The 54,035-nt window shown below is 36.2% G+C and overlaps 2 protein-coding genes, 1 long non-coding RNA gene and 2 pseudogenes across 3 annotated transcripts; 3 read left to right on the top strand and 2 right to left on the bottom strand.

Annotated features, from left to right (window-relative positions):
* The first annotated feature begins 6,278 nt into the window (after positions 1-6,278).
* On the top strand, positions 6,279-7,067 carry LOC125476358. Its single transcript, XR_007257647.1, has 2 exons — positions 6,279-6,642; positions 6,799-7,067. It is a non-coding gene; the product is annotated as an uncharacterized LOC125476358 (long non-coding RNA).
* Positions 7,068-9,765: 2,698 nt separating this feature from the next.
* Positions 9,766-11,827, bottom strand: LOC103927236 (polyphenol oxidase latent form, chloroplastic). The gene has a single exon (XM_009336163.3). It carries the CDS (start codon positions 11,773-11,775, stop codon positions 10,012-10,014), a length of 1,764 nt encoding a protein of 587 aa, XP_009334438.3. The 5' UTR covers positions 11,776-11,827; the 3' UTR covers positions 9,766-10,011.
* A 17,300-nt stretch (positions 11,828-29,127) lies between these two features.
* On the bottom strand, positions 29,128-31,485 carry LOC103927322 (polyphenol oxidase latent form, chloroplastic). The gene is made up of 2 exons (XM_009336266.3): positions 30,704-31,485; positions 29,128-30,481 (listed from the first exon to the last, which is right to left on the bottom strand). The coding sequence occupies exons 1-2, from the start codon at positions 31,458-31,460 to the stop codon at positions 29,436-29,438; spliced, it is 1,803 nt and encodes a 600-aa protein (XP_009334541.2). The 5' UTR covers positions 31,461-31,485; the 3' UTR covers positions 29,128-29,435.
* Positions 31,486-38,506: 7,021 nt separating this feature from the next.
* On the top strand, positions 38,507-43,003 carry LOC125476460 (annotated as a pseudogene).
* Positions 43,004-51,507: 8,504 nt separating this feature from the next.
* On the top strand, positions 51,508-53,521 carry LOC125476459 (annotated as a pseudogene).
* Positions 53,522-54,035: the final 514 nt, after the last annotated feature.

The raw sequence follows: 54,035 nt of genomic DNA, 5'->3' as shown, positions 1-54,035 counted from the left end.
AACATATCAGGGGGAGTATCCATGATACATGCTTGTTGTACTCTTTTTCCTTCGATTAGGATTTTTCCCACTGGGTTTTTCCTATTAAGGTTTTAACGAGGCAACATAAGTATACTTGACACTATATCAACGATCCAGGAAAAGTTGTACTCTTTTTCCTTCGTTATGGTTTTTTTTTTTCCCACTGGGTTTTTCCAAGCAAGGTTTTAACGAGGCAACTCATGTTGATATGTGGGCATCCAAGGGGGAGTGTTGAAAAGTCTCAGACACAGTCTCAATGTCTGTTATGTTGAAAAGTCTCAGACACAGTCTCAATGTCTTTGGCAATGAATGCCCACAAAGCTAAAGTCATCTGCATGGGCAAAGTTTTCAATGCCCATGCTGAATGAAAGTGTCAGAGGTACGTTTTAAATTTCAAGATGCATTAATTGCATCAGTTCGAGTTGCTCTATAAATAGAGCACTCCGCATGTAACAGAATATAGATGAAGAAGAAAAACAAGAGAGAAATATCAATAACATCATATATTCCTCTGCCTTTTATTATCTGTCTGTGCTATAGTTTTTGTGTGGCATTTTACATCTACCTTGCACCTACCACTTAAAAGGTTATCTCTCAAACTTTAACCCTTTTATAACATATATCATTTTTTTATTGATTCTCAAAAGAGTTATTACAATGAGAGACGCAAGAAAAGGAGAGAGCAGATATTAGCCCTGTGATAGGATTCTATGTAATTGCTGACTCAGCATGTTGAATCAGTGATGTAGAAGGGCTAACTAGGATAACAGATAGTTGCTAAGTGGATTATGTTTCGTTTGGAAGTGTTTTTTTAAAATGACTGAAACTTCTTTTAGTGGAAATGTTTATGAAACTAGTCCTTAGTAAAAATTTAAGTGGATCATAGAAAAACACTTTATGTGCTTTCTGCAAGAAGCACATATCTAATGCTTCTTCAAAAAGCACTTAAAGTACTTTTAGAAATTAAAATCAATTGCTGTTAGAGAAGGTTGTTAGTAGTCAACTTACAAGATAAGCTAGGTAGTGACTATATAAAGAAAAAGTCTGTAAAAGCAAAGGTCGTTGTAAAAGTTGATATTGTATTCCACCTTGGATTCGATTACGTCACACCGAAAGTGCAAGCGAGAATATAGTGATTGCTCACACAAGCAACGTGACTATGATCACGTGCTCGACGCACACAACACTTGGAACAAAACAGACATATGACATGTGGCAGGATTTACACCCTATAGATGTTTTAATCACAGCCGTTCATTACAAACACTTCTACTAATTGAACGATACTGAAATTCAAAACTTCCGAGCTTCAACTTCATTTCTGTGCTGCAGAATTGATCACTGCAACAAAGCTTACTCATCAGCCGCCCTATCACATCTTCGGTGGTCGGCATGCAAGTTTTTAGGTCAGGAGCTGGAATCGGAAGAGCGGTGGTGAATGGGTTGGTCCCAAGGCCACCAGTCGCCCCATACAGCCCTACAGCTCCGAGACCAATCAGCATGTTTCTCCTGCTCAGTTTTCCCTCGACTTGGTTAATTCCCTGTTCATCATCGCTCTTTCTCGCTTTGCATGGAGATCCATGCTTACCTTTTTCAACTAATGAACAATGTGTTTGGGACTTGTTTGGGAACAAAGGTTTAGGGAAACAAGTCAGGGAAGTTGAAGTATTACTGAGCGCAGTGGTGGGTGCATGTGGAAGAGCCATGGCTTTATTAATTATGTTTTTCCAGCTGCATCCAGATCAAGTGTCCTCTTTATCTAATGGTTGATCGAGTCACCGTATTTCCACATGACGTCGATCTGCTAACGTGCTTGTAGTAAATTTAATACTGAATGAGAAAAGACACCAACAGCCGTATATAGAGCTATAAGTTTTAGCTTATTTGATGGATGAATCACTAGATTTAATGAATAGTCAACGAAATATGGCTGCCAAATATTATATATTTTGTCTTTTGGGTAATGCTAAAGACACTAAATCTGTAACTAAAATTTTATAAACTAAATGATATATAAGTTGATGATTAGATTATTACTTAAGCGTTGATAAACGTGTTCATTCCTATTGGTGACACATCATTTGGTTTACAAATTTTGTCTACAAATTTATTCTCCCTAGCATTACCTACAAAAGGAAATGCTAAGGAGACTAAATTTGTAGACAAAATTTGCAAACTAAATGATGTGTCACCAATAGAAACGAGCACCTTTATCAACGCTTAAGTAATAATCAATCATCAACTTCCATGTCATTTAGTTTACAAAATTTTGTCGCGGCGGAGTGGAGCAGCCAGACACGAAGTCCTTGCCTTAGCTGGATTTCGCTAGTGCCACCTAAACGATATGTAGGAGACGGATGTGTCTACTCATTCGTCTACAAATTTAGTTTCTCTAGTATCACCCTAAACAAAAACGTGTACCTTGAGTTGAAAACGGGGCCCACAATTTAATTGAAGCTTTTAATGCTTTTAATTAATTATAAAAGGTTAACATAAACAAAAAATGTGCACATAATCAAATTATCACATAAAATCATAAAAACTTCAAATTTAAGGATTCTACCATAAGACGCTCTCATTGAAGGCAATATTCCTTTAAGAAGACAAAGATTTCCTTTAAGTACTTAAATGAGCACTCAAAGATGGTGGTGGGAATTCCTAAATAGGGACTTCCATGGGAGATGCTTAGCTTTCAATTGGAGTAAAAAAATATTTATCTATTAATTTGTTATGCTTTAATTTGAGAGTGCAATTAATGGGTTCTTAAAGTATGAAACTTTGCATATTGCCCAACATGTCTTAAAAAGTTAGTATTTTTTTGGGTAAATTCAATATAAATATAATTTTATGAGTTAATATTAGGAATAGTTCATTTTTTTAAAATAGGTCCAATACTATTATCTGTTTGTTTTTTTCTTGTGAAAGGCTAAAACTTTATTAAACTCTAACTTGAACATTTACATCCTTAGCAAGAATATTACAATAAATAAAAAATAAAAAACTCAAGACTAAAAGCATCCCACCGGAATATCCTAAATTATAAAAATTAATTATCTTCAACCATGTTGCATTCAGCCTTGTTACTTATTTAATATACCTATGTCATATATATTTTTATCAATAATCTACCTATATCACAAATAAATTATGTTTAGCTACTTATATTTTTTCGTGTTTTATGTTTGAAGTTTTTCTCTAATTTATAGGGATTGTACGAAAGAAATCCTTATTTTAAAAAAATATTAGGGAAATCAAAAAAAAACAAAAACAAGAACCAAAAGCAAATTGGACCAACATAATAATAAAAGAAGACCAAAAAATATAATAATAAAAATGTAAGAGCAAACCAATCTAATGATAAAAAACCACGGTCAAGGACCAAAAACAAATTGGACCAACATAATAATAAAAAAAGACCAAAAAAGATAATAATAAAAATGTAAACCAGTCTAATGATAAAAGACCACGTGGCCATTCAAAATATTAATAAAAAATGTAAAATTTAGCTCGTTATGAGGTCACATCTTATTTGATAATATCGTATGTAATATTCATCTTTATTTTCGTTAAAAACGGATTTGAATTACATTTTTGTTAATTTATTGTGAGATTAAGTTTTATCTTCTGCTCTTGATGTAGATAATAATTTTTGTTAAAAAAAAAAAAATTGTATGTAATAAAAAATTAAAAAAATATGTAGATTATAATCATTAAATCCGTTTCTAATTATTACAAGCCGGAAAATGATCCTTGCCAGATTCTTTTCCTGGGAATTTCAGGAATTCCATGATCGTGATCGTTCATCGTATATCGTATAGTCATAAATCATTTTAAATTTTAAATTTTAAATTAAATATAAATAGTACCTAACGAAAACTGACTGTACGATATACGATAAACGGTCACGATCACAGGATTTCTTGGATCCCCAAAAAAAAGATCTGGCGAGAATCTTTTTTCCTACTAGCCGACTTCGATAGCACTTGATCTGACGGTTTTTATTCAAATGTGTAACATATATCTACACTTTTGATTTACACTGGAGAAAGTCTCTCTTTTGTCTTTCCCATTGCTTTTTGAGCTTAGTACTGCCTGTACCATCTCTTAAAAGTGCACTGCATGTACAATTCAAACCTTAATCGACCTGCAGCTCCATATACTTTATATGTATATTCATCTGTAACATAACATCTTAGCCAAATTAATTCCAACCAATTCTTGTTTATTTCTTCGTTTGTTCTAGGTGTCTCCATTCTTGTAACAATTCTCCTCAGTTGCCAAATTTCTCTATCATCTTATATAGCAACGCTTATTAATTATGCCTTATCCCAAAAAAAAAGGAAAATAACTCCGCTTCATTTTTCTCTCTTTCCCTAAGAGACTCTCTTCCTGAGAGTTCTTCTCAGTGGCTTCCTTTCCGTCCAATTTTGACGCCTCCAGCCCTTGCTGTTGCTGGAGTCGGTAGCAGATCTTTCCTTTTCACTCCGTTTCCGTCTTCCGTTCCTTCTGCTACTTTCTTCCCATATCTCCTTCCCAATTTTCCCTGTCTTTCATACCACACGGGCGCCCATCTTCCTCAACCACCTCCAATCCAGTCTGTAGTCAGTTTTCAACACAATTTATCACGATCAATCAAGATGGTGCGTAGAGTTCCAGTGTCCACACCAGCTCGGGTGTTCACAACACCACCACAATATTCTTTCTGTCTGCATTTGTTGGCAGTGTTGCTTGTGTTAATTCCATGAGCTTCTTTTAATTGTGGCTAACTCCCTTCAATTTCTAGCTAAGATCGACGTGGTGTTCGTGGTTGGATGATGGGTCTTCCTTCACTTCATCTCTGCGGTGCTGCATGGTTGGGTTTTAGGTCTCTATTTGGGGAGCCGAATCCGGTTGATCGTCATGTAAATTGTAATGTTGCAGCAGTGGTAGCAGACTTCTCGATTTTTCTTTTGGTCTGTTTCTGGTTTTGGGCTCTTGGTTAGGCTCTTTTTGGTTAGCTTGGGAGGTCCATTTTTGCTTTGTATACGAGAAATTTAACGAAAAGCTCACGGTATTGTTCATTTTAACGAAAAACTATATTTTTACACTAAAAAATCAATCATGGTATTATTCACTTTACCTTTTATTTTATCCTTATCGTTAAAACTTAAAGTTCTTAAGTTATTTTCATTAATTTTCCTTGTATCTATTTGTATGTGGGTCTTTTTTATGTAAGTTAGTGTTCTTTGTTATAAAATTTACCCTTCTTCCAAACAAAACAAAAAACAAAAAACTTTTTATGCTAGTCGCTACCACATATTTAGCCTAATTATTGTTTTACCCCTACAATTTTTGGCTTTACATGTTTATTATCTTTCTCTTTGCGCAAGAATACGACTCAATTGACAGCCCTCCATTTTCACAAATAATAATAGGGAATTGTTATTGACATTTTAAATTTCTCATTCTACACTTCAAACTTTCTATATTTAAAAAAAAAAAATACATTTGTAAGGAGTACCAATACAAGAAAACATGGCTTATGTGATGTCAAAAGGTCGTCACATAAAGTGAAAATGCATCACATTTAATAATATGTGACGAATTTCCAACGTCACTACCAGCATCACCTATGAGGCGTCACCGAAAGTATATGTGACGAATTTTACACTCGTCACATATTTTATGTATATGTGACGCTGCCTTCGCCACCTATAATTGATTAGAATACCGGGTTCAAGGAGATATGTGACAAAGTAAGCGTCACAAAACACTAAATTCAATGACCTATAAATTCATCATATATCATATATGTGAGTGACGCTGAAATCATCACTTATTCCTTTGATACGTGGTGTAGCGTGCATCACATATGTCAAAATCCAATACCTATTTGCTTCTAGTATGTGATGAACCAACTACCACATAATCCTTGTTCATAATTTGGAAATAGAATTCATAATAAATGTAATGTAATGCTTCGGTTAATCACATTTTCATTAATCAAGAATTTAATCTTATAACTTGAATAGATACACCAAGTGAAGTCTCAAAAATAACATAAACATCCCAGACGCTAGCAAGTCGAATACCCTTATGGTATCTCATCTCAACTTAACAACATTTGGACACCTCTAGATATATTGAGGTGCTAACCAAAAAGTCTACCTTGTGCATTTTGTTTACCCCTGACTTGCAGCTAAAAAATCTTCAATTGTGGATAACATCTTCATTCTCCTTTTGCAAACCCATTGAGCTCTCAACTCTCCATTCTTCTCTTGCACAAGTTGTACATGACATACAAAAGAAAAGTTAGTTAAATAGCTGTCCAATTTGGTTTTGAAACATCTCATGCATCAAGTGATGGATAAGTGGAAGAAAGATAGTGAAAACATATTCAATTGAGGATGAATGATCAATAAACCATATGGAGAGAGTATGTATACTAGAATGACAAAGGTAGAAAGATAGTGAAAACATATTCAATTGAGGATGAATAATCAATAAACCATATGGAGAGAGTATGTATACTAGAATGACAGAGGTAGGAGAACTTAAGTTCAGGTTTCAGAAAAGATGAGCTAGTCTTCAGGAATTGCAAACCAATGCAATAGCAATACCTAGTCAAAAAGCAACATTAAGGTACATAATTTTAGAGTAGAAAATTTCGATTCTTCACCAACTCATACACAACATAGATAAGCATTTTGTAGAACACAAAGAAGAATAAAATTGAACTTTCTTAGTAGGAAAACAAACACATCCATCATATTTCTCTATGGCTACTACACTATTAAGGTACATAATTTTAGAGTAGAAAATTTCGATTCTTCACCAACTCATACACAACATAGATAAGCATTTTGTAGAACACAAAGAAGTATAAAATTGAACTTTCTTAGTAGGAAAACAAACACATCCATCATATTTCTCTTTGGCTACTACACTAATCAACCTTCATGCCATTCAGTGACACACATAAAGGATGAATTCCTGCCATTCAGAGTGTCTTTCCAACAACTAAGCATAGAATGTTTGGAGACATCTATACAACGACTTTAAGGCATCACACACTCAGGACTTGCATTAAAGAATACACTGTGAGCCTTTAGCTACATCCACTAGTATTCCACGATTTGAAGCAGAGCTTATTTTGGAAAATATGAAATAACAAAATAAAAAAGCTTGGGAATGGGTTCAGAGAAGGCCTCCAAAAAATTGGAGCAGAATTTATTCCACGGTTTAAAGCATAGCTTATTTGGGATTAATGGTGTATGTCATGCTAAGGATGACCATTAGAAGAATGCAGCTAGGCATTGGAAACATCAAGTTGGTCCTCGAATCCCATGCGCCCACGTTATTTGCTGCATTTTTTACATGGATGAAAATTTGTATTACTATGCCATGATTGCTATAAGCAGAAGGCTTACTTGAAATCATATGACCCCATTGTTCATCCAGTTCCATCCATGGATCAGTGGAAGAAGAATGGTTTGCCTGCAATTAGCCCCCTCCGTACAAGAAGCAACCTGGAAGGCCAAAAATAATTAAAGAGGTAGGTGAAGTTCAAGCACCTACTGCACCCCCTCCAATCCCCATACCACCATATTACATTCCATCTCCTGCAAAACTAAAAAGAATGTATGCAAAAGTAAAACTGGTATAATATTGTTTTCCAATACCAATAACTATAGGTCTAATCTTCCTCAACTGTAGTAAAGATAATCAACCTTGAATTCACTTACGGTATTTTCAATTGTTTCCAATAGGTAATAAAAAAAATAAAAAATAAAAAACTTGTAATGCAATAAGAAGAAAGAAGAAATGAAATACAAGAGTGAGGATTAAATACCTGATCGTTTTCTTCTCGTATTCGACTAGCCTTGTTGACACAAGTCCTCCAAAGTTTCGAACACAACACCCAAACCTAAACCAAGTTACAAAAGCAAGAACAAATAGTAACAAACACAAGTAACACATACAAATAAGCCATGAAGTGATATAATTACAGATTCTTAACATGTGTAGCATAGATATTATGTTAGTACAACTTATATTTCAAATCAGAACACTAATATAAAGCAAAAGTAATTTTAAAACAAATTGGCAGAAGAATTGAGTATGTAGAAACAACACCCATCTTCTCTATAATGCTGCAGAAAAACTGCTTTGATCAACCAAGTTTAAGCTCACTTTTGAATGTTCAAAACTGAACCAAATGGTACAAATTTAAATGGTTTTTGAAGCTTGTTTTGTGTACTTTAAAACCGTACAAGATTTGTAGAAAACAGAGCTCCAAATTGTAAGTTTTGCCAACTATAAAATAGAATCTCAAAACTCAAAATGCAGAACTTGCTGCTGTCTGGCAGCTTTGTGACTCATTTTTTACGTGGTTTTGATCAATAAAAACTCAATGAAATTAAGTGAACGCAGATGGGTTTTGATCATGAACATGCCTAGTTTTAAAATACATAATATTGGATCAAAAAAGGAACTCAAGACTCTTTTAATCCAAATTACAACTTCAGAACACTTCCATACAATTCAGGAATCATGTTTATAGCTTCTATTTCAATTATACTCACCCTTACCAAGAATTGACATTTTAAACCAAACCCTAGAATATGATATTTGATCTACACACCCAAAGTATAAAATTGAAATTACTGTTTCAGACCTGTGATATTCAGAACCTTGTGTATTTATGCAGAACTAAATTTCAAGAAAATAGCCAAACCCTAGGAATACAGATATATGCATCATATTCTTCCTTCCCAATATAAAGGCGTCACTTTGTACAATCAGTACATTTCAAATTGTCATTATTCTTTCAATCTAAACTGCTTATGCATAACCCTAAAACAAGATTAAAATTAAATAAGATCTTACCCGATTGCAGCCACCAAGTCACGCGAAGATGTAAGAATGTGGGTGTTTGGAGAGAGAGTGAGCCAGGGTTTAGTGAGAAGAATCAGAGTGCAAGCGAAAAAAAGTGGAGTGCGAGCAGGAAAAGTGAGAGTGTAGGCAAGAGAAGGAGACGAAAGGGAAGTGGTGGTCGCCGCCGATGGCAACCACCAGATCGTTGGCCATCGGAGATCAAATGGAAACAGAGTGGGCGAGCGATGCGAATGGAGTGATTTTGACGAAAGAGTTCTCATTTAATTCCTAAAAGTTTTACTTTTTGTTTTTTATTAAATCATTTTTCTTTTTTATATACAATGGGTGAGGCATGAACTAGCCTCACGTATATTTTTATTGCATTACTTAAGGTTTTGTGACGCATTCTGAAAAGTCGTCACGAAGTGAATTTCATTTTGTTTTGGCGGGAAAAATTTTCGATCATTTATATGTAACGAATCTAAAAGTTTTGTGACGCATAGAATCTAAAAATTATTTCGTGTCCTGCTAAAGTTTTTATGTGGCGCTTTTTCAAGTCTCTTCACTTATTTCCGTGAAATATGACGAATTTTTAGGCTCCAAAAGTAATTCCGTCACATATTCTCTGTTTTCTTGTAGTGTGCAGAATGAAAATTTTAGAATGTCAATAACACTTTCCTAACAATAATAGTAAAGTAGTGTACTAGTTTTATAAACAACTTTACACACAATTCGAGTCCATTAATTTTATAGTATGATTCTCTCCCCTCTTTTTTTTTTCTTCCATTCCCTTCTCTTCTATTTAAACAGCTAAGGTTAAATCACATTAATATCTTACATTAATTTTTTATAAAAAGAGAAAGATAAAACAGAGAATGTAAGAGAAAATGACGGAAAGATGATAGAAAAGAATCTTGATCCATTAATTTTTCAAGAACTCTACCATCAATTCTTTATTCAATAAATCAACACACCGAAACAGAGTAGTGCTTTTATTCACGAGGAACACCAACCATCATCTGCCACGTAAGCAGTAGATGAGCACATTACATTCAAGATTACTTAGCTAGTAAAACACGATTAAGCCAACGCAACAAGAAGAAGAACAACAACAACAATAACATTAATTAAAAATTAGGTAGTATTAATGAGCTCAATGCTAAACCCTCCGATGGTGATTGGCCCCTTCCCAACTTTCGGCACCAAAGTCACCACCAAACTGCTGTCCGTCTCCGCAGCCAACTCCTCCAACAAGCTCGTAATGCTCAGCCGCAGGTTCGTCTTAATATTTTTCTTATGCTTATGCGGCACGTGAACGAAACTCCCAGCAAACTCCGACTTGTCTTTCCCGGCCAGCGAGTCCGCGTCATCGTTCACAAACACGTCGAACTTCACAGTCTCATTCCCGGCAAACTCAATCCCCTTAATCACCAGCACCTCGTCCTGCGCCTTCTTCTGGGCAGCTGTCCGCTTCGTCGCAGACGGCCTCGTCACCTCGACGCTGATTGTATCCGACAGTACAGCAGGGAACGTCGTAGTAAGATCAGAAGATGAAACCGAGGCTTTTCTCTTATTCGTCGACTTACGAGCCGTCGGCTTATATTTCAGCCACGGGATCGGGACTTTCTGGTCGTACACGTACCCCAGTTTTTTCGTGTCGAGCGAGTCCCGAACCTTGACGCGCACGAGATTCTTTTTCTCGTCGTAGAACAAGAACTCCGTGTCCAGCCAGTCGGTCTTTTCTATGTCCGTACCGCCCAACTTATCTTTGTATATAGACCACATGCGGTCCACGTTGGAATGGTGGGAGTAAAACAGCGGATCCCTCCCCGAAGAGTAAAAGGCCCCCATGTCCTCCCCGTTTGTCTGGGTTGGGTCGCCAGTCCAAAAGTGAATATTGTTATGGGGAATGCTCTCAATGTTTCCGGCGCCAGGGCTTGGGTCGTCCCCTGCGCTGTAGGGCTCTCCGTAGAAGAGTCTGTGAGAGGTGGCCTTCGACACCATCTGCTGGTACATCGTTGTTAAGTTCTCTTTGATTCGTGTGGGGTCGTCGACGTCATCGTCGGTCCCGCTGTAATTCAAGTCCAGGAGCTTCGGGGGCTGATGCGCTGCATTTCTGTACTGGTCGTAGAGGGATGACGACGTGTCGGTGAAAATCTCAGGAATGTACATGCCAGCTGGCGCGTCCCAGTTCCAGAAGGGGAGGGCGAAGGTTGGGTCCCCAATAAGCTCGCCCAAGATTTTCTCGTAGAAGTAGAGGTACCAACGATGGAACGGGAAGAAGAGCCAACAGTAGTGAACTTGGATCTCCAAATCCGAATATCCGACTTGTGGGTATCCACCGTCGCAGTAGGAGCAGTGTACCATGGCCTGTTGGGCGTGACTGCGCGGGTCGTCGTCTGGAAGTGCCCGCATCAGCTCGACGGCCTTTTTGTATTTGGCCAAGTATGCAGGGTCTTTTGCAACGTCCTGAGCAGCGGGCCTAGTGCGGAGTGGGCCTTTGTCGGGGAGTTTGAAGTCGATGATGGTCGTGGTGGTAGGTGGGCAACAATCGATGGTGGACCCGTCTGGCTTGTCGGCAGGGCCACACGTGGTCAGGTCTGGGGCGGATATTGGTGCGGCAAAAGCAAATGGGTTTCCTGCCGCACCGTAGAGACCCCCGGCGCCTAAACCTATCAGCATGTTCCTCCTGTCGAGTCTTGCTAGGCCCTGGTCTAGGTTATCGTTGTCACCTTTTGTTGCTTTGCAGCGCACTCTGCCCGCAAGGCATTGTTTGGGTTTTCGTTGCAGTGGAGTCTGGGACTTGTTTGGGAATAAAGGAGAGCGGAAGAGGGTGGTTGTGGTGGTGGAGTGCAGGGCGGCCATTGTAGAAGTTGGTGGTAAGGGAGATGAAGCCATGGCTGAACTGGTTTTCCTTTCCACTCTGCAATTCAGAAGGAAAGGGGAGTGCGATGTTTTTATAGGAAAATTTTAACTGCGATGGGAACCAAGTAGTACATACGTGGTTTTAATAGAAGTGGTAGAAAATTTTATTTTTTAAGATATTAATTTTTTGGTACACGTATCTCATAATTTGTATAGTAATATGTAATGTACTACCTCATGTACTGATCATATTAAAAAATCTCTCGTTTTTATAGTGAAAACTGGCGGGACCGCACACCAAAAATGCATATGCATAATTAATGTTGGAGTAATGCTAGACTAAATTTATAAATTAAAGGATTATGTTACTAATAATAAATGAGCATATTTATTAACATTTAAGTAATAATTCAATTATTAGTTTACAAATTTAGTTTTTCTAGAATTTCAAAGGATGATGCTAAGAGATTAAATTTATAGACAAAATTTACATACTAAATTATTTGTCACTAATAGAAATGAGTACGCCGCTAAATAATAACCTATTATCAATTTCATGTCATTAGTTACAAAATTTTATTTATAAATTTAATTTATTATCCAAAAAAAACAGAGAGAGGTAGTGAACACGCATGAGTGCAGAGTGTAGGATTCGTTAATCCTTTCACCGTTGATGAGGACATGTCTTCTGTTCTTTTATCTCTAAAACCTAGAATATGCTGCGCACCTACTCCATGACCACTCGTTGATTACGCATAAAAACGAGAGAGAGATAGAGAGAGATAATTCCAAGAAATATGATGCTTGAATAATTGGGTCGGAGAAACACGTTTCACAATTAAATATTATAATGTTATATTTTTTTTTTCGACCAAGGAAAAAAACCTACACGTTCTTTTTGGATTCTTTTGATGAGAATTTTAAATTATAAATTGTATTTATTTATCGTACATTGTACGATCAGTTTTTATCAAATATTATTTGTATTTAAATTTAAATAAAAATATTTAAAATAATTTATGATCGCACAATGTACGATAAACAAATATTATTTACGAAATAAATATATTGGAACTTCATATTAATAAGAGAGTTGTAATGAAAAGGCCACATATTGTACACTTTAACGAAAAATCATATTTTTACACTAAAAAGTCAATCCTAGTTCTATTCACTTTATCCTTTATTTTATTTTTATCATTAAATTCAAAGTTTTCAAACCCTTTTCATTAGTTTCTTATTAATAATTGGATATTGCATGGATCAAGAGGTGGCAATTTTGTACTGGAGAAACAATGTTTATGTGTCACGTTTACAAACCATATGTTTAAAGAGTTGTGGACCCCAGCTTGGCTGCTAATTAAAACATGAGGGAGGTGGATTATCTGTCCTCTCATTTTCATACTCTTCTCATGCTCTCATGTGATATGTTGTCGCGGTTAAGTCACGTCAACATTTTATATTAATTTTTTATAGAAATAATAAAACAAAAAGTAATAGGAATATAAAATGTTGACGTGGCTTAATCGTGACCACACAAACAGAAGAGCATAGGGAGAGTATGAAAATGGGATAGCAGACAATCCACCTCCAAACATGAGTGCAACTTTGTTCACCCCTAAAGTGGGGTCATGTTCACTCTTAGTTACGGTTAAATTAGTTTAGTTTAATTGATTTAAAACAAGAAATTTGAAATTTAAACTAATCTAACAATAATTAATAAGGCTGAGCTTCACTCCTACTTAAAAATAAGAGACCGAGCATCACCCTCACTTTAAGACGTAAGAAACTTGCACTTGTATGTGGTTCAAACGTCGGTATTATTTTTAAGAAGTATACCCTACATCTTAACAAGAGCGTAATTAGTGATGTGATCCTTCCTAACCTTGTTGTTTTTCCTTCGTTGCTTTGATTGATGCTAGGGGTGAGTGAAGTTTGGTGACAGGTGAGGTATGCTCGTGGGATGTTTGGTGAGTTTTGATATCAAGGATTTGGAGTTAGTTGTGTGTGTGTGTGTGTGTATATATGTACAATTATTTTTTCAGATGGCTTATCTACTTGTGTTTTTTATTTGGCCATCGGATTCTGAAGCAGCCCTGGCCAGTGATTAGGGAAATGAATCATATCCAGATCATTTTCATTAAATTCATCAAGTTCAAGAATTCGGATCATTGAAATTTGATTCAACGACTACAAACAGAGAGCCCATTTAAAAGTTATAATAAATGTAGTTGTTGGATCAAATTTAAATAGCTCGGATCTCCGAACTTGACGGATTTGGTGGGAGTGATCCGGAGAGGATCCCTTTCACAGTGATCAGGGGCAAATCTTGGCAAGGATCAAAGTGGGCACGTGCCTCCCCAGGTTTTGGTCTAACAAAATTGGTCTGAGCAAGAAGGGTAATGTTAAGGAGATCAAATTTGAAGACTAAATTTGCAAACTAAATGACATGTCACTAATAAAAATAAGTACGTTTATCAACGTGTAAGTAATAAATCAATTATCAACTTATATATTTTTTAGTTTTCAAAACTTTGTCTACAAATTTAATTTCCCTAGCATTACATGAGCAAGAATCAAAAGTCTGCTTAAATTATATTCACCTCTCACCGCTCAAAACGACGTCAAATTGGACTACAACGAATAATAATCAACACATCACTACCACCGCCAACTTTATCACTCGCTTCTTATTCAAAACCACTAGGAGGTGAATATGTATAACACAAAAATATTTAGTTGTAGAGTTAATTAAGGCAGCTCGTGAAGAAAAATTTCTTCCTTCTATACATCTAATAAATTTGACCTACCAACCCTGCACTACAGTTATACAATTTATCTATGGGCAGTGTGACTGTTCTAGATACAACCAAATATTAAACAGATACACGTTCTATAATTGGAGTAACATGATAATACCATTTTGCGGGGACTGCAAAATTCCCTTCAAATAAAGGAGAGAGAAATAGACAACAAACAAAAGAGCAAGTAGAGGGTTACATATGGATTAAATCGACGGTCTACATTCCTTTTGCTGCGGTTAGGATCGATCATCCTAAAATCATATATTACTGGAGGAGTGATTCATTATCACCTTATATTAAAATTAAATTAAACAATCCTAAAGTCTAAGGTACTATGTCTTGCATCTAACACTCTGAATAACAAATCATCTTGTGAAATTAAAATAGTAATATAATAAATCAGGTAGCATTACAAAGTTGTGCCATCCTAATATTATTATAAACAAGCATCATTGATTGTAACGAAGGACCACATGCATCAATTGATCAGCTAATACATTAATAATCACACACAAAAGTGTATCAATCTGCGAGATCTATCAATTACAGAAAAAGAGATTTTCATTGTTAACAAGGTCAACGGTTTTCGAACCCTATGCATAAAATATGTGTCCTGCATTTTATATAATAAGGTCATTGTCCATCAAGCATCCTTTTACTTTTGTTTAAACTATCCTTAATACATACAGTACTATGATGCTAGGAGTGCATCTTAACGGAAAGAAAAGAAAAAGAAAAAAATTGTACGTGATATAAGAAGTTGAGTTATACTTTGCATTGTCAATTAATTTTATAGTTGAACCTCAATTTTTTTCATGATATCAAAAATATATTTAGGCATGTGTGAAGCTCAATAGTTGCGTGCTTCGTTGTCTAAGTTTTAGACTTATTTTTTCTCAATTAATCTTATTGTGTAATTTCAATTTTTAAAATATTAATTAAAACCAAATTACGAGTATATAGTAAACTGAAATAATCAAACACGTGATGTGTGTGTTTGTATGCACACATAAATTTGTAAACTAAAATACTTATATTGCTCAAGGTTCTAAAAAACGATATGCGCTAGTCGGACAGTGGGCTGGCGTCTAGCGCTTAGCCGGCTATGCAGATTTAGGTAAATTTCTGTATATTTATAAATAATGATAATAAAAACATTACAACAAAAAAATAAAAAAACAGGATGCAAAGTAATAACGAGTTAAGAGTGGAAAAAGAAAAGAGTATAAAAAGTTGTAAAAAAATGGTAGGGACCATTTCAAAGAAAACGTTGCAGCTATAGATAAAAGATGGTGGGACCATCTTAATTGAATCGTGCAAAATCAGGTTAGGGAATAGTCTTCTTCTTCGCAAAGCCTACTTTGCAACAAAAAAAATTGCAGATTTCGGCATCTTCATATAAGCCCGATTAGTCTCCACCCAGCTCCGCCTAGCCCCGACCAGACTTGCATATCTCCGCCTAGTCCCGTCTAATCCTGTCCAACGCCCGCCTAATCTATTTTCCGATTTTTTGGCCGATTAGGAGTTAAACGCGACGGTTGGCTATTTTCCAATGCCTAAGTCGATTTTTAGAACATTGATATTGCTTTACCAAATTGTCGTATTTCAACTTTTCCTACATTCAAAGAATAAAACGATTGCCATGATCTGGAAATCTACCAATAATAACTAGCTAGGTACTGTAAATTAAGCATGTGGTCAAAGTCATATGCTGACCAGCTGGTTGTCACATGGATGAAGGTATGAATTTGGATTCCATCGCTTTCAAATTATAGAGATCTTAGGAATCCTCACATCTTAACTGTTTATCGTATATCTTACGGTCAAAAATTATTTAAATTTTTTTATTTAAAATTAAAAAAAAATAATATCTAACGAAAACTGATCGTATAATTCATAATGTAAGAATTCTAAGATCTTCCCTCCTCTAAAAAAAAAAAAAAAAAAAAAAAAAAAAACAAAACAGAGAGAAGATTCTTATCCGAATGATATATATTACTAGGTACTGTCACGGGGACCATAAAACAATCCACGGTACATATTACTAGGTATTGTCACGGGGACCACAAAACAATCCGCGAATTACTTTTATTAAAAGAAAATTAAAAAAAATGACTTAAAAACTTGGAGTTTTAATGATAAAGACAAAATAAAGAGTAAAATGAATAATATCATGATTGATTTTTTAGTGTAAAAATGTAATTTTTCGTTAAAATAAATAGTACCGATAACTTTTCGTTAAAGTTTCTTTTTATCAATCGAAATAATGGGAGAGTTTGAGCGTTATCGGGTGGTGGCAAACAACTAATTAATTACATGTAAGTTGTCAATTAAAAATCAGCCAACAACCCTTGTGTTATTGTGGCAAATAACTAATTAATTACATGTAATTTATCTTAGGCTAAATTCGATTAATGGTTTATGTGGTGATAGGTTAATAGGAAGATAACCTCCGTGGTAAAAAATTCGGATTTAAACTCTCGTGGTGAAGTTCCTTTTGGATTTAAGTTCAAAATTAACATTTCCGTTAACTCACTCCGTCTTTTTTCTAGATTACCCTATGAACATTTCCTAATAGTTAATTTAGCATGTAATTAACTAGTAATCCAATTCAGTAAATTAATCATTAATTTGTTGGTTGGTTTTGTTAGATTAACATTTCTTGATTGGTTTTGTTGGCTGTAGAAATGATGAAATATGAACCAACCAACAAAACCAATCGATGGGTCGGACTAATTCGTTGAGAATCAAACACCAAAGAAGAAAAACAAAACCCAAGAAACATGAAAAGAGGAGCAGCAAGCATACCTCAACATCATCCACTGAAGAATTATCTTGTTTGAGGTTTGATTGTTTTATCTGAAAAGAAAAAAAAATAATGAAGGGAAGCTGAAGAGAGAGAGGAGAGGGGAGAAAGGAACAGGATTTCTGAGACATGTATGAAGAGAACGAACAGTGTTCTATTAAGCACAACATTTTTAGTCGGCTCCAGAAGAGAGAGGTTATGTACTTCTGTGATTTCGATCGGTAAAACTACAGCTACAATGTGGGCTCGACGCTCTCATAAATCTTTATTTCACAGACTAATTATTTAAATTTGCTATTAATTTCTTTTATTTTGGAGCTGAAAATTATTAGTTAATTAACTCATATGTTCCATAACTATAGCTACGACTCTATGATTGGGGTGCTGGGATGCAGATAAATATCCATTGGTTTGCTCCAGGCCGAAAATCTGGAGAGAAAATGAGAGAGAGGGATGGGATGCTAAGAAACCAGTCGGGGAGACGCAGAACCAAAGAACCAAGGTGGAAATGTTAACAGAAGTTGACATCAATATTAATTTTGGGTTTGGATCCTAACGGAACTTCACCACAAGAGTTTAAATCCGAATAATTTTTGACGATTATCATCCGATTAACCTATCACCCTCAGGGACCATTAATTCAATTTAGCCCTTATCTTACTCACTCAATTAATTGATATGTGACAAACTATTCTCATCCACAAGTCCCACTATCACGATTATTTGTTGGTCAGTTGGAGAAGTTGGACCCAGCCACGTTTGTCATGAATCATGACTCATGAACGCAAAGGTTCTCTTAGTCAAGATTAATGAACCATACCACTCCGATGTCAACATCATCAAGAGAAGGAGAATCCCTCAAATTAAAAGAAAAAGTGAGCAATCTATACTGCGGGAAAAAAAAAAAGAAGAAGAAAAGTTAGGCTTCCCATACGAGCTACATCAAATGGTGAAACGCATCTTCCAAGACAAATTAAAATCGCAAACGGTTTCTCGACTTTTCGATGTGGATCAACCATTTACGTTCTTACAGATTCTCTCATGTTCAGTGACATTCAAACCAAATATGTAGTTCAATTGACTCTCGTAGTATGATAGAAGAATTAAACGTGCGATTCAACCGACTTCTTTAACCGACTTCGATACTTTAAAGAAAATTGAGATTTTATGCACCTTGTAACAAATTAACAAAGTTTCTTAACTTTACGATGTGAAACATCACTCCACATTTTTACAAAATATACTATGTACGTATCATGACGCAAATTTTAGCCTACCTTGCCAAATGACCAACTTTTATCTTGTTCTCATCTTCGGTGATGCTATGAAGAGTATGAAGTTGAAAAGACTGGGTGTTTGTCATGGCAGCAACTTATTATGCACATGGAAACAGAACCTGATGCGCCCTGTGAAGGAGCAACAGAAGAACCTACCCCTACTAAAACCCACTGTTCATCAGGACCTCAACTATCAAATTAATTATGAGCACGACTTGGGAGAACATGATGACAAAGTTCCACATAGTGAGGGACTAAATCGTAAAAGACCTTATGAGAAGTTGAACTACTTTTTAGATTGCCAACTAATTTTCTGGTAGAACCTCAACTGTTTTTATCGTATTAAAGTAGGTTGGTCTATTTATGAAGTCTGATGGTCACACATGCTCCATGTCATCCAATTTGTATTGTCCATATATTAGCCTTGAATATTCATCACACATGAGGGGGCGTGTGAGAATGTGAGGATAAAGTCCCATATCAGTGATTGACCAAACATGCAAGGGCTTATGAAGAGTTACACTACTCTCCATATTAGTCCACGTGTGAAGTCCAATGTCCACACATGTTCCATGTCATCTAATTTGTATTATCCGTTTGTTAGGTTTTAAAATTCGTTACGTGGACAATATCTCACATCGATAAAAAATTAAATCATACAAAAGCTTATAAAAAATTACACTACTTTTTATTTACCAATTAATTTTAACATAGAACCCCAAGTTTATTTAAGGTCAACACCTTACTGAAGAGACTATTCACTTTTGAAACACACGAAAATAATATATAGCACTGATGCGAGAATTATACGCGCACAAATTAAACCCTCTTTTTGACAATTGTAGTATGGATGTAAGTAGGGATCGTTCTGGACCGGGGATTAGGAGGGATTGTTAATCTCTTGGAAACTGACTCAAAAACGTAAAAACAAGATAAAACACTAAACTAGACTCAAAGAATGTGAAACTAAACGTTAAAACACTAAGACAAACCAAAAGACTCAAAATGCTTTAAAAACACAAACTAAATTGATTTCTAACTAAATTGAACAATAAAGTAAAGGGGGATTGGATTTGGACGACTTTAAACTAAAATGGATACTTGGAAATAAAACAAATTGTAAATATGGATTTGACGGAAATGAATGGATGGGAATCTAGCTAAGGGGTTCATCTCCACATATGTTATACTTGCATACAAGACGATGTCTAATTGCTTTTCAATAAATTATGAATTCTCAACGCCCCGGGTTAATTAGGTCCGCTTAAATTAACCGTCAAGTTTTCCTTAAGTTAATGAATTGGATGATTGCATACGACAATCCAAAGCATTCCTCACAAGTTCCCTACATGAATTGCATAATAGAGATACAAGCAAGAATCATTAAGCATCATGAAAACTATAAGTGTTGACGAGGCATTCGTTACTATGATTGCATGAAACTTATGCCAAGAATATGTTTAACGCGATTGTTTATAAGCAACCTCCACTACTTGTGAATATAAGTTCATAACTATTACGTGAAACTCACTTATATTCTAGCGTCAAATTCATGCATGAAAATTAAGCGTTCATTCTTAATAAACATACATAAATAGGTTATCAATCAAACAGTTAAACAAATTGAATTCACAACTTATGAAACATAATTAAAAGTAATCAAATCATATTACAAACATAAACATAGTTTCGAATCACCCCCTAGCTAAAGGGGGTTTAGTTCCTCATAACTTTGAAATCAAAGAAACACCTAAACATTCCAACAACTCAAAACTTGAATTGTATGAACGTTTAAGCACTCTTTTCTTCCATTTCTCATACGTACAAAACAAACAGAATTAAAATGAAACTTTGAAATCAAAGAAACACCTAAACATTCCAACAACTCAAAACTTGAATTGTATGAACGTTTAGGCACTCTTCTCTTCCTCGTTGTTGTAGCACAAGGTTTAAGGATAGGTTGGTTGGGGGGATGGAAGTGTTGGGGAATTATGGAAATGGATGAGGATTGGTGGAAATGGAAGATGGTTTTTGGATTCTAAGGGAGAGAAACTCACGGCTAGGGAAGTGTTTGTGGTGTGTTGTGTTGTGAATGAGATGATTCTTGAATGAATGAATGCAAGGGTATTTATAGGAGGAGTGGAGATGTATATGGCTATTTGTTTAAGGTGTTTGTGGTTGCAATGATGAAGAATTGCATGTGGAAATAAAAGGGAAAATGTGATGAAATGATGAAGTAGGAAGGTGGAAATGCATGTGAGATGTTGGAAAGGAAATGGGAATATGAGTAGGCCATGGCATGGGAGTTGTTTTGTTGGTGTAAATGTGCCATGGTTGCAATGATGAAGAATAAAGGGTGCATGTGGGGTGGAATTGAATGAATGCAAAGTGAATGAATAATGAAATGAGTTAAAGAGGGAGAATGTGGTGAAATGATGAAGTAGGAAGGTGGAAATGCATGTGACTTGTTTGTGGAATAAAGAATGAATGGTGGAATGATGAAGAGTTGCATAAAGAATGCATGTAGGGTTAGCTAGGTTGGCTTTGTTTGGGTGCATGTGTGTTAATGGTGGTTTTGCATGTGAATTGATGGATTGTTTTTGATGGAATGGATGGTTCTTTGCATGGCTTTTGAAGTGATTGTGGGCTTTGGAATTGGAAGGAAATGCATGGCCTTGGGGTTGGTTTAAGAGAGAATGGGCTAGGCCCTTTGTTTTATGTCCAAAATGAATACAAGGCCTTCAAATTCGTCCAACACTTTGGCTCCAATCATGTGCTATCCATTCCAAGCCCAATTTTGCTCCAAAATGCTCCAAAATGCATCTTTTTGCTTCCTTAGCCATATGAACCTAAAAACACACGAAAATGGCTTAAACTACTAAAACAACTATGAATTAACAACATAGATGCACGAAAACAAGATAAGTAAGTCGCCTAAATATGCTCCTATCAAGCACATTTCTCTTCGTGGATGAAAGGAAATTTACATGAAAAAGAGAGGTTCCAGATTAGCTGACTCTATGCCTCTCTATTTTGATATTATCTTTCATCAATTATTGGTGATAGTAAATTAGTAATAGCTAAGCCACGTGGAACACGAGTGGTAACTTCCCAAATTAAAGGGTATTTTAGCCTTTTTAGTCCTTAGTATTTTAATATCTAGGGGTTTAGTTTTATGATTGCCTAGTTTATAAGGATTAAATGTTGATTTCAAAATACTTTTAAAATGATTAAAAGTGTTTTTAGATAAAATATTTTTAAGTTTCAAAAGTATCTAAAGTACTTACTATAAAAACCACCAGTTATATGTTTCTTTTAGGAAACACTTTAAGTGTTTTTTTTTTTTTTCCAGAATTTATTTGCATTTTTACTAAGTATTGGTTCCAAAATTATTTTCACCAAAAACAGTTTCAACTATTTTAAAAGTACTTCCAACAAGCTCTAAAATTCTTTCCAATTTGATTAGGATTAGTATAGTGTCCCATTCTATTTTGGATTAGGATTTCTTTACTACAATAAGTTTACATTTATGCGGTCATTAGGTTTTTAGGCTTTATAAACATCCCTTGTAATTCAGATTAACAAACAATGAAGAGTTGAATAGAAAAGCTATGCCTTCCAGAGATTAAAATTCTAGCCCTGAGATAAGATAGATGCCAAAATTCTTGGTGAAAGGTCAAGGACGGGTGACTGGGTGAGAGACCCTGGAGCGATTCCAGTTATCTTTTTTACTAGTATATTGGCACATATAAAGTGTGTCAAAAAAAAATTATTTTTGTTTTTGAAATAGGAGAGAGGAAGAGAGTGATAGAGAATGTGGGATGAGAGGTTTTTATTATTTTTTTATTTTTTTAATTAGAGATATGTTAGGATTACATGTAGGTGAGGCTTTGAAAAAAAAAAACTGCAAAATTTGGTTATGTGAAATTATATTTATGCCTTATATATTCTTATTCATGTTATGGTTTAATTAGAGAGTTAAACTGGTAATTTCATAGGATTTTGGTTGACAATGAGTGTTTTATTAATTAGTAGAGATAACTAGCATTTGCCTACGCATTTTGTATGTATAAACATATTTTTTTAGAAAATGAGAAGGAGAGAGAAAGAGAACGTGAGGGGAGTGGGAGGTTTTCGTTTTTGGGTTTTTTTTTTTTTTTTTTTTTTAATATTTGAGGTATTTTAACATCACCGGTAGGTGAAGCTTCAATAAAAAACAATAAAAATTGGACTTGTGAAATTACATTTTTACCCATCATATTTTTTGGATGATAGAAGATTAAGTGGTCTTTTCATCATCTTTTGGTTGACAAAGAGTTTCATTAATTAATAGAGATTTATATATTGTGTTTTCGCTTATGCTTAAGCTATTAAACTTTTGCTGCCGGCCAACTCTGTCCTACATTACTAAAGCAGAAATCATGTGCGTATGGACTCTCCCATAATTTATTCAAATTATGAAATTTTCTTATTCTCGTTTGATTGTATTGTATAAGTGAATAACATATGTATTTTTCATTTTTTATACAGTAGATGAAAAAAATATATGGGATATTTAAGTTTCATACACCATGTTAAAAACATTAGTTCTAACACAAGAAGTCCAGACTAATTTAAGTGCCATCCAAACATTGCAATTTAATTTTTTATTATAAATTTATATGATTGATCGGATCCAGAAGCGCAAACATCAATATCTACTGCACATAAAACGGACACATGAAAAAAAAATGCTAAAATGCAAGAAACTCTTTCTGCCTAAAGAGTAACATCCAATAACAATATTCCAAAAGCACATAGGGTATTACTAGTTATCTAAAAACTATAAACGAATGTGATAATTCAATAATCAAATTGGAGAGTTTTTCCTCTTTCTTCTTCGTTGCTTCCATGGAAGCAAGAATCTCATCGAATGATGACAATTTTTTATTGTAAAAAAGTAATAATGAAATGTTGTTTGTTGATTGATATACAAGGATTTGGATCCTATCCGGATCTAAATTGTGGGGATTCTAATGATCCTCACATCTTAGGCCATCTCTAACAGAAGGGTTCAGAGGGCCGAAAATAGCCCGAAAACCATCTCCAACCGAGGGTTAGGCTAGATGGCTCGTGGAATCTGAGAGGGCCCCACGGAATCTGAAAGGGCCAAAGGGCTGGAGGGTTGGCTGCATGCAACCAGCCAGCCAGCCCGAGGTTGGCCAGAATTCAAATGCAACGGCTAGCTGATGTCAGCTAGCTGTTGCATTTGATTTTTTTTTTTTTTACAATTTTATTATTATTTTTTATTTACAAAATTTTTCCTATAACTTCTATTTTTCATATTTTTTTTATATTCTATTTTTTTTTCCTATAACTTTGATTTTACATAATTTGTTTCATATTTTTTTTAAATTCCATTTTTTCCTATAACTTCTAGTTCACAAAATTTGTTTCATTTTATTTTAAATTCTATTTTTTTTCCTATAACTTCTATTTCACAAAATTTGTTTCATATTTTTTTAAATTATATTTTTTTCCTATAACTTCTATTTCACAAAATTTGTTTCATATTTTTCTAAATTATATATTTTTTCCTATAACTTCCTAAGCCATTATACAACGTTAAATAATAAATTATATTTGGTTCTATGGCCATTTAGATTTTAATTTAAATTGTAGTTTTTAAATAATAAATTATGTTTGGTCCTATGACCATTTGGCCCTTGGTTGGAGATGGAGGCAAATATGTTCATGTATTATTCATTAAAATATTAATATCTTGGAGGCCTCTGGCCAGCCCTCGGTTAGAGATGGCCTTAGTCATTCATCATGGATCATGCAGTCAGAAATCATTTGACTATTTTTATTTAAAATTAAATACAAATAGTATCTGATAAAAATTAACCGTACAATGTATAATGAATAGTTAAAATGTAGAAATTTATAAAATTCTCATAAAATGAATCCGAAGAACATCCGTATCCGATATACAATCCAGACATGTCCTCGCACAATTAGCTCCTTTTGCCTTTTCACTTTTAATTAAGTAATCAAAATTACCTTTAAATTTTCTAGAAAAAAAAAAAAAAGGTATCTTTTCGCATCTCAACCAATAACTTTTGACCTTGCCCTCGGTCTTGTCCAAGAGATGGAAGCTTTTGCCCAATCAAACATATGTGTGGATATGAAATCACAACCGTAGATAATGAATAGAGCTTTTGCCCAATTCTCTTCCCTTTTTTTTTTTTTTTCCTCTCCTTCTCTCTCCTCCCATTTGAAGTGTCACTGTTAAACCAAATCAACATTTTATATTAATTTTTTTATAACAAGTGAAAGACATAATAAGAGAATGTGAAAGAAATGAATGGAAGAAGATAAAAAGAGGAAGGGAGAGAATTATAATCCATCAAACATATGTGTTGTGGATATGAAATCACAACTAAAGATAATGAATAGTAAACCCGCAACTGTAGGTTATGAAATCACATTTCTACGCGGATAGTTTGAGAGGCTGCATGCATATTCATAGTCACAATTTACAGAAGCTTTTGCAAATATCCATGAAAAGATGGAATCATGGAAGTGTGTGTTCCCTGTTTAATGGGTCGGAGCCCGACACCTCAAAGTACTTCTTATAGTAAAAGGCGATAGCCCATGGTTGTCATTGCCACAGATGACCCTTCGTAGCTTTATGAAATCATCAGACACGGTTTACAGGTATAAGCTAAAAAAACCTATGATCATTTATCCTTGATTTATCAAGCATGGACAGGCGATATAGCTATTCACTGTTGACTATATATTGCATAGGGAGGATGATTCTCTCCCCTCCTAATCTTCCTCTCCTCCTAATCTTCCTTTTCTCCTATTTGAATTGTTATGATATAGCCACGTCAACATTTTATATTGATTTTTTTATAAAAACAATAAGACAAAAAATAATATGTGAAAAAAGAAAAGAGAAGGAGATGAGAATAAGAAGAGAGACAATCCTCTTTCATTGCATATTGTATGAATACAACGTACTGGTCACATCAGAACACACTATTGACTATACATTTACCCATTCATTAAATAAAATATGATTTTTTTTTTCAAGGGATAGAATCTATGTTTGGGTTGAATAATTATTAGTTAAGAAAAACATGAAATTAAATTAATTATTAATCAACTCATGTAGTCATGTTTGTATAAAGGGAAATGCTAAGTGACTTTTTTAAAAGTGAGATTTTTCGCGATTCTTTGTCAATTCATTGTTTAATGTCAATTCTTCTTGTAAGAACATTTTAAAACACTGTGCAAAAAAATACAGTAACAGAGAGTTAATAAAGAGTTCCACTTTTAAGAGAATCTCCTTAGTATTTTTCTTGATTAATTATAGTGATCTTAAACTTTTAAGAATAGAAGATTGACGTTAAGGCTTGGAAAAAAAAGTTTTTTTTTTAGATTTACCTTTTTAATTATTCTACACTAGACGCCAACAACATAGAAGCTAAACGCACAGCAATATCAAAGTTGTTTTGCCAGAAAAAATGAAAACATGTCGCATTTTGCCAGAAGAGTATAATTTTGGAGTGAGGATCTTCGTCAGATTCTTTTTGTAAATATCCTTTAAATTTTCAAATTATATTCGTTCATCGTATATTATATGATCATAAATTATTGTAATTTTTTTATTTAAAATTGAATATAAACAGTACCTAACGAAAATTAATCGCACAATGAAGGGATGTGATTGGAAGATCTCTGAGATCCACTCTCATAATCTTGGTGGTCACTAGCTAATACATGTCCACGTGCCATGGTGCATGGTTGTCCTTTACCACGTTTTTTTTTCTTTCTTTTTAGTATATCGATATTTTTACATTAGGGGAGGGGAGTTCGGCAAAGCCATACAATGGACAGCCTAATTTGATATCGAATTCACCATTCACGTGATTCAAACATAAGACCTTTCATTTTCAAATAAAGAGAAATACTATCAGACCGTAGTAATGAGCAACTCCTTTACCACATTATTTATTCTTTAAAGAATATTTTACTCTTTAAAACTTAATTAGACGAAATCAGAATTTTAATTCTTTAAAGAATATAACTGTACTTGTATAAAAATGATATGTTAATCATGCGATTTCATAATCTAGAGTTGCAGGTTTACTGTTTTAATGGTGAGCATGAGCGCATACAATTTTTTTTATTAATTGTTAACAAGTGATATTATCTATGTTATGAGAGAGGGGAGTGGGTTTAGCCTCACAATGGGCTAGCAATAATGTAGTTCAAATTCTTATTTGGCAATAATCAAACCTAAGACCTCTCACTTACAAATGAAGAAAAATATCACTAAATCGTAGTACTAAATGACCATCTTTCAATATTGGTCCTCATAACTAAAAATCTTATAATAGCTTAAATTTATCAGAAGATTGAATTTTGGAGTGAACCTAGCTAGAATATATAGAAGTTTGAAAACTATTTATTCTTGTGTGTGGGTCATGCATTCATCACATGCCATTGTATGATATGACATTTTGAAGACAAGTGGAAATGTTTTACATTCTATTTACCTAATTCTCTATTGCTTTTCCCCAAAAAAAAAAAAAACAAAAATCTCCATTGAATTATACAACATTATCTAATACTATGATGCACAGCTCATTATTATTATTATTTTGTTAAATGATAGATTTGTTAGATTAGAGAACCGACGGGATTCGAACCTAAGCCGTATTATAAGAGCAACACTTCTATTCAATATTGTGGTAGAGCCCACATGGGTGTGTTTAGTGTTTGATTGGGAAAAAAACTGGCAAAGTCATTTGATCGATGGCAATTTGTCTTTGTGTACTAAATTACTCTTGCGCCAAAAGTTTTTTATTTAGCTATGAAAATATACCTTTTCTTTTTAACTTGAACTATGTAAAAGTAATGTTCTAAAAAGAGTAGTTGGGCGACAAGTTGGGGTCTAGCGCTTAGGCGGATTTAAGTAAATTTACTATATACATTTATATATAAGTGCTTACCTCAAATTGCATTTCATATGGGAAATGATTTCTTTTTCTTTCCATGTTTATTTGTGGCGTTTGGATCAAATTATAAAACAAATGAGAACTAATTAATTAAGGATCAATGTTAAATAGGGATGCACAAGGGAAAAATTAGCGTACAGAAATCATTTGCCAACGTTACAGGTATGCATGTTCTATTCCGTATGTAGTTCCAAGAGAAAATCTTAATAGTGATGCAGTATCATGCTAAATTGCTGAGCTTATGTCCTCGAGGAAGCTCAACTGCTCAAGGAAGTAATTTGTCAATCTTACAGTTTATGTTTGGAACTGTAAGTTTGATAAATTGGCTTAACTGACTGGTGTATTTCTTTTCAATCCAAGCTTCCGGGCCTTGAGTAGCATATAATACGGTTCGTGGTGATCATGATTCAGCATATAATACAAGCATACATATGGAAAATTTACTCTACACATACAGGTACACAGTTCATTTATTTTTTGATAATATTGTAACATCCCTAGATACATATATGTTGTTAAAAGAAATTTTCACTCAAGCATATCAGCAAATATGTGAAGGGTACCTAGTTAAGATCAAATTCTACTCCAAGTGAAATAGGAAATATGCATTAATTTATAGTGATGTGCATAGGCTTTTATGGTACCAACAACCAAGATAAGAGACTAGGAGCAAAGAAATAAAAAATTGAAGCATATTGCTTCAATTATTTGCTTTAGTAATGGCCTTTTATCCCTTTCCCAACCTCTCATTTTACCAAACCAGCAATCCATAAATTAAAGGTGCAGCACCTTATTTGGGATAAACTGTGAACTCTTCATTGTGGCATAGCGGATTAGGTCAACCCTCAATCATCCTATACTTCGTCAACAATATTGCTTTGAAGAGTTTACAGGGCACCCTTGTTTCAAACTCATTGCCCCAATCTCATGCTTGGCTGCTGCAATTAACGATCGAAGGATGTTCGGTATAATTAAGAGTTGAGATTGTAAGTGGATTCAATAGTTGGGATTGTTACTTGTACGTGTAAGTGACTGAGGGGTTCAGTTAGGCTGAGTTGTTAGAGAGAGTTGAGATTGTTATGAATGTTAATGTAATTATTAATCTGCAAAATACAAACTTGATCTTCTTCTCTCTGTAAGCAGTTCAATCTTGTTAATGAAAATTCAGGTTTACTGATCCTCACTATATCTCTCTTAATACCAGCTAATGTAAACTTATTCAACAATGTTATTTTTACCGTATGTTTGTATCATTTCTCTAATAGCGATGAGACTCACATGTGTTGGTGAGCTCTACTTCTATTAGAGAGATGGTACAAATATGTAGTAAGTGTAGCATTACTCAAACTTATTATCACTAAGCATGACTAGTTTAGTAAACTACAAATAGTACACTGTGACTTTTTTTGGTAGTAAAAAAAAATATTCAGTTAAAGGAAGTAAACTTTAAACAAGAGTAACGATATGAGAGAAAGAGTCAAGAGATATAAACATATTCAAACACATTGACCTTAAATTTTTTTGATAAACCAAATACAATTACGTACGAATTTCCACATGCAAGTAAGGATAGTGGAATATTAATTCAACAAAATCGTACGAAATGTTTGGAAAAGCCAGGAAATACAATCGCATGGCTTCTGATCCAAATCACTGCTGGTACACATCACATTAAATAACACTAGGACAACGCATGCATGCATGCATGAACGCAGGCCATTAATTCTGGAAACACATTAACATACCGACATTTATTTAATTAATTAATCAGGTGCCGGGATACTTAATTAGACGATCAAGAAGAATACTCGATCTTAAACCCACCAACGGTGATAGGCGAGTTGGAAACCCTAGGCACCAACGTCACCAGAACACAGCTATCTTCCTCCACACCCAAATCCTCCAATAAGTCCGTGATCCCCAGTTTCAGATTCGTCTTCGTCTTCGTACCAGTCTTCTGTTTATGCGGCACGTGCACAAAACTCCCGGCAAATTCTGACTTGTCCTTTCGACTCAGCGACTCAGCATCGTCATTAATAAACACATCGAACTTCACCGCCTCGTTGCTTTCAAACTCGATATCCTTGATGATCAGCACCTCCTCCTCGTTACTCTTCTCCTTCTTGGTCCTCTTCCTCGGCTTTGGCCTCGCTACCTCCACTGTCGTCTTCGAGTCAAACGTTGCAGGGAACTTGGTTGTCAGCTGAGTAGCCGACACCTTGGCTTTGGTTTTGTTCCTCGGCTTACGAGCGGTTGGCTTCGAGAACAGCCATGGAACACTAACAGGCTCGTAAGTATAGCGAAGATCTTTCGCAGGATGGATGCTGTCCCGAACCTTACAGCTCACAAGCTCGGCGTTTTCGTCGTAGAACAGAAACTCAGCATCGAGCCAATCGGTGTCGGTAGGGTCCTTGCGCTTGCCTCCGAGGGTTTTCCAAATGTTCCACATGCGGTCCACGTTGCAATGGTGGGCGTAAAATAGGGGATCCCGACCGGAGGAGTAGAAGTTGCCCATGTCCTCCTTGTTGGGCTGGTCCGGGTCGCCGCACCAGAGATGGATGTTATTGTGGGGATTGTTCTCAATGGTGCCTGCGTATGTCCCTGTCGTTGTGTCTCCTGCCCTGTATTCGTGGCCGAAAAATAGATCCGGAGTTTTGGCACCGGAAACCATTTGCCGGTACATGATGGCTAGATTCTCATCTATTCTTGTCTGCTCGTCCACGTCATCGTCGGTTCCACCGTAGCTGAGGTCCACCAGCACAGGGGGCTGGTGTCCGGCGTTACGGTACTGATCGTAAAGTGGGGAGGTGGTGTCAGTATAAATGTCGGGAATTGGAAAGCCTGCACATCGGTCAAGTATATTGTGAGAAATTGTACATCAGCAAGTATTTTGAATATCATGCATTTTAATTTTATCTAATAATTTGCTACATTATGTTCACCAATATATATGTTTATGTTGTTTGTTATAAAGAAACATATGTTGTAAAAAATTTATCTCTGCACCGAACATTAATAAAGTAACAACATTACTATTTTAAGTTCATGACAACACAAACATACCATCGGGAGAGTCCCAATTCCAGTATGGGAGAGCAAAAGTTGGGTCATCAATGAGCTTGCCAAGGATTCTCTCGTAGAAATACAAGTACATGCGGTGGAAGGGAAAGAAAAGCCAGGAGAAATGGACTTGGATGTCAATGTCCGGAAACCCTACTTGTGGATAAGCACCATTGCAGTAAGCACAGTGAACGTTGGCTTGTTGAACCATACTACGCGGGTCGTCTTCGGGTAAGGCACGCATGAGGGCTTGAGCTTTCTTGAACTTGGCCAAGTACTCGTCCGTGACCAGATGGGCGGCAGGCCTCGTCCGCAGTGGGATAGACCGGTCCGGAGTGAAGGCTTTGATCTTTGTGGAGACCGGTGGACAGCATGCCACAGTTTCACCTCCGGTGGTGATTTCGGCCAGTGTGCACTTGGTTAGGTCAGGTGGGGCCAGCGGGGCGGCGAAGGCCAATGGTTTCTGGGCAAGGGTGGTGGCGCCATAGAGGCCGCCGAGGCCAAGTAGGACATTTCTCCTGTCCAACTTTCCCAATAAATTAGATGATTGCTCTGGTTGGTTCTGTTTCTCATTATTATTAGGGTTTGTGGCTTTGCACGAGATTGATGATCTACGGGAAACGTACTGCTTGCTTTTTCCAGAGAAGGAAAGTTGGGATTTGTTTGGGAGGAACGCGGAGTAGGAATTGGTGGAGATAATCAGAGAAGAGTAAGTGCCCATGGTGGTGGTAGAACCAGTGGGAGAGGGTGCAGTAGCCATGGCTTTGCTGGTGTGCAGCGCTTAACTGATAGCTCCTGTTTTATAACGGGTAACTGTGGGTCCAAAGTCTGCAAAATTAGATTATTTTTATATTTATTATTTTTTTAAAAGGAGTCATGGTTGGGATCAGATTTTTGGATTTTGTATCGTATCTCCTCCTTAAAATTAATAGAGCTTACATCTTTTATACCATCTCCAAAGTGAGCATAATTTTTCTTTAAATTGATGTGACAAGGTACTTAATTAAATAAAGACATCAAATTAAGAAGAGTAATGTAGTCCAAATATTTTCATACATCAAATTAAGAAGAGTAATGTAGTCCAAATATTTTCAAAACTTAATTAGACGAAGTCAGAATTTTAATTCTTTAAAGAATATAACTGTACTTGTATAAAAATGATATGTTAATCATGCGATTTCATAATCTAGAGTTGCAGGTTTACTGTTTTAATGGTGAGCATGAGCGCATACAATTTTTTTTATTAATTTTTAACAAGTGATATTATCTATGTTAAGAGAGAGGGGAGTGGGTTTAGCCTCACAATGAGCTAGCAATAATGTAGTTCAAATTCGCATTTGACAATAATCAAACCTAAGACCTCTTACTTACAAATGAAGAGAAATATCACTAAATCGTAGTACTAAATGACCATCTTTCAATATTGGTCCTCATAACTAAAAATCTTATAATAGCTTAAATTTATCAGAAGATTGAATTTTGGAGTGAACCTAGCTAGAATATATAGAAGTTTGAAATCTATTTATTCTTGTGTGTGGGTCATGCATTCATCACATGCCATTGTATGATATGACACTTTAAAGACAAGTGGAAATGTTTTACATTCTATTTACCTAATTCTCTATTGCTTTTCCCAAAAAAAAAAAAAAAATCTCCATTGAATTATACAACATTATCTAATACTATGATGCACAGCTCATTATTATTATTATTATTATTTTGTTAAATAATAGATTTGTTAGATTAGAGAGCCGACGGGATTCGAACCTAAGCCGTATTGTAAGAGCAACACTTCTCTTCACTATTGTGGTAGAGGCCACATGGGTGTGTTTAGTGTTTAGTGTTTGATTGGGAAAAAAACTGGCAAAGTCATTTGATCGATGGCAATTTGTCTTTGTGTACTAAATTACTCTTGCGCCAAAAGTTTTTTATTTAGCTATGAAAATATACCTTTTCTTTTTAACTTGAACTATGTAAAAGCAATGTTCTAAAAAGAGTAGTTGGGCGACAAGTTGGGGTCTAGCGCTTAGGCGGATTTAAGTAAATTTACTATATACATTTATATATAAGTGTTTATGTATTTAAAAGTAAATAATAATATATATTTCGATTAAATAATTATAAATATGGATATATGTATAAAGTTTAAGGGCTTTATAAGTTAGTTTCATAATGTTTTTCAACCCTTTTAACACGTGGGATTGGCAGAAAAAGTTCCACTCTGCATTGTCTTCTTCCTTGGAAAAAATTGTGTTCCTCCTCCAGATTTAAAATAGAGTCCATGCGTCTTTCCCTTCTCAACCATGCTCGGACCTCCTGAGCCTCCAGCTCCTGCCTAGGCGCCCTAGTCGCCCGCCTAGCACCTTTAGGTGCCCATCTATTTTCTTTCCCAATTTGCCTCACGACTTGGGCTGAATCCAGACCAATGACCATTGTGTAGCGCCTAGATGGCCGCCTAGACCAATTTTTAAAACAATGTGTAAAAGTTAAAAAGAAGGCATTCTTGATGACTAAAATAGAAAGTGACAAGGCAAAAGAACCTAATAATAAGGGCATCTTGTTGGGAAAAAAGTAATCCACTAGTTGCGTAAATATGATCGCTTTAATTGTACAAAGAAATAATATACATAGAGATAAAGTTAGGATAGTGGACACACACTTTTTATACCTCTTTTGACGCTTAATTGTGAGGTCCACTTCATAATGCATTTCAACGATCAAGCCGTTTATCTTTTAGGTCCTTCCTCACAAATCATGTCTATGAAAAATCACCCAAATCTGAATTCATTTAACCGTCGGACTAAATGATTGTCATTTTGTATTTCTTTGCCGAATGTATTTGACCATTTTCTTCCTTACAAATTAATGTCTTAATGATTTTGGATCTTTTTAATTTTTTGCAAAGATGTACATGAATGATGAATTAAAATATAGACGGTTCGAATCCTTGAAAATGTTACGGAATGAGCCCTACAAAGTGTGTGTACATAGGGTTAGCATCTGGGGACATCCATTTTTTGACACATTCTTTGCTTAACCCATTCCCTATCGTCTATCAATCTATTCTTAGTTGGAGAGATTATGGAAGATATCAAGGTGCTACTCACATCAATCATTGAGGCTATTCTTACCATACTCGCCGCCGAGCTAACTCTATTGTCCATAGGCTAGCACGTTTTGTCCTCTCTTTGAGTCAGGAGGGTGAATGGGCTGAGTCACTCCTTGTTCATTTCTGACTCACTATTAGAAGAATGTGTGCTGCCTTAATGGGGCTTCTTGTACTTCAAACCATGTAATGACATTTTCAATCAATGAATCTACTATCGTTTTTTTTTTAAAAATATATTTAAAATTATTAAGATATATTTTTTATAGCAAAGAAAATAGACAAACATGATTTTACAAAAACAGACCAACGGGCCGTTTGATAGGGAATTAAATTAGGTTCAAGGTCGAATAGGTTGTAGACAGTAGCCGCACATCAAGTAAGGAAAATGTGAAAATAAGAATTTACTAGTTTTATAAAGAAACACTTTGTTTAATGTCACTAAATGTTTTTTAATTTCGTATTTATATTTCTTAAACCATTAGATTTCTCATCCAACATTGTTAAAAAATACATGCCAAATTACTTATGCAACAAAAACAAATGAGAATTAGAAAATTTCGAAATTTTAATAACAGTAAGGGAGTGTCGATCTTCCTAGACAGCTAGTAGTATGACCAATAATTAATGAAAAATAATAGGTTGGCATCGAGTTAGCAAATCTAGAACCTCTGTTTTGTTTACGAATATTAAAGAAAGATAATGTTATCGTGAAAAGCATGCTACGTAGAATTTCCCCATCGATGAAGAAATATGTGGTTAATAGTATAGACTGACTGATGTGTTTCAAAACATGCTATGTAGAATTTTTCCATCATAAATTTAATAGTTTCGGTCTCGATGAAACGAGAGATTCATTCGTGCAATTATTTCATCATGTGATAAGTTTATATTAGATAAATAAATTACTTTTTACTCACGTGATAAGTATTGATTGCTCAAAGTAAACGCCAAAATTATAAAAGAGAATATCTCTCACAAGGGCGAATTGTACGATTATCCTAAGAAGATCCCCCACTGTGTTTTGAAAAAGGGAGATGAAGAAAAAAGCCATGGTTCATATTTGAAAAAGTGTTTCACACAGAACGCGCATTTGGTTCTGTCGCCATGTGCATAAGCTGCCATGACAAACACGTGCACAATCTTTCACTTTCTGTACTAATCGATTCTATATGACTTGGCTGTCACCATGACTTTTTCACAAAACTTTATTATTTTAAAGTTCATATTTTTCATAGCACCATTGAGGATGAGGTCGAGTCAGAGTTGTGCTTTTGACAAAAGTTACTAGGTTCACTTGGCTCATGGCTGCAATTTGTCTCATGATTTTTTGAAATAAAATATGTATTTTGTGAAAAAAAATTAGAGTGTCGTGTTCCATAAAAAAAATGAAACTCCTTTTTTTTTATATTAATTTTAAAATGCGTAAAATTTCAACTTTTTTAAAGAAATCAAGTTGGTTCTTGTATTTAGTTTGAGTATGTTTCACGTGAAAATGTGTGAGGAAGTATTGCAATATTTAAAATATAAGGTATGAGATTGTGGTTCGACACATAATTAAGGTAGTTTTATATAATTTATTAAAAAAAAAAAAAAAACTTATGACAAATGAGGTAAATAATCACATACATTAAAAAATAACTAAGATTTTCAATAATATAAAAATTAAGAAATTCAAACCCTAATTTATAATTGTCCTCGTTGTATCTTCCGCCCACCCTCTTGTCATCGTCATCTTGCTTCTCAAGAGTAAGGAATCAATCAAACCCTATTTTATGTACCTCCCTGCCTCTTGCCAAGGCCATCATCACTTTCTTTTGTTAACATTGTTCAAATGCTAGAATTTCTATTTTACATGCGGGCATTTGATCGTCTCCTTTTAAACCACAAAATTGTCGGCAAGAAAACGAAAAATCACAAGAGATGAAAATCCATGGTTCTAGGCTTTTTGTATTTTTTTTTTTTCAATTTTTGTCATTAGAGTTTGGATGGAGTGTGACTGTGTGAGAGTGGAGATGGGAAAGGGAATAATTAAAGGGTAATGAGGGGTGGGATTGGGGCCGCGAGGACCAGCTCGAGATATGAATGAAGATAGAGTGGGAGAAGGACACCCAAAAAAAAGGCAATCAATTTAATTTAGATTTAGATTTTCAATTAAAAATATATGAAATTTAAAAATTTAATGAGGCAAATCCAACTCATATGCTACTTAAGATCGTAATAAATTTCGGTGTAAAATTATGATAAAAGTAACGTTACTCAATTTTAAAGTTACCATATTTATAGAAAGTAAAAACACGAAATGATGAACAAAATGTCGATATTAAACTACATGTTAATTGATAGATTCTGTAGATGAGGTAGACATCGAAGTGATTGGGTTCATGACTAAAGTAAAACCCTGCCAGGCATTCATGATGAAACGACAGCAAGGGGAAGTCCTTTTTCTTTTAACATTTATATGGTGTGTCCAAAACGTACAGATAAAGGTCGGAGTGGTACTGGTGAATGCGCAAGAAAAAAGATACTGCACGAGAATATTGTCAAGTTACTAATTAACTGAGCCAGTAAGACATAATTACTTGTAATTAATTTGTTATTAGCCACAATAATACAAAGATTGTTGACTTCGTTTAAATTAAGTACCAGCAAACCCTCAACTCAACTATTTCGATTGACATAAGTGTCGTGGATTGTTTTGTGGTCCTTCACCTGATAGTAACTACTACCATTCTGCATCCTTGTGACGACCAGCTGGTCTGCATATCAGAGTGGATCAAATACACATTTTAATTGATTAGTTTGTTTAGCTTCCTCTAATTAGTGTAACTAGATGTCCGTAATGTAATATATTTTATTAAAATGTCCGTACCTAAATATATTATAATGAATTAGTGATACAAAAGAAAATATGCAAAAACATAAGTGTACCGAAAAGTTTGTATCTAAACATATTATACTAAACTAGTGTACTGAAATGTCTATTCCTAAATATATTATACTAAATTAGTATACCAAAATGTCCACACCTAAACAAATTATACTAAACTAGTGTACCGAAATGTCTTTACCCAAATATATTGTAATAAATTAGTGGCACATAAGAAAATATGCAAAAACATAAAATGTACCGAAAAGTCTCTACCAAAATATTTTCTTATATAAGATACTTACCATAAATTGGTGATGCAAAATGTCAATAAATAAAAGCTAATTCATTTGAATTCAAATGAGTATTAAAATTTACAATATTTTTATAAAGTTTAATTCATTGACACCATAAAACTATAACTAAAAAAAAAAAAAAGACCTTGAATGCATATGATAGGCTGACATTAAATAGAGTCTAGAGACTAAAATTAAATTTTAATCTTGTATAAGATATTTTTCTAAACTTCATAAAAGGAGTGAAGTGTATATGATGTATCCAAAGTAGAAATAAAAAAAAATATATAATATTGTGCTCAACTTGAAAGTAAAAAATGAATTCTTAGTTCGATCATTTCCTCCCATATCTAATTCTCTCAAAATAAAAGCTCATTACTTCTACGTACCTTGAATATGCCATGAATACCCTCTGCCTTGCTCACAGATGTGAATTGCATAATCGGGATAGCTAGGGCATACTTCTAAACTTCCACGCAGGATTAGACACTAGACTAAAACCACTTAAAAATCTCTCTGTGGATTCGAATGCAAATTGTGAGATTGGTGCCTAATAACTACAGCATAAAAAGGTAATGGGTCGACGTAACCTTGGTATCGATACTTAATTAATCCAGACAATCAAGTTTTGTCATACTTAAATACTTTTTTCATAACAATAGTAATGCTGCAGATATTCCAATGCGAAGGAACAATAAGATTCTTGAGACCATGATCGTGCCCATAAACTATTTTCTTTCTGTTTGTCTTCACAAAAATTATGATGTTTCCATTTTGTCTTTCCATTTTCTATCACAACTTACCAATGATATTCAAAGTTCTCTTACTGATCAGTCCATAGAAGATAAAATAAAATGAGCAATTAGTCTAGGTAGCATGGTGATAATGGGTAAGCACATTCGGATAGATATAAAGAGGAATAGCTCTACCCTTACCGAGGCAAGAATATTGCCAGCAGTATATCATACTCAGGCGACCAATCAAATCAATAGTTGTTTTTTTTTTTTTTTTTTTTTTTTTTAAGTTAATTAATTAATTTTAACATCTTCAGTCTTTGTATAGTGGTCATCCTAATATCAAGATAGATGAAGATTGGAGAAGAGAGAGAACTCCAAGAATCAAGAAGAAAAAGATTCAAGATCAAAGATCAGAGATTGAGAGCGGAAGCAACCAAGATCGAAGAATTTTACCGAGCGATTAGCTATACCGGCGAAGTTACCATGTAAACCTAACCAGAATAGCATAGAAGAGATAGAGAGAGAGAGAGAGAGATTGAGAACGAAATAGAGAGAGCGCTTAGCTTTGAGAGAAAGATGAATGATTAATGATGATTCACAATACAATGGTTCAGTCTCCCCTATATACTATAGTTATAGACAATTATTAACCAAGTAATCTCATAACTATCTATTAAAACAAACTCACTGATCTATTGATAAGTGGCAGCTTATACAACCATTGGATTATTAACCCTAACATTTTGGCCATTATAAACAAGAGCAAACACGTCAAACACTTGACACAAGCAAAACTATATGGCTTCTGCATCCTCTCCCGCTACTGCTACCACCACCACCATGGGCACTTACTCTTCTCAGATCATCTCCGCCAATTCCTACTCTGCCTTCCTCCCAAACAAATCCCAACTTTCCTTCTCTGGAAAAAGCAAGCACTACATTGCACGTAGATCATCAATCTCATGCAAAGCCACAAACCCTAATTATAATAGGGAGAATGAGCAAGATCAACAATCTTCTAATTTGTTGGGAAAATTGGACAGGAGAAATGTCCTAATTCGCCTGGGCGGCCTCTACGGGGCCACCACCCTCGCCCCAAAGCCGTTGGCCTTTGCCAACCCGCTGGCTCCACCCAATCTAACCAAATGTACGCTGGCCGAAATCACCACCAGAGGTGAAACTGTAGAGTGCTGTCCACCAGTCTCCACAAAGATCAAAACCTTCACTCCGGACCAGTCTATCCCACTGCGGACGAGGCCTGCTGCCCATTTGGTCACGGACGAGCACTACAAAAAAAATGGGCACTGCACATAATAAATTATTTGTGCCCTTTGAGGTCAAAGGGCACCAACATATATGCCCATAGACCAATGGCAACAGTGCAGCAACTATTATATTGTCTGTGCCCTCTATGGGTGTCACCTTTGATGAAAGGGCACAGACTTTTTGTGCTCAAACAGTTCAGCACAAATAGATGTCTTTTTGTGCCTACATTCTGACAGTACAATTTGACCACCTGCGGGCACTTTTTTGAAATTGTGCCTAATAAGCTGTATTTAAAAAAAATTAAAAAAAATTAAAATATCAAAACAGGCTACAAACTGAAATTTAAGCAAAACAAAAGATTAAAAATTTCATAAAATGAAAACCAACGGCTTCAGCTGTCAGAATGAACCAAACAGTAAAAGTGTAATATCATTAATGAAAGTATACAAGTATTCCTCATAAAAAAAACATGTGTACTTTAGCCAAGCAAAACTGATTTATCCAACAGAACTTAAGCAATCCATGCATCTCTACATATAGCCAGGCAAAACTGATTTCACCTTTTTTTCCAACTCGGTGGATAATGCAATCATCTTCCTGAAATCCAAACCAAAGGGAAAATGAAAATAAATTGTTAAGGACCTATTTCCAGTGAAGTTCAAGGACCAAAACTTTCAATCGGCATTGAGAACTCACAAGCAGTGACGCATTGCTACTTTGTTATACTAAATAATAACGAACAAAACATGCAACTTAAATGAGCAGCTAAACCATCATTACTAGCAAACAAGATGTACAAAACAATACAAGTTTGGACAATGGTCAAATGCAGTGAGATAAATCTCAATGTTATGACATTAATTTCTAAGAAAGATAGCAAATGCTAAAAACCTTATAGGATCTGCAAAGCAGAGTCTAATAAATAAGTATTTTGAATTCTAACCTTACTTATATTCCCCAGTTCTGCATCTCATCCAATCTTTGCTCCACAAATGAACTAATCCGGATGATATGTGTGGTATTTGAACCTGTCACTGCCAAAGTCATGAATAGTACCAAAAATTAAAACAATCGATCTAATTCATCAACTTTAATCAACAAACACTACACGTAAATGTAGAACTACAAATATTTTTAAACATGTAAAAGTAACTCATGGATAACAAAAATACAAAATTAATCTACAAAAGCAGAAAGTGGTGAAACGGTTCTATCAATTTCAAATCGAGATCAATCCCGACAAAAACCAACATAATCAGCCAATAATGCATATGAACCTTTGCCTCTTTGAATCCATGGGACCTTACAATGTGGGAACCCAACTGATTTTTTAGCAAAAGAAGTGTCATTTCTTTGATTTTGGAGTAACAGTTGTTTTTTCCTGTCAATTAGTTGTCTGTTTTTTTTAATTAGCTTATGAAAAAATGGCTTTAAGGATAATGCAAATGAGGCATCTTTCAAGGGGCATATGGAATGTGTCTCCCACCATTTCAATGACTTTTTTTAATTACTATGATCTTCTACATCTCTCCTCTCACTTCATGAATTTCATTTACAAATTTCTCATTAACTAAGGCCTTTAGCATCATGCCCTTTTTTAGTAATTAGATATTACAATTTTACACTTGCTTAAATGATGAGTTTTATTATGGTACTAATAGTTATCTAAACCTACCACATGATGACTCACACTTTTGCCTAAAATCTGATAAGACTGCCTTAATATGTAAACCTGAGTGGAAGATTTCTGTAAAGTGAACTCACAAATTTATCTTTTGTAGATAAAGGAATGAATGGAAGAAGATAACCAACTTCTGCACTACCTGTATGATTTGTTCATGTGATTGATCATGGGTAGTTTAGCTAGATCACAAAACTCAATCCATCGGAGTGACACCGGATTACAGTTTAGGCCTCCTCTTACACCTGTCTGTCACAAGCCGGATGCTTGCATATGAACCTTACATTGTGGGAACCCAACTGAGTTTTTGGCATCTTTCATTAACTGGAAAATTAAAAAAATAAAAAGAAAATGAAAAACACTGTAATTATCCTGTAATCGTATCTTAATCTCACTGCCATTTCAAATTAAGGGAAAGAAAAAGTTGAAAACCACCTGAGTCAACGAAATATCCTGTAATCATACGACATGGAAATGAATTTAAATAATTAAATTAAATTCAACATTTTGGCTTGATTGATATTGGTCGAATATTTCCAATCTTTCTTTCCCCGGGGAAACAAAAGCGACTACAAGGAATTTTATTTTGTTTATTTTCCTTCATCTTCTAGGCAACCAAAACAGAAAACTTAAACAAAAAATGCCGGAAAAGTTGATGAAACAAACTACAATAAGCTATAAACATTAAAAATTAAATGACCAATTTAAAACAAGAATATTACATGCGACTAAACTTTGAAATTCCAAGCAGTCTCCAAGCGAGTAAACTGTGACATGCATACAGAAAAGCGAATTAAAATTCAAAATCTAAAATGGATCCCAAAACTGAAAGTTTTTATTTTAGAAAAGAACTTACACTGGAGGACAGCCCACTAAGAGATGATCATCTTTACCTCTAGGGTCGAGGTCCAATTCTGCCAGGCTTGGCCGAAAACTGGCCAAAAATCCACGGTCACCATTTCTTAGATATGAAATTGAGGAAATCCGGCTATGAATTTGTAGAAACTAACTTGGGGGTTGGAAAGAGGACAGAAAAAGGATTCTGGAGGTATAATTTGACGGTCGTTGGTGATCGGGGGACGGCGGTGCTGTTGCGTGCAGAAGAAGGGGGAGAAAGAGGATACGGGCGGGGGAAAGGATGGTGGCTGAGGACAAGGAGAGTTTGAGAGAGAGAGAGAGAGAGAGGCGTAAGTAGAGAAAAAGTAAATCTAAAGGATAAAAAAAATAATATTTATTTAAATATATTAAATTAGAGGGCACAAAACGCTTTTATTGTGTGTTTGTAAATTAATAAAATAATATCTATGTCTGACATTAAAACAACACATGCAAGCTGGACACAAAATTTTGTGTTCAAACTTTAGTAAGCACAATTATTAGAGGACACAATTGAGATATTTGGATGTTCAATGGCCCTTATAAAGCACAATTATGTATTTGTGCTCAATGAAAATGAGAAGGGCACAAGTCAATTGTGTTCTTAGCCCATTGTTCTTGTAGTGGAGTACTTGGCCAAGTTCAAGAAAGCTCAAGCCCTCATACGTGCCTTACCCGAAGACGACCCGCGTAGCATGGTTCAACAAGCTAAAGTTCACTGTGCCTACTGCAATGGTGCTTATCCGCAAGTGGGGTTTCCGGACATTGACATCCAAGCCACTTCTCCTGGCTTTTCCTTCCTTTCCACCGCATGTATTTGTATTTCTACGAGAGAATCCTTGGCAAGCTCATTGATGACCCAACTTTCGCTCTCCCGTACTGGAATTGGGACTCTCCTGATGGTATGTTAATAATTTGTGCTACAGCCTACAGAGCTCAAATTTCACAACATAAATATGTTTCTTTAATGGACCGCCCTTTTTTTTTTTTTTTTTTTTTTTTTTGACAAACAACATATATAAACATATATCTTTGGACATGATGTAGCTAGCAAATGATTAGATAAAATTTAAGAAAAACTAATGAAAATGGCTTGAAAGTTTTGAGTTTTAACGAAAATGACAAAATAAAGAGTAAAATGAATAGTACCAGAATTGACTTTTTAGTGTAAAAATGTAATTTTTCGTTAAAATGAACAGTACTAGAAACTTTTCGTTAAAATTCGCTCAAAACTAACTGCATTATATTCAAGATGTATGTGTACAATTCATCAATAATATACTTGTCCGTTGTACAGGTTTTCCAATTCCCGACATTTACGCAGATACAACTTCCCCACTCTATGAGAGCAGTGTGCTGGTGACGTTGGTGCCTTAAGGTTTCGAACTCGCCTATCACCATTGGTGGGTTTAAGATCGAGTATTCTTCTTGATAAACAAATTAAGTATGGTTAAGTAATTAAATAATTTCATAGTGGAATGGCCTGCTTTCATGCATGCATGCTATGCATGTCCTTGTGTTTAGTTAATGTGACGTGTACCAGTGCATAATTTGGATCAGAAGCCATGCAATTGTTATGCTGGCTTTTCCAAACTTCTTAAACGTACGAGTTTGTGGGATTAATATTCCATTGTTTACTTGTACGTGGAAAAGTATCCGTAATTTTACTTGTTTCATCAATGAAATGTATCAATGCGCTTGAATATGTTTATATCTCTATCTTTTGTTAGAGATGGCCATTTGCCTCATTAAAAGTGTATCTCTACCTTAATACTACTTAAATTGGAGCATCACTTAAAAGTATATCTCTACCTTAATAGTATTAGTAATTCACGAAATTTAAGGCTAAATGTTGGTGGCCACTGGCCTCACTTTAAGTAATATGCTCCTTTTTGTGTGTGTGCGCGAATAAGAACTATCCTTCGTGAGCAATAGTGTATGCTCATGTGACCAGTCTATTCATGCAAATTGCAATATGTAGGATCAGTACTCAATAGTGAATAGCTATATCGCCCGCCCCTGTTTGAAAAATCAAAGGGATAAAATCTTGGCAGCCACTAGCTAGCTAGTGTAGAAACTAGGCCCACTACATCTTCTTCCAAACAAAGCTAATGCAGAGTTGAATACTTATACAGTAGAAGGGAAACTCCGAGCAAACTTTGCTACTAAAAGCACAAATTTCAAACCCATTCAAGCCATCCACACTGTCAATTGTCGATCTTTGGTCCATGACTTAATCTCATATATGGATCAGGGGACACACATATACTGACATCTATATTATGGGATTATTTCATAACATTTTCAACGATCTGAACCGTTTATCTTTTAAATTTTTTTTTCTCAAATATTATGTTTACCAAAAATTACTAAAATATAAAACCATATGATCATTGGATCAAATGATACTCATTATAGAGTTTCTTTGCAAAATCGGATTGGTCTATTTTTTTTACTACAAATGAATATTTTAATGATTTTGAATTTCTTTAATTTTTTGCAAAGATGATCATTTATGAATGATGAATTGAAATATAACCTAAGTGGATTATAAAAGCAAGTTCCTCATAACAGTGTTGAATTAACCCTATGAGTTTGTAATTCTTATGAACCCGAGTGAAAGAAATGTTGGATTGCAAAGGAAGAAATCGAAAAGAGAGATAGAGAGCTTAGGGCTGGGTTCGGTTTTTTGCCAAAACCGAAACCGAACTGAAATTTCGGTTCGGTTCGGTTTCGGCCCGGTTCGGGTTTTTTTTTTTTTTTTTTTTTTTCATGTTTCCTTCAATAGCAAAAAAAATTCCTAAGAAAACAAAGCTTGCAGTCATTTTGTAATACATCTTCCAGAGGAGTATAAATAAATTCAAAGTCCCGTTCCAAATTTCCAATAGAATCAAAGACATTGACAATTGAAGCAGGATTAAATCTATATAATCTTCAAATCCATCTAGAAAAATTATAAGACACATTAAACCATTCATAAGCTTCAGAGTTCAGGTTGCTTGGCTGATAGTTGATCCGGGATTAAGCTTTCAAGGGAAGAAGATTGTCTTAATAAACTGCAATGATGCATTAGTTAAACATATTGAAAATCTTAAACCAAATAAGAGGAAATCTTTGGGTTAATAAAATCTATAAGCAACCAAAGTGGATAGAAGGCACACATCAGTTGCTTTTGAAACCTTTGACCAAATCCCCCATCTTCACAAACCCACTAATAATCGCATTCCACGACACTGCATTTCTCTGGGGCATCTGATCAAACAGCTTGTTGGCCTCCACCAAATCCCCAACACTAGCATACCCAACAACCATAGTTGTCCAAGAGACGAAACCACATTCTCTCAGACATTCCATCAAACACCTTGCAAGCGCAAACAATCTCCCTGCATTTCCTGTACAAATCAATCAAACTGGTGCCTACAAACACATCCCCGTCAACTCCACACCTCACCGCCGACTCATGTATTGCCCTTCCTTCCCAGACCCTCCCCTCATTTGCACACGCCTTAAAAGTGTTGGAAATACAAATTAAAAGTCATGTGATATGTCCATGTGATGCTAACCTTTCTTTACAGCTTGTTTCCAGCAAAATATAATCATCATTGCTCCTTCATTATTCATCCGAATGGTGATGAAAGACAGCAAGTGTGCTGCCATGTGATGTGCTAGTAGGAAGACAGCAGTGTGCTGCCATGTGATGTGCTAGTAGGAAGACAGCAGTGTGCTGCCATGTGCTAGTTGAATCTATGTTATTTGCAGCTGGAAAGACAGCTGCTGTGTGCAAGCTGAAAGGTGGTTATTACAACCTGCCATGATGCAATGCATGTGTATGCCAACTATCAAAGTTGCTGCATGTGTTTGAAAGGGTGTAAAGATGTGGAACACCATCATTCATTATATGTATTGTTGGATTGTTTATTTTTTCAGTTTTGTATAAATAGGCCATCTTGCTAAGCCTTAGAGCATCCCATCCAAATCCCATTTCCCATTCATTTAATTTCAGCTTGTAAGCTTTAAGAGTTGTAAACTCTTCTAATATTTCAAAGTGTTTGTTATCACCAAGCTTGCTACTTCTTTCCTTTCTTTGTCCAATTTTATTGAGAGTGAAAGTGAGAGGTGTGATAGAGTTTGTAAACTTATCATCCACATATTTTGGTATTGAGTTAGCAAACTCTTTTGAATACCAACAATTGGTGTCAGAGCCAGAATACCATTCTGGCAAGTGCAGTAGCTATGGCGTCCAATTTAGTGCAACTCCAGGTTCCCACATTGAAGAAAGAAAATTATGAAAGATGGTGCATCCAATTCAAAGCATTGTTTGGATCACAGGAGCTATGGGAAGTTGTCAGTAGTGGGTATGTTGTACCCACTGCCGAGCAAGAAGTTGCATATACTGCAGAACAAAGGAACACTCTCAAAGACTTACGAAAGAAGGACCAGAAAGCACTGTATCTTCTATACCAGGGTCTAGAAGATTCAACGTTCGAGAAGGTTGCAGAAGCAACAACGAGCAAGCAAGTATGGGACACACTCAGTACAATCTACAAAGGAGTAGATCGGGTCAAGAAAGTGAGATTACAGTCACTTCGAGCAGATTTTGAAACTGCTCACATGAATGAAGGAGAGAGCATCTCCGACTATCACTCAAGGCTCATTGTGATAGTAAATCAGATGAGGAGAAATGGCGAGAGACTCGATGAAGTACGAGTTGTGGAGAAGATGCTCTGGTCACTCACATCTAAGTTTGAGCATGTGGTGACTGCCATTGAAGAATCCAAGAATTTGGAGGTGATGAGCGCAGAGGAGCTACTAGGATCCCTCCTAGTTCACGAGCAACGCATTCAGAAGAATGCAAGCCCCATAACGCTAGAGCAAGCTTTGGAGTCAAAGTTGAATATTGACAAACCAAATAAAGGTCGTGGGCAGTGGAACTCACGTCATGGGAGTTCATCTAACCGTAGCCGAGGACGAGCTCGAGGAAGAGGTCGAGGCTATGCAGAAAATCGAGGTCAGTCTCAGGAGTGGAGATCTACTCGAGGAAAGGCGCATATCCAATGTCACAATTGCAAGCAATATGGACATTATGCCAATGAATGTTCACATAAAAATGGTGAGCATGTCAACATGGCAGAATCAAGTGGAAATACTGATGAAGAACTTATAGTCTTGCTAGCACACCATGATTCCAGTAGCCAACAAGATGTTTGGTATTTGGACTCTGGTGCAAGCAATCACATGTGTGGAAAGAAGGAGTTTTTTGCCGAACTAAAAGATGGGGCCTATGGATCTGTAAGTCTTGGTGACTCCTCAAAGTTGCCAGTTGAAGGCAAAGGGAAGATCAAGATCATCCAGAAGGATGGTAAAGAAGAATACATCTCCGATACCTACTACATACCAGGTATGAAGAGCAACATTCTAAGCATTGGTCAACTGCTCCAGAAAGGGTACATTATACATATGGAGAATATGTTTCTCACTCTCAGGAATGCAAGGAGAAAACTTATTGCACGTGTTCAAATGTCAAAGAACCGAATGTTCCCGTTGAAGTTGAACACAAAGATTGGGAGTTGCAACATCGGTGTGATGGAAGATGAGTCATGGAAATGGCATCTTCGATTTGGCCATCTTCATTTCAATGGCCTAAAGTTGTTGTCAAGTGGAGGAATGGTTCGTGGTTTACCCCAGATTGAAGCCACACGCCAAGTATGTGAAGGTTGTGTGCTTGCCAAGCAAGCACGACTATCGTTCCCTGTTGGTGATACATGGAGAGCAAAGGCACCACTGCACTTGGTGCACACAGATATATGTGGTCCATTGGATCCCATGTCTTATGGAGGTAATAGGTATTTTATTACTTTCATTGATGATTTTAGTAGGAAGACTTGGGTTTACTTTCTCAAGGAGAAGTCGGCTGCCCTAAGAATCTTCAAGGAGTTCAAGGCACTCACAGAGGCTGAAAGCAACCACAAGCTTGTGGCTGTGAGATCAGATAGAGGTGGAGAGTACACCTCCAATGCTTTCCAAGCATACTGCAAGGAGCAAGGAATTAGGCATCAACTTACTGCTACCTATACCCCACAGCAAAATGAGATAGCCGAAAGAAAGAATCGAACCATCCTTGACATGACAAGGTCCATGCTTAAGGAGAAGAATTTGCCAAAAGAGTTATGGGCAGAAGCTGTAGCTTGTTCGATTTATTTGTTGAATCGATGTCCAACAAAGAGTGTCAAGAGGATGACACCACAAGAGGCTTGGAGTGGATACAAGCCGAATGTTACACACCTAAGAATTTTTTGGGTGTGTTGCATATGCTCAAGTTCCAGAAGCCAAGAGGAGGAAACTTGATGATAGATGTGAGAAGTGTGTGTTTGTGGGCTATAGTGAAGAGTCCAAGGCGTACAAGCTCTACAACCCATTAACTGGCAAACTAGTGGTTAGTAGAGATGTCATCTTCAGTGAGGAAGAGGCATGGATGTGGAACAACAAAGAAGTCAGTAAAGAGAAGATCGTCTCCACTGATTTTGAAGAACCAGAAGTTGTACCACCTGTTGAGCAACAACCTGCTCAAACAATCACAACAACTCCAGTGCACAGAATTGCAAGGAGTGGTCCTACATCTAGTGAAGAAAACAGCTCCTCAACTCCAGTGAAGTTAAGGAGTCTCACAGAGATTTATGGACAAGAAGAAGAAGAAACCAATTTTTTCTGCTTCTATGCAGACCATAAGCCTCTCTCATTCAATGAAGCTGTGGAAGAAAATTATTGGAAAAAAGCCATGGAAGAAGAGATCCATGCCATCGAGAAGAATGACACTTGGAAGTTGACAAAGCTCCCACCAAATCAGAAGGCTATTGGTGTCAAGTGGGTTTACAAGATCAAACGCACTGCAGATGGGAGTGTGGATCGATACAAATCAAGGCTTGTAGCAAAGGGCTACAAACAGAAGTATGGAGTGGACTATGATGAAGTCTATGCTCCAGTTGCAAGACTTGACACGGTAAGATTGCTAATCTCTCTTGCCGCTCATCATAAATGGAAAATTTATCAATTAGATGTCAAGTCAGCCTTCCTTAATGGAGTTCTTGAGGAAGAAGTGTGCGTGGAACAACCAGAAGGCTTCCAAGTACAGGGAAAATAAGATAAGGTGTATCGTTTGAAGAAAGCTTTGTATGGCCTCAAGCAAACACCACGAGCTTGGAACTCAAGGATTGACAACTACCTTCATCAAAATGGATTTCAGAAATGTCCATACGAGCATTCAGTTTACATGAAGAATGGTGCAAAAGGGGAGTTCTTAATTATTTGTCTCTATGTAGATGACTTGTTGTTTATAGGAAACAATGAAGCAATGTTCTGTGAGTTCAAGCAATCCATGTTCAGTGAATTCGAGATGACTGACAATGGATTAATGTCATACTTTCTTGGCATAGAAGTGAAGCAAGGAAGTGATGGTATCTACATTTCTCAACAAAAGTACATGAGATATATATTGGAGAAATTCAATATGGACAAGTGCAATATTGTCAACACTCCAGTTGCAACTGGATTGAAGCTGTCTAAGGAAGGAGAAGGTGAGTTTGTAAACTCAACCGTGTACAAAAGCTTGGTTGGAAGCCTAAGGTACCTTACAATCACAAGACCTGATATAGTTTATGGTGTTGGACTCGTGAGTCGATACATGGAAACACCAAGGGAGTCTCATTGGCTGGCCGCCAAGAGAATTTTGAGGTACATAAGAGGTACTCTAAACTATGGTCTGTTTTATAATTTTGGTGAAGATACAAAATTATTTGGTTATTCAGATAGTGATTGGGGAGGTGACCAAGATGAAAGGAAAAGCACAACTGGCTATGTGTTTTTTCTAGGATCAACAGCTTTCTCATGGACTTCAAAGAAGCAATCAATTGTTGCTTTGTCATCGTGTGAAGCCGAGTACGTTGCTGTAGCCTCAACCGTGTGTGAGGCAATTTGGTTAAGAAATCTATTGAAGTCAGTGTGTCATCCACAAGTGGAATCGACTGTGATTCATGTGGATAACATCTCAGCTATCAAGCTTGCTAGGAATCCAGTCCAACATGGAAGGAGTAAGCACATCGATACCAGGTTCCATTTTTTGAGGGACCATGTGAAGCAAAAGACAATTGAGCTTGTCTATTGTCACACAAAGGAACAAGTGGCAGACATCTTCACTAAGCCATTACTAGTTGAATCATTCCGGCTGTTACGTGAAATGCTAGGCATGAAGGCGTTTTAATTTGAGGGGGCATGTTGGAAATACAAATTAAAAGTCATGTGATCTGTCCATGTGATGCTAACCTTTCTTTGCAGCTTGTTTCCAGCAAAATATAATCATCATTGCTCCTTCATTATTCATCCGAATGGTGATGAAAGACAGCAAGTGTGCTGCCATGTGATGTGCTAGCAGGAAGACAGCAGTGTGCTGCCATGTGCTAGTTGAATCTGTGTTATTTGCAGCTGGAAAGACAGCTGCTGTGTGCAAGCTGAAAGGTGGTTATTACAACCTGCCATGATGCAATGCATGTGTATGCCAACTATCAAAGTTGCTGCATGTGTTTGAAAGGGTGTAAAGATGTGGAACATCATCATTCATTATATGTATTGTTGGATACATCATTCAGTTTTGTATAAATAGGCCATCTTGCTAAGCCTTAGAGCATCCCATCCAAATCCCATTTCCCATTCATTTAATTTCAGCTTGTAAGCTTTAAGAGTTGTAAACTCTTCTAATATTTCAAAGTGTTTGTTATCACCAAGCTTGCTACTTCTTTCCTTTCTTTGTCCAATTTTATTGAGAGTGAAAGTGAGAGGTGTGATAGAGTTTGTAAACTTATCACCCACATATTTTGGTATTGAGTTAGCAAACTCTTTTGAATACCAACAAAAAGAAAGACGGGTACGTATACCTATCTGGAAGGCCCTCCTCCCTCTTCATCCGAACAAACAGATAATTAGAGCCAAATCATGTAGTTAGATCCATGCATTGAACCTTCATCGATCAAAACCCCATATGTTTTCCACTCACATACATCTACCTCAAAGATCCAAACAAACACATAGAGCAAACATTCAAACCAAACATCTAAAACTGTATAAAATAATGGAAAATAAAATCTGTAAATAAAGCAGAACCAATTTGAACAGAAAATCAAACACAAAGAAGTGAGAGTGTGAGACTAACCTTTTGCTGTCGAGACTTGAAACGGCGAGATGATAGACTGACGGTGAGGTGTGAGAGATTGAGAGTGAGAAGGGTCGCCGCTGGGAATGAGAGACAGAGAGTTTGAGAGAGTGATTGAAGACCGAGAAAGAGAAAGGAGGTTTAGGGCTCAGGTTGCTGCGCGAGATGTGAGAGACTAATTGACTGAGAGTGAGACGGGTTGGAGGTCGCTGGGAAAGAAGAAGACGAAGACTGATTGTGTTGAGAGAGGGTGCACGGAGCGGTGGAGGCTGGGAATGAGATGAGAGGATCCAGACACAGACAAAGGGATCAGGGATGAGGGAATGAGGGATCGATGTTTAGCTTTAGGGTTTCAAACTGAAGTCACTGAACGTCGTCGATACAAACTTTCAGGACGACACCCCATTTCTATTACCAAATATAAAACGATGTCGTTTTTTACAACATTTCGGTTCGGTTCTATTTTTTTTTTAAATTCAATTTTTTTTGTTCGGTTTGATTTTTTTGGTTTCAGTTCGGTTTGATTTTCGATTTTTTGAACCTTACAGAAAATCACCAAAGTCTCTAATTAACCAATCGAGGGAATACAACAGTACATGTACTAGTACATAAATAACTACCTATGCTTATGTGGCAATCCTACCCAACCTTCTCACTCCAGCTCATTACAACATAGAAAGATTATCTAACATCAACCAATCTTATAATGACATCTGTAATTTCAGTAATTTTGGTTATGTGCATCATGCGTACAAAAGTATAACCTAAATACATTATAAAAGCAAATTCCAATTCAACTATACAGAGATAAGTAACCATGGCTTCTATGTCACCACCACCACAAATATCATCCCCACAACTTCTCTCTCTCCTTTCTCCCAAAAGAATCACCACGTTCCCTTATTTGGAAACCTTAGGCATTCGAATTTACGTGATGTCTCAGGCAAAGCCTCAAACAATAGTAGTGACCAAAACAAAAACCCTTCCACTAGCTCCAACAATCACGACCATGAAAACCCTTCTCCAGTAAACCTAGACAGAAGAGATGTACTTATAGGCCTCGGAGGCCTATACGGCGGAGTGGCTGGTCTTTGCAGCGACCCCTTTGCTTTCGCAAAGCCAGTGTCCCCGCCAGACATAGCCAAATGTGCAGCTGCGGATTTACCAAGTGGAGCACTCCCAACCAACTGCTGCCCGCCAACCTCCCAAAAAATCGTAGACTTCAAATTCCCCTCCCCCGCTAAACTCCGTGTCAGGCCAGCGGCTCACGCGGTGGATCAAGCCTACTTCGAAAAGTACTCGAAAGCCATCGCGCTCATGAAAGCCCTCCTGGACGATGACCCGCATAGCTTCTCCCAGCAAGCCGATGTGCACTGCGCCTATTGCAATGGCGCGTACGACCAGGTCGGCTTCCCCAACCTCGAGCTCCAAGTCCATCAATGCTGGCTTTTCTTCCCCTTCCACCGTTACTACCTATACTTCTACGAAAGAATCTTAGCCAAACTCATCGACGATCTGATGTTCGCGTTACCGTTTTGGAACTGGGACGCGCCAGCTGGCATGCAACTCCCTGCCTTGTACGCCAACCCCGACTCTCCCCTATACGACGAGCTCCGCGCTTCAAGCCATCAGCCGCCGACTCTCATCGATCTGGACTTCAACGGCACGGATGAAACAATGTCCAACGACGTTTAAATCGACGCCAACCTCAAAATCATGTATAGGCAGATGGTTTCCAACTCCAATAAACCGCTGTTGTTCTTTGGTTCGCCTTTGAGAGCTGGCACTGAACCAGATCGAGGGTCCGGTTCAATCGAAGGTACCCCACATGGTCCAGTTCATAGGTGGACCGGAGATAACACGCAGCCTAATTTTGAAGACATGGGGAATTTTTACTCCGCTGCTAGGGATCCTATATTTTTTTCGCACCATTCGAATGTGGAATGTTTGGAAAAATATAGGGAACAAAAATAAAGATATTAGCGACAAGGATTGGTTGGATACGGGGTTTTTGTTTTATGACGAGAATGCTGAACTTGTTAGGTTACGGTGAGGGACTCTCTTGATAATAAAAAGCTTGGGTATACGTATGAAGATGTTGAGATTCCATGGCTCAAATCTAAACCGATGCCACGTCGGACAAAGCTTGCGAAAATGGCAAAGGCAGCTGGAGTGGCCAAGGCCGCTGAGACGACGTCATTAGGGAAGGTGGTGGCGGGTAAAGATTTTCCGATAAATTTGGAGACGAAGATAAGTACGGTCGTGCCGAGGCTGAAGCAGAAGAAGAGGAGCAATAAGAAGAAGGAGGATGAGGAGGAGATACTGGTGATTGAGGGGATTGAGCTTGAGAAAGATGTGGCTGTGAAGTTTGATGTGAATGTGAATGATGTGGACGAGGATGATGATGTGGCACCGAGTGAACCCGACAAGAATGTGCCACATAAGCAGAAGGAAAAGAAGAAGAGCAAGAGTTGCTTGAGATTGGGGTTAACGGACTTATTGGAGGATTTGGGTGCTGAAGATGATGAGAGTGTGGTGGTGACTTTGGTGCCCAGGTATGGAGCTCAGGCTGTGAAGATTGGTAGCATCAAAATTGAGTTTCTTGCTTGAGCATAATGTGCTTCACTTTTCAGTTCTAAATAATGCGATCATATTTTTCCCTCAATCTATATTTTGAAATTATACCAAATTAAATTTGTAATGTTGCTAGCCATGCAAATAATCTTTCACTGTAATTTGAGTATACTCTCTCGAAAGAAACATTACCATAAAAAGGAAATATTGCAATGGGTCAGCAGGTTCCACTTTCAATTTTCTTTCAAGAGATTCTGTATGTGTTTGTTCTTAGAGGATATATGTTCTGCATCTAGCTATAATTTTGACAGATTGGCCACTCGTATAAATATCTACAAAGTACTGACTGACTGCAATATGCATCTTTAATTTTCTTCTCTTCCTTTTGAGAGGAACTAACAGACAGAACAAAAAACAAATAAGGGAAAAGTGTGTGGGTTCTGCTTACAAGCGCGGCATAACCAAATGGGAAGAAGCCAAATTAGGAAGAAGAAAACGAAGATAAATAAACAAGGAGATGTGAAAGTAGCCAAAAAGACAAAAATGTTTACCAAGCTGACAATGAAACTTATTCGTTTGCTTATTCTTTTTAGAATGTGGTCATATTTTTAACCATCAATGGAAGAATATCATGTGTCCCAACGAAAATTGGATTCAATGGACTAGATAGTCAAAATTTTAAGATCCACAGGTCTTGTGCATTTTGGGCCAAGTGAGTTCCATGCACTACG

This window comes from the organism of the source record quoted next, unplaced genomic scaffold (genome assembly GCF_019419815.1).
Source record: "Pyrus x bretschneideri cultivar Hongxiangsu unplaced genomic scaffold, Pyrus_bretschneideri_v1 Contig19, whole genome shotgun sequence".
NCBI classification, from domain to species: domain Eukaryota; kingdom Viridiplantae; phylum Streptophyta; class Magnoliopsida; order Rosales; family Rosaceae; genus Pyrus; species Pyrus x bretschneideri.
Note: the sequence above shows the minus strand (reverse complement) of the source record. Positions and strands in the feature narration are given on the sequence as shown.

Bases quoted from the DNA above. Each gene is read 5' to 3' on its own strand.
- LOC103927236 (XM_009336163.3), bottom strand. From the start codon at position 11,775: ATGGCTTCATCTCCCTTACCACCAACTTCTACAATGGCCGCCCTGCAC.
- LOC103927322 (XM_009336266.3), bottom strand. From the start codon at position 31,460: ATGGCTACTGCACCCTCTCCCACTGGTTCTACCACCACCATGGGCACT. The intron at 30,482-30,703 runs GTATGTTTGTGT...ACCGATGTGCAG, and splicing joins GAATTGGGACTCTCCCGATG to GCTTTCCAATTCCCGACATT.